We start from the raw sequence: 72,089 nt of genomic DNA on the forward strand, positions 1-72,089 counted from the left end.
AAAGAGCTTTGAAATCTGAAGTTTAATATTCAAATGATCAAAGTTGAAAAAAATGCACACACATGACCTCTATTTATAGCCTAAGTGTCACACAAAATTGGAGGAAAATTCAAATTTCACTTGAATTTGAAATTGAATTTGTGGAGCCAAACTTTGGAGCCAAAATTTCACTAATTATGATTAGTGAATTTTAGTTATAGTTGAGCCCACTAATCCAAGATCAATTCCAAGATTCTCCACTAAGTGTGCTTAGGTTTCATGAGGCATGTAAAGCATGAAGCACATGCACAAAGTGTGACTATATGATGTGGCAATGGGGTGTAGTAAGCAAATGCTTACCTCCCCCTCTAAAATTTAATTGGATTAGGCTTCTACCAATTCAATTAAATTTATTTCCCAACACACACATCAAATATTCACTTCATGGTTATGTCATATTTTTTGGCCCGCCCCGCTTAACCCGCGGACTATGCGGGTTTGGCCCACGGGGTCCGCGGGTTGCCCACAGCCCGCATTATGTTTAATTTGTGTGATCCTGACCCAATTATATCAGGTTTGATTTTCTCTTTTTCACTTTGAACTTTTTTTTTTAAAATAACAGATAAAGAAATATATTAGATAAGATAAAGATATAAAGATAAAAATAAAAGATTTAAATTAAAAGATGATAAAGATAAAAAAGGATAAGATAAGAAAAATAAAATATTAAGATAAAAAAGATAAGTGATAACCTGTTAAAAATCTTCTTTTTGGATATTTTCTCAATCTTTTTCTCTTTTAATCTATCATTTTCATATCTTAAAGTAATAAATAATAAAAATATAAATTCTTATCATTTAAGCCAAAAATAATTGTTAAATAAATATTTTTAAAGATATTTCAATATATTTTTATTATAAAAAATAGCTCATATCATATTTAGTAGTTGTAACAGGCTAAGAACATTTTTTTCTCCTCACGTGTGCTTAACAAATATCGAACTAGACTTCTTGTTGACAATATATACTAAAAATTGGTTACTAGTATTTGATATGCAGAGTAAATAATATGTAATAATTATTGTCTTTTAATCACTTAACTTGATTTTATTCTAATATTTATTATTATTTCGAGTTTTAGAAAAAGAAGATGAAGATATGGAGATGAAGAAGACTTAAGCTACATCAAATATGAAATCATTTGTTGTTGGAGATGTTTAAATTTCATATTTTAGATTTATTGCTTGGATTTTCTTTTATTAAGACATTATTTATTTTATTGATGTAATTGACTAATTATTGATATTTTATTTACATTTGTATTGAACTTAATTTGATTGTATTATATTTTTATTAAAATCAAAATTCTTTTAAAACTAGGTTCGCGGACCGGCCCGTTTGACCCGCGGGATCCGCGGGGCAGGGGCGGACCAATTTATTTGGTCCGTGTAAGAAGCGGGACGGATTGGACCGATCCGCTACCAATGCGGGCTTATGTGGGCGGGCCTTATACGGGACGGGCCGACCCGCTTACCCACCCCTATTTAACATCGGTGCTGACGTTAGGAACGATGTAGAAATATGGAGTTTCTAAGACGGTGCTAACGTCAGCACCGTCTTAGAAACTCCATATTTCTACATCGTTCCTAACGTCAGCACCGATATGGAAACAGACATATTCTACATTGTTTACCAAGGGACGACTGACTTAGAAGATGTAATTTCTTCATCGATGGCCTGGATAGCACCGATGTAAAAATGCGACCTTCAACAACATGCGCAAATTTCACAACGATGTAGATTAAACACTTTCTAAGTCATTTTGAATCTATCAACGTCTTCAATAAATACTTTTCAAAGACGATGGTGGGCTTAGGACCGATGTAGAAAACATTGTATTTCTACAACGGTGGATTTTGGAACGATGCTGAAACATAACACTAACAACGACGTCATATTCTACAACGGTTGACCACCGATGTAGAATGTCATTTTTGACCGATGTAAAAAGCGCGCTTTGCAGTAGTGGAGAGTGCGTGACATTTTAATCATGCATCATATTTAATTTAGTTAAACGAACATGAAAGAGAAAAATAACTTTTTTCAACAGATCAAACAAACCATAATTAAAGAGCTCATTGAGTCTGCTTGATCTCTTGACTCGTATTTAAAAGTTGGCTTGCATAATTATATATGAGGAAACATTGACAACAAAATATTTATGAGCCAGGATGACTTGACCTTAGCTTAGCTTAAACCTTTCTTAATCATGATCACATCAAAGGTAGTGAATGATACATTAAATATTAATAAAACAAGAGTGCTTCACCATCTTAATTTTAATAGGTATCAAAAGTTTGTATGGAAAATAAAAAACTCTACTAATGAGTTAATAAACTGAAATATCACATGACCCATCTACAATTGAAAAGGGAAAAAGAAAAATGAAACAAAACACAATTTGCACTATTAATTGCTTTTAAAATATATAATTTGACACCTGAAATTTCGTAGTGCCCCAGATAACTCAAACAAGAACATTGATAATTATCCAAATTAAAAACAAGATCAAAACCTAAAGCTTAAGTGATAAATCAATCTCATCAGAAGAATCAGGACTAGAGCGTGCTTCTTGCTTGAGATGAACACCACCCACGGTAGTCAATGGGGCTGGGTTTGATTTGGTAGCAACATTTGTAGAAGATTCTCCAAGGAATGGAATGTTGTGTCCAATAGTACCACAATCATCTTTTGTCCTCAAACTAGTGTCACTCCCTAGGATCCTAATTCCACTATTTGCATGCAAACCCTCAATCCTCAATCTATCAAGAGAAGGGTTTAGCATCTCTTGTGATCTTGACCACCCTTGACCAAACCTAAAACCTAGTGATGATGAAGGATATGAAGGCTTGTGAATCATAGACTCCATTCTAACCCCAAGTGCCCTATTATATGTTCCATAAAAGGAGTGTGCGGGGTGATAAGGGTAATAAAGAAAATGAGGGTTTCTAAAAGCACCAACATCAATCCCTTGGCGACGCTTTGCGAGAGCACGCTCTTGCTTGTGAGCATTTTGGTGCCCTCCCAAGGCTTGTGATGAAGAAAACTCTTTCTTGCAAAAATTGCAAGAAAAAGTCTTAGCCTCTGATGATTTCTCTTCATTGTTGTTCTCATCTCTTCCTTCGGTGTTTTTAACCCTAGAAGAAGGTGAACCCCCCAAGTTCATTGGATTGAAAAAATCCAATTCCACTTTCGACCCTCGAATTGATTCATCTTGGGAGAGCTTAACAAAATCCAACACCATGCGGGAATTGGAATTGGAAGCTTGATATTGTTCAGATTTGACACCCTTCTCCTTCATTTTTGCCACCTCATCATGATTATTCTCTTCTTCAGCACTTGGTTTATGAGAAATGCCTTCCGAGGTGGCAGAGATGCTAGAGGCTTCGGAGGGACAACCTTCCAAAACGTGTGATGATGCCATTGTACAAAGGAGAAATGTTTCACTATTTTGGATTTGTGTGAGAGGGATTGAATAGAGGGCACGACCATGCTTATTTATTTTAAGATTTGAATTAATGCAAATATCTTTATTGAATAAGAAACGTGATATCATGCATTTTGGAGTTATTATTTTGCACTATGCTACCAAAAGTTTGAAGAGGTATGAGCAAGCTGTCACCGATTTGTGCATGATCTTAGCATAAAAAAAGATTCCTAAAATGATTTTAACTACACGATCAGACGTGCCTAATTACTAAGTAGTTCATGTCATTCCATAACCAGCTTGAGGCTAATTACTCAAATAGCTTCTATGTGGTTCAAATTTTATGTCAAACCGAGTAGCCAAAAATTGGTAACCTCGAAATTACTTGTTGAAGTAAAATTACTTGGGCGTTTCTGTTGTGGAAAAATCAATATTTGGAAGTAATTTTGGGATATAATTTTGGCTTCATTAATGCTCTATATTTTTATTAATCTAAAATGATTATAACTACACGGTCTAATTTGTGGAGAATAATTACTCAAATAATTCAAATCTTTCCTGAGCGGGCATGTGACTAATTACTCAAATATATAATACCATCACAACTTCTATGTAGTTCAAATTTGATGTCAACGGTAACTAGGAAATTACTTGTTGAAGTAATTACTTAGGCGTTCAAGAGCTTCTGATGTGGAAAAATCAATGGAAGTAATTTTGTGATATAATTTGGGCTTCATTAATGCTCGATATTGTCCTAACAAATCCCTTGTTTTCCTATTAGGTTCAAAATTTCAAATATCTTTTCACCTGTCGTTTCTGTGAGGAAAAACTTAGTTGATTGAGTACATCTATAAGCCATATTAAACAAAATAACTTATTCTAACAACAAATTTTCTCATAAAAAGCATGCTTTCAATTTAGTTTTATTCAAGCTTGTTTTCAATTTAGTTTTATTCAAACCACAAATCTGTAACACTGTTCTAATGGCTTAGGTTTTGGAATTTTAGTGGCCCTAATTTGAAATTTTTAGTTCCGAGGACTCGCCCACATTACTTTTTTAATTTCAGTAACATTCTTGCCATACTTGAGGATGATCAATTTTCCATGAAGGACTTTAAGATACACAGAACTTCAGAATCCTAATTTGTAAATTTTAGTTCCGAGGACTCACCCACATTCCTTTTTTTAATTTCAGTAACATTTTTGCCATACTTGTGGAAGTTCATTTTCAATGAAGGACATACGATACGCAGTGGCCCTAATTTGTAAATTTTAGTTACAAGGACTCACACCCACATTCCATTTTTAATTTCAATAACACTCTTGCCATACTTGTGGAACTTCATATTTCATTAAGGACTTACGATACACAAAATTTCAGTGGCCCAAATTTGCAAAATTTAGTTCCAAGGACTCACTCACATTCCTTTTCTAAATTACAGTAACATTCTTGCCGTACTTGAGGAAGTTGATTTTTCATTAAGGACTTACGATGCACAAAAATTTTGTAACACCGAAAAAGAAATTGATACTCTAGAAGTTTGTATAATCTTGAATAATTAATGAAGTTGATCGCATTAGTGAATAATGCTACAACTTGTGGGATGTTTCTATAATATATAGTAAGGTATTAAGGAGTATAATCTTGTTATCCAGTGTCCTTAGGACATCATCAGTTAGTATTTTTAAGGTACTATAAAATGAAAAATTATTTATTGTGAAAATTATAAAAAAATATAAAAATATATTTATAAAAATAAGAGGAAAACGCAAAACAAATAATGATGATATAATTTTATGCATCTTAATTAAAAAATTATTCTTTTTAGTTTTTAATTAATGAGTATTCTTGGGACACCAATTATCATTTGCTTAAAAAATAATAAGATGATTTATGAGAAAATACTTAGGGAGCTCATGTTGGAATTTTAGGGGATCCTTATAAAATATCAATAACCACTAGGAACACATTACGTTAGATTATCAAGAAGAGTTTTAGGAATACCTGGATCCATAATGATTGATCAAACAAACGCAGTGAAATCTGAATCCATAGGTGATTTCTGATTTATGTGCTCTTTTTAGGATCTGTTACATAATGTTGTAGAGACAACGGATAACCGGCTAACAGCGTGACCATTTGATGTAGCTCCATGTGGAGCTTGTAGGCCTTGGATCTTCTACATCAATTGAGTCTTTTGCTTCTTGAAGATCAATGGTAGCGGAATGGAGAAGGAGGAAAAGTGATTGGAGACGCCACTTCAAGGAGAAGATGAGTCAAGAATAAGCTCACCACCATAGGAAGCCATGGATAAGAGCTTGAAGGTAGGAGAAGATGAATGAAGGGAGAGGGAGAGAAGGGGCACAAAATTTATGCCTAAAACGAGGTCTGAACTTCGAAGTATAATTTCTCACATGATCAAAGTTGAAAAAATGCACATATAAGGTCTCTATTTATAGCCTAAGTGTCACACAAAATTGGAGGGAAATTTGAATTTCTATTCAAATTTCACTTGAATTTGTATTTGAATTTGTGAAGCCAAAATTTCACTAATTATGATTAATGAATTTCACCTATGGTTCATCCCACTAATCCAAGATCAAGTCCAAGATTCTTCACTAAGTGTACTTAGGTGTCATGAGACATGTAAAGCATGAAGGACATGCACAAAGTGTGACTATATGATGTGGCAATGGTGTGTAGCTAGCAAATGCTCACCTCCCCCTTAGGCAGGACCAAAATTTAATTGGATTGGGCTTCTCCCAATTCAATTAAATTTCTATCCCAACACACACATCAAATAGTGCATTTAATGCATGTGAAATTACAAAACTACCCTTAATACAAAAACTAGTCTAGGTGCCATAAAATACAAAGGCTGAAAAATCCTACATTACTAGGATACCCTCCCTACACTATGGAGCCCTAAATAAAAGGCCCTAAAACAATGAAATCCTAATCTCATATGTACAAAGATAAGTGAGCTCATACTTAGCCCATGGGCCCAAAATCTACCCTAAGGCCCATGAGAACCCTAGGGCCTTCTCCTGCAACTCTGGTCCAATCTTCTTGGAGTCTTCTATCCAATACCCTTGGGGGGGTAGGATTGCATCATCCCCTCCCCCTTGAAAAGGATTTGACCTCAAATCTAGAGGTTCTTGAAACTCTGGGCTTCTTCCCTCAATACTTGTAAAAAGAATAAAAACATTTATATTAGTAGTTTTGGGTATGTTAGAGTAGGGTAAGGTCTGAAAATCCCTTTCCTAGGCATCTTCTCATAAGAGAACATGGTTCCTCACCAACTCAATGAGTGGTGCTACAAGTATAGAAAAATATAGGACAAACCTTTTGTAAAAGTTTGTTAAGTCAAGGAAGCGCCAAATTTCCCTTATACTTGGTGGAGTGGGCCACTTAGGAATGACCTTTATTCTCTTAGGGTCTGTGGGAACCCCTTGATCACTATTTAAAAAATTAAGGAAAGTAATGCAATAAAACATACCTTTTTCTGTATTTTCATGTTGATTACTTCTACCAAAAAGTACGAAAAACTAAAGGTGTCCCATATAAGCACCTAGGTTTGAATTGAAACCAAAAATAACAACTAACCTACCTAATGAGTCCCTATGTATGTGAATCATGAAGATGTTGGATGCATGGGTGATTTTACAAAAGAGGGTTGCACCACTCAACACATTCATCATACCACCTAACATGGGGATTCAGTGCCTCATAATACCTATTTTGGGCACCAACAAAGCACAAGGATTTAAGTTCTTACTAACCAAACCCCCATCCAACAACTCCTTTACTTGAGGAATAACCTCAAGCTCAAGAGGTATGACAGTGCTAACAAGTGTTCTTTTACAAAGGAGAAGATGTGGAGGTTGTTTAAGAATGAAAGTTTCTTTAATGTTTGTCTTTATTGTTGTCGCAACCTACCATACGACGGGCGTGCGGGTGAGAAATTATTTATTTATTTTTCCCTTTTTATATTTTTTTATTTTTTGGGGTCGACAAGGGGGCTGCGATGAGGGATTTAGACCTACGTAGTTCTTTAAAGTGAGAAAATTTGTGTGTTGAGTTGGTTTTATGCTTTTGAGAAATTCATTTTTATTATGAACAAGAAGGTCGTTAAGGCGTTGGACCTTGAAACGATCTCAAATGATATTTTATGGAGAGAAGTTTAGTTATGAGTTGGTTTTTATTTTGGTTTTGTTTATTAACTTTCAGTCTCTTTAAAGAAAATTTTAAGGCACTAGTGATCGATTAGGATTAAACTTTACAAATAAAAATGAGATCACCGACGATAAATAGAGAAGATGAATATGCACATAATAATAGAAAGGACCCCTAAGGGTACATAGATTACATTCAACTCTAGGAAAAAACTAACCGATTGTTGCATGAGGGACACAAAACAAGAGAACGATGTGGGGAATGATCATGGTCGTGATTTGGTAGCGCCTCAGCTTCGCTTTCCTTCCTTCTTCCTCTTCTTTCCTTCTTTTTCTTTCTTTTTCCAACTTCTGAAACCTTCAACCCCTCCCTCAGCATGGCTATTTATAGGAAAAAACCATTTTGGGGAAGGCGAAGCTCACCCAGGTAAGCTAGTTGCTTAGGCACGAAGCAATTTCATGGCCCAGGCGAGCCAGATGCTAGCCTGGGCGAGCTAGGGTCAAGAAAATCCAAAAAAGACCCTTTTGCCCCCTTCCTTGGTATCTTTTTGTTTTCTTGATCAAAACCGAGTGGTTTCTTGCTTCGCACTGTAACTGGCGCCAAATATCATAATTTGACTAGTAAGAATCAAAATATCATATCGAACGATATTCCCCGGACGAAATTAGGGTCTGACAATTGCAAAATGACTTTCCTTCTTAGCTAACCTCTTGGAGGAGACACTTACCTCCTTACACTTCTCATCAACCATTAAAGGTTGTTTTTCTTTTCTTTTTCTATTATTTTCCTCATCCCATTTGAGTTTTATTTGTACTTGATCCTTAGCTACCTATTTAGGTGTTTGAGGATGCAACACAAATTTAGTGCCAAGATGGGTGAGGCTAATCTCATTAGTTAGGCCATTGTAAATGATCTTCCTATCAAATTGCCATAGCCTTCCTAAGAGAATATGCCCTGCCTCCATGGGAACTATATCACAATTAACTTCATCCTTATATGTCCCAATGGAGAAAGGTACCTTCACTTGTTGGTTAACTATCATTTCCCCTTGCTCATTGAGCCATTGAAGTTTACAAGGTTTTGGGTGGGGAATGATAGTAAGGTTCAACTTGGAAACTAATCTTGTGCTACAACAATTGCAACAAGATCCACTATCCACAATGAGAGAACAAGTTTTATCTAAAATTTTGCATCTTGTATGAAAGATGTTCTCTCTTTGGGATTGAGATAGATCACGAGATTGACCTCCAAGGAGCCTTTTAACCATTAGGAGGTCACCTTCTTCATGGAGGTAGACTTCCTTACAAGACTCTTCACCCCTTACTTGATGAGAATCCTAAAATTACCCTAATACAGGGACCTATGACCAGGAGTAGGACCAAACATTTAGTGGATACTCTCCAACAAACGGTATCAGACATACTTAACAAGGCCCAAGTGGAGAAGGATGAAGGCCCAGAGGCAGAGGCACTACCAAGAATTTTAATTGTTGCCGAAGGCCCAAACTAATTTGAAGGCCCATGCCAAATATGTCTTTTTTATTTATTTCTATTTTTTTTCATTGTCATTTTGGCCCAAAACTAATTTGAAGGCCTATGCCATTTCTTTTCTATTTTTCGTTTTTAATTTTAAATTCAATAAAATTGGTGCCTTTCCAGCTGCACCTCAGATACACTATATGTATTGAACTCGTTTTCAATAAAGGGACTTTTGGCATTTTACGAATATTTTGTGAGAGCTACTCTTTGGGTTCCTTGTTGAACCAATCACAGACTTATCAAGGTAATCCTTATGGCATTTACCCTAACATATCTTCCCTTTCTAGAAGTGGCGTCACTCAAAGTCTGTGGCCTGTATCAAGTGATCCGCTCCTAGTAAGGATCACATCATCTAGTATCAGAGCTTCGGCTCTTGATACAGGTTCTATCCTATCCAATTCTTTTTCTTTGTAATTTGTATTAGGTTCGTGTTTTATTCTATTATTTGAGTTCTTGGTTGCATTCTTGTTTGTGTTCTTGGTTGCCTTATTTGTTGTGTTCTTGTTGCATTCTTGTTTCAATCTTGTTTCAATGTTGCTTCGTTCTATTTCAAAATTCTATTTCAATTCTGTTTCAAATTCTCTTTGGGGACAATTTGGCTTACGGGAACAATTTAGGGGTTTAGGGTTTAGTAGGCTGTTGAATTTCCTGTTTGCCTATTTGCCTATTAAACAATTGTCTATTGAATTTGGACCAGTGGAATTGGTTGATTGAAGAATGGTCTAGTATCCTAAATGAATTTTGAAAAAAAGAAAGCATTATAAAAAAAAAAGTGCAGAAAGTTTTAAAAAAATAGAGTAGGTGTTTGATCTTTGAATGCGAATTTGAGGCAGTTAAAGGAATTTTTTTGGCAAAAATCACTGACCAAATCCTCTTTGATATTTGCACAGAGATTCTCTTGTGAATTCTAAGCGTTTTGATATATAATGGGCCTCAAACGGACAACCGTAGCGAAAGTTATGACCATTTGAAAAATTACATGTCATCTTCGCTATTCTATTCTTCTTTTCTGTGATTGAGAAGTTTTTTTGTTTCTTCTACCTATTATTGAGTTTCTGCTATCTATTATCGAGTTTTTGGTATCTGTTAATGAGTTTCCATTATTGAGTATGTGATAAATAAGTTGTTTTTTTTCTGTTCTATTACCTTCTAAGTCCAATTTGATTCATCCAAGAACTTAAGAGAAAGTGAGGGGTAAAAGGCAAGAGTGACAAACATCACACAAAAGCCTATATTGAGAGCATCAAACATGAGTGAACTTCCATCAAAGAGAGAAACACGTGAGTAGAGTGTGGTGAGGTCCTGTAACCTTTGTTTAAATTAATGTAGAATTTTTTGTTCCTTAATTATGGCAGGAGTTGGTGACGGTGGTAGTGGATATCATCAACTAGACGAATCTCAGTGCTTGTTACTGGACATGATGACTACACAAATGCAATGTTTGTTGAACAGTAACAATGAAGAGCTCTATGGACGAATGGAAGGACTAGAGCACTGATTGAATCAGAATGTTGGAAGACCTTATGGTGGGAACAGAGGGGGGGAATGATGGACCGAGGAAAAACAGAATGTCGGGGCAAAACAAAATTGAGGGAGTAAAACTCAATGTACCTCATTTCAAAGGTAGGAGTGACCCAAACGCCTACCTTGACTGGGAGATGAAGATTGAGCATGTATTCTTCTGCAATGATTATATTGAAGAGCAGAAAGTGAAGTTAGCAGCAGCTGAATTCTTAGACTATGCCCTTGTTTGATGGAATAAGAATCAAAGAGAGATGCTGAGAGAGGAAGAGCGAGAGATAGATACATGGACTGAGATGAGAAGTGTTATGCGAAAGAGGTATGTTCTCACTAGCTATAGCAGAACCATGCGATAGAAACTCCAAAGGCTATCCTAGGGAAGTCTAACTGTGGAGGAGTACTACAATGAGATGGAGATGGAACTAATGAGGGCCAACATTTAAGAGGAAACTGAGGACACAATGACTCATTTTTGAGTGGCCTAAATCCTAACATTAGAGATGTTGTTGAATTATAGGAGTATGTGGAATTGGATGACTTGCTCCATAAGGCAGTCTGGGCTGAACAACAGCTGAAGAGGAAAATTGTAGTAAGAAGGAACTCATCCAACACTTTCAACCAGAATTGGATCAACAGATCCAAGAAGGAGGGAGACAGCTTGTCTGGTCCATCAACACAGTCTCCACATGGAAAGTCAGCAGTGTCTAATGCTGGAACCAAGCATAATTCTACCTCATCATCCAACACTGGTACCAGAAACATAAAATGCTTCAAATGCTTAGGCAGAAGACATATTGCTTTTGACTGTCCAACCAAGAGGACCATGATCATGAAGGCAGATGGAGAAATCACTAGTGAATCTGAAATCAGTGAAGAAGAAGAAGTGGAAGAAGAGCTTAAGGAGGAAGCTATGCAGGGTGATATGCTAATGGTGAGAAGGCTCTTGGTAAGTTAGATGCAGCCACTAGACGACACCCAAAGAGAAAATATTTTCCACACCAGATGTACAATTAATGGTAAACTTTGCTCTTTAATTGTTGATGGAGGAAGTTGTACCAATGTTGCAAGTTCCAGGTTAGTGTCCAAACTGAATTTGGATAATAAGCCCATCCTAGGCCATATAGACTTCAGTGGCTTAGTGAAGATGAAGAGGTAAAATTGACTCAGCAGGTTGAGGTGTGTCTCACCATTGGAAGATACAATGATAGGGTGTTGTGTGATGTGGTTCCAATGGAGGCGACTCATATACTGTTAGGAAGACCATGGAAGTTTGACACCAAAGCAGTGCATGATGGCTTCACCAACAAGGTTTCTTTCCAACACCATGACCAGAAAACTATTCTTAAACCTCTATCCCCTAGAGAAGTGTGTGATGACCAAATTAGAATGAGAGAAAAGAGAGAACAAGAGAAAGAAAAGAGTGAAACACCAAAGAGGAATAGGAAAAAGAAGAGTGATACATGTGAGGGAAAAAGTGATACACATGAGAGAAAGAGCAATACACATGAGAGAAAATTTAATTGTTTAGCAAAGGTGAGTGAAGTGAGGAAAGTGTTACTTGCTCGTGAGCCGCTCTAACTATTGTACTGCAAAGATAGTAGAGTTAATGCTGATAATTCTAATGAGATAACTATTTCTGCTTCTCCTAGTGTTGAACCCTAATTGCAGGAATTTAAAGATGTCTTTCCTAAGGAGATTCCTCATGGATTGCCACCTTCAAGAGGCATAGAACATCAAATTGACCTCCTTCCAGGAGCTTCATTGCCTAACAGACCAGCTTACAAAAGCAATCCCCAAGAGACTGAGGAGATTAAGAAGCAAGTGCAAGACCTCATACAGAAGGGGTGGGTGCAAGAAAGTTTGAGTCCGGATGCCATCCCAGTTATTCTAGTGTCGAAGAAAGACCAAACTTGGAGGATGTGCACAGATTGTAGAGCCATCAACAACATCATAGTAAAGTATAGACATCCCATTCCTAGGCTAGACGATATGTTGGACGAATTGCATGGAGCTTGTGTTTTCTCTAAAATTGATTTGAAAAGTGGGTACCATCAAATTAGGATTAAAGAGGGGGATTAATGGAAAACAACTTTCAAGACTAAGTATGGGCTGTATGAATGGTTGGTTATGCCCTTTAGGCTGACCAATGCCCCAAGCACTTTCATGAGATTAATGAACCATGTGTTAAGGGAATTTCTAAGAAAATTTGTTGTGGTTTATTTTGATGATATCTTGATTTACAACAAATCCCATGATGAACATCTTGTGCATCTGAGGAGAGTTTTAAAGGCCCTTAGGCGTGAGAGCTTGTATGCTAACATGGATAAATGTGTGTTCTGTATGTGATGGAAGCTTGCTTGTGAAGATTCTATGGAGGCTGGATCTTTGAGCTCCAATGAGGTCCTTCAATGGTGATTTTTCACCATGGAGATGCAGCGGAAGGCAAAGGAGAAGAGGAGAGGGGAGGCACCATCCACTAGGGAATAAGCCAAGGAAGAAGGAGCTTCACCACCAAGAATTGTCTTGGATAAGAAGCTTGAAGAGGATGCTTTAATGGAGGAAAAGAAAGAGAGAAGGGGGGAGCACGAAACTGAAGGAATAAAAGAGGGAAAGAAGTGGAACTTTGAAGTGTATCTCATAAGACTTTCATTCATCAAAGTTACAACAAGTGTTACACATGCTTCTATTTATAGACTAGGTAGCTTCCTTGAGAAGCTTTCTTAAGAAAACTTCCTTGAGAAGCTTCTTTGAGAAAACTTCCTTGAGAAGCTAGAGTTTGGCTACACACACCCATCTAAAAACTAAGCTCACCTCCTTGAGAAGCTTCCTTGAGAAGCTAGAGCTTCGCTACACACACCCATCTAAAAACTAAGCTCACCTCCTTGAGAAGCTTTCTTGAGAAGCTAGAGCTTAGCTACACACCCCTATAATAGCTAAGCTCACCCCCATGACAAAAAAAACATGAAAATACAAAAAAATCCTACTACAAAGACTACTCAAAATGCCCTGAAATACAAGGCTAAAACCCTATACTACTAGAATGGCCAAAATACAAGGCCCAAAATAAGAAAACAACCTATTCTACTATTTACAAAGAAGAGTGGACCCAACCTTGGCCCATGGGCTCAAAAATCTACCCTAAGGTTCATGAGAACCCTAAGGCCTTCTTTATCAACTCTAGCCCAATCCTCTTGGAGCCTCTTGCTCATGGCTCTGGTAACTGGTCCTTTCCTAGGGAGGATTGCATCATCCCCTCCCCCTTGATGAGGATTTGACCTCAAATTTGTTGGTTCCTCCTCCTCTATATCAGCTCCACCTGCAAAAGGAATTAAATCAGAAATATTAAAAGTGGTGCTGACTCCATACTCTCTTGGGAGGTCCAACCTATAGGCATTATTATTGATCCTCTCCAAGACCTGAAAAGGTCCATCCCCTCTTGGGCTAAGCTTGGATTTCCTTTTAGTAGGGAATCTTTCCTTCCTAAGATGGAGCCAAACCCAGTCCCCCTCATTAAGAACTAGCTCCTTTCTTCCTCTATTGCTCTTAGTTGAATACACCTTTGTTTGGTTCTCTATTTGGGTCTTAACCCTCTCATGCAACTTCTTTACAAACTCTGACCTAGATTCCCCTTCTTTATGTATAAAAGAAGTGTCAAGTGGGAGGGGAATGAGGTCTAAGGGTGTTAAGGGATTGAACCCATAGACAACCTCAAAAGGGGATTGCTTGGTGGTTCTATGAACCCCCCTATTGTAGGCAAATTCTACATGAGGAAGATACTCATCCCAAGACTTATGGTTGCCTTTTAGAAGAGCCCTTAAAAGAGTGGATAAAGACCTATTCACTACCTCTGTTTGCCCATCAGTTTGTGGATGACAAGTGGTAGAGAAAAGAAGTTTAGTTCCTAGCTTAGCCCATAATGTTTTCCAAAAGTGGCTAAGGAACTTAGCATCTCTATCTGACACAATGGTCCTAGGCAAACCATGGAGTCTCACAACTTCCCTAAAAAAGAGTTTTGAGATATGGGAAGCATCATCCACCTTGTGGCATGGTATAAAGTGTGCCATCTTGCTAAACCTATCCACCACTACAAAGATAGAGTCTACACCTCTTTGGGTTCTAGGGAGCCCAAGGACAAAGTCCATACTAATGTCTACCCAAGGTGCAGATGGAATGGGTAAGGGTGTGTATAGCCCATGAGGCATCACCCTAGACTTGGCTTGTAAACAAGCCACACACCTAGTGCAATGCTTATGGACATCTTTCTTCATATGGGGCCAATAGAACTTTTCTTTGAGTAAGACAAGGGTCTTGTCTATCCCAAAGTGGCCCATGAGCCCACCCTCATGGCTCTCCTTCACAAGTAATTTCCTAATGGTTCCTTGGGGTATGCAAAGCTTTCCCTCTTTGAACAAATACCCCTCAGCCAAATAGTATCCATCTTGGGCCTTTTTCCCACAACTCTTGTAAATGGGAGAGAAATGTTCATCTAAAGCATACAAATTCCTAATGTTATCAAATCCTAAAATTTGAGCTCCTAGTGAGCAAAACAATGTATGTCTCCTAGAGAGGGCATCAGCTACCACATTTGTTTTTCCCTTTTTGTATTTGATAACATATGGAAATTGCTCTAGGTACTCTACCCATTTTGCATGCCTTTTGTTTAACTTGCTTTGCCCTCTAATGAACTTAAGTGATTGATGATCACTATGAATGACAAATTCCTTGGAAACAAGGTAATGTTCCCAAGTTCGGAGTGCTCTTATTAAGGCATAAAGCTCTTTATCATAGGTGGGGTAGTTAAGGGTCGCACCATGAAGTTTTTCACTAAAATAAGCAATAGGGTGCCCACCTTGCAACAAAACAGCTCCAACTCCCACTCCAGAGGCATCACATTCTAGCTCAAAAGTTTTAGAAAAGTCAGGAAGAGCTAGAACAGGTGCCTTAGTAAGCTTTTCTTTGAGCAAAGCAAAGGCTTGCTCTTGCTTTTCACCCCAGGTAAATGCCACATTCTTCTTCACTAGCTCATTGAGAGGTGATGCAATTGTAGAGAAATTAGGAACGAACCTTCTATAGAAGCTTGCCAACCCATGGAAGCTCCTAATATCTCCCACACTTTTTGGGGTGAGCCATTCTTGGATGGCCTTGATTTTCTCAGGGTCCACTTGGACCCCATTTCTACCAACTACAAACCCTAAGAAAACTATATTATCTACACAAAAAGTACACTTCTCTATATTTGCATAGAGGGTGTTTTTCCTAAGGACTGAAAGAACTTGCCTGAGATGTCCTAAGTGATCATCTAGGCTCCTACTGTACACTAAAATATCATCAAAATAAACAACTACAAATCTACCTATGAAATCCCTTAAGACATGATGCATAAGCCTCATAAAGGTGCTTGGTGCATTAGTGAGCCCAAAAGGCATCACTAGCCATTCATACAAACCAAACTTGGTCTTGAAAGCGGTTTTCCACTCATCACCCTTTTTCATCCTGATTTGGTGATACCCACTTTTAAGATCAATTTTTGAAAAGATACTGGCACCATGCAACTCATCAAGCAAATCATCAAGTCTAGGAATGGGGTGCCTATACTTTACAGTGATGTTGTTGATGGCCCTGCAATCTGTACACATTCTCCACGTACCATCCTTTTTGGGCACCAACAACACTGGCACAGCACATGGGCTTAGGCTCTCTTGGACCCAGCCCTTCTTCAACAATTCTTTTACCTGAGACTCTATCTCCTTAGTCTCCTGAGGATTAGTCCTATAGGCTGGCCTATTAGGAAGGCTTGCTCCTGGGACTAAATCTATTTGGTGTTCTATTCCCCTTAAAGGAGGTAGCCCAGGGGGTATCTCTTTGGGAAATATATCACCAAATTCATGTAAGAGTTCTTGGACCTTTGGGGGTAAGGTCTCAAATGTAGGAATTGTGGCAGTGCTAAGGGATGTTTCCCTTGATAGGAAAAGGTAGAAAGATTGTTTAAGAAGGAGTGCTCTTTTAATATCACCTTTTGTTGCAAAATGATTTTCCTTCTTAACAATCTTCTTGGAGGAATCCTTTTCCTCTTTTTCCTTCCCCTTGGCCTTTGAAGACAAGGCCTTACTATCCTTCTTTTTATTTTGTTTTTCTAGTTTTTCTTCCTCATCCCTCTTATCTTTCATAGTTAGTTGATCTCTGGCCACCTGTGAAGGTGTTTGAGGATGCAACACAAATTTAGTGCCAAGATGGGTGAGGGTAATCTCATTAGTTAGGCCATTGTAAATGATCTTCCTATCAAATTGCCATGGCCTTCCTAAAAGAATATGTCCTGCCTCCATGGGAACTATATCATAATTAACTTCATCCTTATATGTCCCAATGGAGAAAGGTACCTTCACTTGTTGGTTAACTATCATTTCCCCTTGCTCATTGAGCCATTGAAGTTTATAAGGTTTTGGGTGGGGAATGATAGTGAGGTTCAACTTGGAAACTAATCTTGTGCTACAACAATTGCAACAAGATCCACTATCCACAATGAGAGAACAAGTTTTATCTAAAATTTTGCATCTTGTATGAAATATGTTCTCTCTTTGGGATTGAGATAGATCACAAGATTGACCTCCAAGGAGCCTTCTAACCATTAAGAGGTCACCTTCTTCATGGGGGTAGACTTCCTCACTAGACTCTTCACCCCTTACTTCATCTTCACTTCCACTAGAGGAAGGGCAAGAAGTAGTTTCCTCTTGACTACTATAAATGTCTTGACCCCTCATAATCATGGTTTTCTTGGTGGGGCATTGAGAGGCAATGTGACCTCTCCCAAGACATTTGAAGCATTTAATGTTGCTAGTCCTTTCTGGGAACTAGTCTTAGGGGTGTATTTCTCTATGGTCTTACCCTTTTCTTCCTTGGGTTTTGAAGGTGTAGCCCCCAAAACTCCTTGGGCTTGGTCCTTCCTTGGATAAGAGTGAAAGCCATAAGATTTTGAAGAAGGCTTTCTTTTTAGTAGTTGTTCCACTCTTATACAAAGTTGGACTAGTTCATCTAGATCCCTATATGGAAGGAGTTCAACCTTGTCCCTTACTTCCATATTAAGCCCACTAAGGAACCTCGCTATGCTTGTCCTTTCCTCCTCCCTAAGTCCAGCTCTTAAAAAGAGTAGTTCCATTTGTTGTCTGTATTCTTCAATACTCATACTCCCTTGTTTAAGCCTTTGGAGCTTGTCCATAAGCTCCCTTTCATAGTAGGGAGGAATGTGCCTCTTCCTAAGGGCACTCTTAAGATCATTCCAATACTCTACTGGAGGATCCCCATGAATCCTTCGTTCCCTAACAAGGGAAGTCCACCAATAGAGGGCATACCCTTGAAAGCTAAGGGTAGCCAATGGAACTTTTCTCTCTTCGCTAATATGATGGCAAGCAAAGAGTTGTTTAACCTTCATTTCCCAATCTAAGTAGGCCTCAACATTATATTTTCCATGGAAATATGGAAGACTAATGTTAACCTCTTGAGGCCTTCTATCCCTTTCCCTTCTTTGGGAGTGATGTTTAGTATGTGAACTATGGCGCCCTCTATAATAGTCGCTAAGTTCTTCACTTAAACTCTTGCAAGAGTCATGACTACTATAGGAGGCATGTTTTTCTCTTTTCATTTCTTTTATTATTTTTCTTCTTTCTTCCTCTCTTATTTTCTCTCTTTCATCTTGACTTGTTTCTTCCACTCTTTTTTTTCCTTTTTCTTTTCTCTCTTGTTTTTCTTTCCATAACTTGAGAGAACTCAATTCATCTAAGATTCTAGATAGAGGGTCCTTATGACTAGTACCCTCATCATTAACACTAGTTGAATGATGACTCATGTTGGTTTCTAAGTTGTGGTTCTTTCTTGTTGGAGGTTTGAAAACAAAAGGTAAAAGAAACTATGGTTGAAACTAGCCAAAATAAACACTAAAAGAGGTGTGAAAGATAAGGTAAAAAAAAACTAATTGGTAAAATGCAAGCTATCTAGGCGATTTGACAATGGAAGGTAAAAGAAATAAGCTATGAAAGTAAGCAAGAAATGTAAACTAGATGAATCCTAAGAGTGTTTGGATGACCACATTCAAGGTTCCCAACAAAGCACTCACTATCCTAAGCAAAAATTGCCTAAAATTATTACACACAAATGGAAGTTTGGTAACCTATTGGAGGCTCCCAACACACTTCCAATGAAAGGCCTTTTTGTTACAAAAACTTGAAAGCAATGAAGGTAAGTAAATTGCAAATTACAAAATTACAAAACGATCCTCAATTTTGGTGGTTGTTCTCTCTTTGGTGATTCACTCAATTTGGAGTGCTTCTTAGTCCAATAGCTCTTAAGGTGGTTGGCCCCTTGCTTCTGGACTCAAATTCTTCAAGGGATGGCACCAATCCTCCTTCCAATTCCCTATATGGCAACCCACAAACAAGGAAACAAAGAGACAAGCAATAACCAAAGACCAAAAAAAAAAATGAAATGAAAGTTAAACCAATGGAGTTTTAACAAGACAATTTTTCAAGGATTATTCAACAATTAAAGCAATGAAAAGGACATAGAAGCAAGCTAGGACTCAAAGAGAAACTTAGAATGGCTCTAGAGTAGAGTAAAAAAAACTGAAAAAAAAAGACTCAACAAAACTCTAGCTTTGGTACTTGTCTTCACACTAATTTTGAATTGAAATTTACAATTATAGAATAAATTTTGAGCCAAAACAACAAGCACCCTTCCCTTTCACCTTTTTTTTCTGGATACTGATTTTCCTGCCAACTTGTGCAATTTTTCGTATTTTTTCCTTTTATCCAAATCACTTGTTTCTTTTTTTATAACTTTTTTCCAGATGTCTAGAAAATTCAGTAAAAATTTCAGCTCAAAATTCAAAGTAACCAATTCTCAGTAATTTTTACAAGTTTGTATGCCCAAGCTGCCAGCACCAGCGATTTGTTTCTTTAAGCATGGTATATTGATTGCCTTGGGCTTACTTTCAACCTTCCTATGTATGTTGAACTCACTAGGATTGTTTACCACAGTTTTCGGAGTTCAATATTCACTTAGGATCAACATTTCAGCCAGCAATTCAATCACCAAAACTCAAATTCACAATAGACACAATCATAAAGAAACCTAAAAGTTCAAGAAAAGGTTCACAATCCAAGACTCTCTAAGAATTTTGCATGAACATGTTAAGGACTAATTAACATGAAAGATTTGACTCAAATCAAATAATAGGCTAAAAGAATTTCATACACTCATGAACAAATGAGTTAGACAAAGAAACAAGAAAATAAAATTCAGCACAACATAAGAAATCTTATGTGACAAGTTTCATGACTAGACATGACTTCTATGACAAAACTACAATAGGTGAACAAGTCACTCTAGATTTTTGAGGTTTTCTTCTACTTTAATATTTTTGTAAGAATTTTATGGTTTAGGTTTCAGCCACAAAAAATAACAAGACAAAACTCAAAGGAACCTAAACTCAACACAATTCATGGTTCAAGAACAAGAACAAGAAATTTGAACCATAGAAAATCAAATCTAACTTCTATAGCAAGTTTAATCGGTGGAAACTCTAAAGAATCATGTTAATAACATTTAGAACAAGACATGTGAGGAGATACATGGAGAAAAATGAAGAAACAACAATGGAAGAGAAGGTAAAGAAAAAAAATTAATGGAGGTTTAAGGTGCACCTACTTGAAGCTCTTGTGCTCTGATTACCACTTGATGGAAGCTTGCTTGTGAAGATTCTATGGAGGCTGGATCTTTGAGCTCCAATGAGGTCCTTCAATGGTGATTTTTCACCATGGAGATGCAGCGGAAGGCAAAGGAGAAGAGGAGAGGGGAGGCACCATCCACTAGGGAATAAGCCAAGGAAGAAGGAGCTTCACCACCAAGAATTGTCTTGGATAAGAAGCTTGAAGAGGATGCTTTAATGGAGGAAAAGAAAGAGAGAAGGGGGGAGCACGAAATTGAAGGAATAAAAGAGGGAAAGAAGTGGAACTTTGAAGTGTATCTCATAAGACTTTCATTCATCAAAGTTACAACAAGTGTTACACATGCTTCTATTTATAGACTAGGTAGCTTCCTTGAGAAGCTTTCTTAAGAAAACTTCCTTGAGAAGTTTCTTTGAGAAGCTAGAGTTTAGCTACACACACCCATCTAAAAACTAAGCTCACCTCCTTGAGAAGCTTCCTTGAGAAGCTAGAGCTTAGCTACACACACCCATCTAAAAACTAAGCTCACCTCCTTGAGAAGCTTTCTTGAGAAGCTAGAGCTTAGCTACACACCCCTATAATAGCTAAGCTCACCCCCATGACAAAAAAAACATGAAAATACAAAAAAAATCCTACTACAAAGACTACTCAAAATGCCCTGAAATACAAGGCTAAAACCCTATACTACTAGAATGGCCAAAATACAAGGCCCAAAATAAGAAAACAACCTATTCTACTATTTACAAAGAAGAGTGGACCCAACCTTGGCCCATGGGCTCAAAAATCTACCCTAAGGTTCATGAGAACCCTAAGGCCTTCTTTATCAACTCTAGCCCAATCCTCTTGGAGCCTCTTGCTCATGGCTCTGGTAACTGGTCCTTTCCTAGGTAGGATTGCATCAGTATGGATCATGTAGTTTTCCTTGGTTATTTTGTTAGTTCACATGGAGTACATGTTGATCAAGAATAGGTGAAAGCCATTCAAGAATGGCCAACCCCCAAAATTGTTGGTGAGGTAAAAAGCTTTCATGGTTTGGCAAGTTTCTACAGGAGATTTGTTAGGGATTTTACTAATGTGGCAGCACCTCTTACTGAGATTTCCATGAAAAATGTAGGATATAAATGGGGGGAAAAACAAGAACATGCATTCACTGCACTTAAAGAAAAATTGATGCATGCACCAATTCTTGCATTAATTAATTTTGACAAATCCTTTGAAATTGAGTGTGATGTGTTTGGGGTTGGGATAGGGGCTGTTTTAATGCAAGAGGGACATCCCATTGCCTACTTTAGTGAAAAACTGAATGGGGCTATCCTTAATTATTCCACATATGACAAGGACTTGTATGCGTTAGTAAGGGTATTACAAAATTGGCAATATTACCTTCTACCCAAATAATTTGTCATACATAGTGACCATGAATCCTTGAAGCATCTTAAGGGTCAAGGCAAACTAAGCAAGAGACATTCCAGGTGGGTGGAGTTTCTTGAACAATTCCAATATGTAATCAAGTAAAGAAAGGTAAGTCCAATGTAGTTGTTGATGCACTTTCAAGAAGGTATGCCTTATTCTCTACTCTTGAAACTAAATTCATTGGGTTTGAGCACATTAAGAAATTGTATGACCATGATCCAGAGTTTGCTTCTAAATATTCTGCATGTGTGCATACTGCTCAAAATGGGTTCTTTCGGCATAATGACTATTTGTTCAAAGAAAAATGATTATGTGTGCCTAAAGGATCCATGAGAAGATTGCTTGTGAAAGAAGCCCATGCGGGGGGATTAATGGGGCACTTTAGGGTTCAAAAGACTTTAGACATGTTACAGGAGCATTTCTATTGGCCTCATATGAAACATGATGTGCATAAGTTTTGTGAATAGTGCATTGTTTGTAAGCACTCAAAGTCTAGGGTCATGCCTCATGGTCTTTATTCTCCTTTGCCTGTTCCAGAATATCCTTGGACTGATTTATCTATGGATTTTTTTTAGGTTTTCCTCGAACAAGGAATAGTATGGACTCTATATTTGTTGTGGTTGACAGGTTCTAAAAAATGGCACATTTCATACCATGTAAGAAAAATGATGATGCGTGACATGTTGCTGATTTATTTTTCAAGGAAGTGGTGTGTCACCACGGACTACCAAGAAGCATCGTTTTAGACCAAGATTCCAAGTTCCTTGGTCACTTTTGGAGAACATTGTGGGGTAAAGTTCTAGAAGCAAGCTTCATGATGATGAATCAAGTTGATTCAAGTAGTTTTGATGATGACAAAGATGATGACAAAAATCCCAAAGAATGATTTCAAGATTAAGTCAACAAGTTCAAGATCAAGATTAATTTCAAGTTTCATGAGAAGAAATCAAGAAGATTCAAGAATCAAGAGAAGTTTGATTTCAAGATTTAAGAGAAGATGAATTCAAGATTCAAGAGAAGAAATCAAGAAGACTTCACAAGGGAAGTATTGAAAAGATTTTTCAAAAAACAAACATAACACAGTTTTGTTTTTCAAAAGAATTTTTCTCAAAATTTTCTAAGTTACCAGAGTTTTTACTCTCTGGTAATCGATTACCTGTTTCCTGTAATCAATTACCAGTGGAAAAGTTTGATTTCAAAAGCTTTTAACTGAATTTGCAATGTTCCAATTGTTTTTTAAATGGTGTAATCGATTACAATATATTGGTAATCGATTACTAGTGTATCTGAACGTTGAAATTCAAATTCAATTGTGAAGAGTCACATCTTTTCATAAAATGCTTTGTGTAATCGATTACATGGTTTTGGTAATCGATTACCAGTGACAAGTTTTGAATAAAAACCAAGAGATGTAACTCTTCCAATGGTTTTCTCAAGATTTTCTCAAGGTTATAACTCTTCCAATGGTTTTCTTAACCAGACATGAAGAGTCTATAAAAGCAAGACCTTGACTTGCATTTTATGTACTTGATATAACTCTTTACACAACTTTTTGAACATCTTCTTCTTCTTCTTTTGCCAAAAGCTTTCTAAGTTTTCTGGTTTCCAAACCTTGTTCTTTCACAGAAAACAAAAGTGTGTTATTCATCTTTTTCATTCTCTTCTCCCTTTGCCAAAAAGAATTCGACAAGGACTAACCACCTGAATTCTTTTTGTGTCTCTCTTCTCCCTTTTCCATAAGAACAAAGAACTAACCGCCTGAATTCTTTTGTGTCTCCCTTCTCTATTTTCAAAGAATTCAAAATGACACAGTCTGAGAAATCTTTTGATTCTTCCCTTTCCCTTAAACAAAAGATTTCAAAGGACTAACCGCCTGAGATATCTTTTGTTTCCCCTTCACAAAGTTTCAAAGGGCTAACCGCCTGAGAAATTTGTCTTAACACATTGGAGGGTACATCCTTTGTGGTACAAGTATAGGGTACATCTACTTGGGTTGTTGTAACTGAGAACAAGAGAGGGTACATCTCTTGTGGATCAGTTCAAGTGGAGGGTACATCCACTTGGTTGTTCAAAGAGAACAAGGGAGGGTACATCCCTTGTGGATCTTTGCTTGTAAAGGTTTTTACAAGGTTGAAAAGAAATCTCAAGGACTGCAGGTTGCTTGGGGACTGGATGTAGGCACGGGTTGTTGTCGAACCAGTATAAAATTCTTGTGTTTGTCTTCTTCTTCCCTACACTCTTTAATTTCCGTTGTGCACTTTAATTATCACTTTTACTTTTGGTCAAGTTTCTATTTTTGTTCTTTACTTTCTTAACATTATAGTAAAAGCCTAATTGAATCTAGTAACATTAAGAAGGATAGATTTTTAATTATTAAAGGTTTATTAATAATTAATTCACCCCCCTCTTCTTAATTATTTCGAGTCCACTTGATCCAACAAGTGGTATCAGAGCAGGTATCTTGTAGAAAGTTTAACCACTTCAAGATTCATGGCCTCTTCAAATTCTTTGTTTCCTGAAGGAAATTTCATCCATAGGCCCCCTATCTTCAATGGTGAAGGTTACCAGTATTGGAAAACCCGTATGCAGATTTTCATTGAAGCCATAGATTTAAACATTTGGGAAGCAATAGAAATAGGACCTTACATACCCACCATAGTAGATGTAAGTACTAGCACCACAACACAAAAACCTAGAGATAAGTGGACTGAAGAAGATAGAAGAAGAATCCAGTATATCTTAAAGCCAGAAACATTATTACTTCAGCCCTAGGAATAGATAAGTATTTTAGAGTGTCAAATTGCACAAATGCCAAGGAGATGTGGGATACTCTCCAACTTACACATGAATACACTACTGATGTGAAAAGATCTAGAGTCAATACCATTACACATGAATATGAATTGTTTAGGATGAACCCTAATGAAAGCATCCAAAGTATGCTAAAAAGATTCACACACATAGTCAACCATCTTGCCTCTTTAGGAAAAATCTTCCCTAATGAAGATCTAATTAATAAAGTTTTAAGATGCTTAAGTAGGGAATGGCAGCCCAAGGTAACTGCTATTTCTGAAAGTAAAGATCTTTCCTCTATGTCTCTTGCTACTTTGTTTAGAAAATTACAGGAACATGAAATGGAACTTCAACGACTTAATCAAAATGAAGAAACCGACAAAAAGAAAAGAAGTATAGCACTTAAAGCCTCTTCATCAATGCAAGAAGAAAATGAAGAAGAAAAATCAGAAGACTTCTCACTCTTTGTGAAGAAGTTTAAAAAATTTGTCAAGAAGAGAAGAATCGAGAGGCGTCAAAACTTCAACAATGGAAGAAGATCTCAAGAAGACTCTCAAATTCTTAGATGCTACAAATGCAACCAAATTGGTCACATCAAATCAGATTGTCCCTCAAATGAGGAATGGCCTGAGAAGAGTGATAAAAAAAGGTATGAAGAAAGAAGGACCAAAAAGGCCTACATTGCATAGGATGATAATGACTCATCCGATGGTTCAGAGAAGGAGATCAACCTTCTAACCAAGGACTATGAGAGTGATGAGAAAATCTCTCAAGAAGATTAAGCAAAAAGTAAAAGTATGACTTCCATCTTTGATACTTTAATCATGAAAAAGGTAACATCAAAACCATTCTCTTTTAAAATTTTATTTTGGTTGAAATTTTCCTTTCAATTAATTTGATTATGATGACTAACAAAATTTTATTTGTTTGTCTTGATTGATTGAAATTGTGAGTATGTGTTTATATGTTTTGATTGAGTTAATTTTCTTTCTCAAAGCATGAAGTAACTTTTTAAATGTTTGATGATGTCTATGATCTTTATTCTTCAATATTAGTGTTTGATTATTTTAATATAATTTAATATATGCAATGACTATTTTTTTAAATGATTATGCATGATTTTGAATGTAATATGTGAATTACTTGCTTAAGGTTCTTTCATAAAGTGTTTTCAAAAATTTAATGTTATATAAAAAGTATTTTGATTTTCATTCAAATCCATTTCCCCTTAAGAGTTATTCAGCCTTTTGTTTTTGGCTGAAATGCTCTCTGGTAATCGATTACTACAATAGTGTAATTGATTACAGGCAGTTAAGAAGGGTGTAATCGATTACCAAATGCTATAATCGATTACAACGTGTCCCTGCTCCTATATATTCAGATTTCAAAATTTGAAAACTGCAACTCCTCATTTTCTCGCGAACCCTCGTTCCCAATTCTTCTTTCTGCCTTATCTCACTTATTTCTTGTCCAAATCACTCCCCACAAAGCCCAAACTTCATCTTTTTTCATTCTCTTTCACTTCAACCAATTGAAATTTCAAATAACTCCCTCAAATGGCTGAACCATCAAAGAAGCGCAAGGGTTCTTCGAGTCGAAGCCAACGACATTCTAAGGCTCAAGAAACGGAGATTCCCTCCTCCATTTCCTCTTCCTCATTGTTCTCATCAGAAGAACAACGGATATGGTACACAAATCTTGTCTCTTCTTGTTCCATTATAGATCCTAAGTTCATAGACATGGACTTCTTCTCCAATGAGAATTTTGAATGCATTCAAGCATTTCAAAATTCAAATCTCATTCCTTTCATGTCTTTGAAATTTCCTGTTTACTCTGAATTAGTTAAAGCTTTCTACTCTAACCTCGAAATTCAAGAAAGCACTTTGATTTCTAAGGTTTATGGGATAAAAATGGTCATTGACCAATCCCTATTCTATGACTTGACCCAATTATCTAGTGAGGGTGTACCATTTGAAGGTGGACTAAATGATGATTGGAAATTTGATTTCTCTGTACATGATGCCCGCCGGTTGGTTTGCACCAACCAAGCGGATATGACCGAAAGGCTGCTTGCCGGTTCATTGGCTTTTGAAAGCCGCATCCTTCATTATCTCATTGTGCGTATTTTGCTTCCAAGATCTTCAAACCTTGCATAGGTTTCTGAAGAAGATCTTATTGTTATGTGGGCTTTTCATACTGGCCGACAAATTGATTGGGCACACTTAGTCCGATATCGCATGCATAAGGCATTGCGATTAAATGCTCCATTGCCATATCCACACCTAGTCACTCTTTTCCTTCAACACTTTAACATCCCTCTTGATTCTGAACCTAATGTTCCAATCAAGAGATCCTTTTTGATTGGTGCTACTGTGATTGCATCTTTTGGTTACCGCAAAGAGCATGATGACTCTTGGGTAAAGAAGGGTGCTCAACCCATTGATGATGAAGGAAACTTACTAGTTGGAGAGGATTCCTCTCTCCTTCAGAAAATTTTGGACAGGTTTGATGGTCTTCAAACCTATGTTGGTGAAAGGTTTGATGCTTTGGAATTACAAGTGGACATGCGATTCGATGAGATGGACTCAAGGATCACCAAGGTTGAAGGAGATGTCACTTACATCCGCACATGCTTTGATCTACCACCACCACCACCACCACCACCATCGTCTTAGACTTTATAAATCTTTAGTATTATTAGTACTTTGATTTCCAGCCGTGTATTTGGCTATATTATTATGACATTTGAACATTTAGTATTCTTTTAATATTTGCTTAAGTATGACTGAACATTTAAGAATTATGTTATATGACTATGTGGTTTATATTTTAATTTGGTTTATTCATGTCTTGCTTCATGATTAGTTTAGAATCTTTTATGATTGATTTACAATGGATGCTATGTGGATGATTTTTTTAAAATCATGTATGTCTTACGCACTTTGGCTTTTTGTTGATGCCAAAGGGGGAGAGAAAACAAGGATTAAATCAAGAACTCATATAATTAAATAACTTAATTTCAAGTGAAGCTTAAACTCAAAAACAAAGGGGGAGAATATGGAGAATTAAGTGAGTGATCGACTAGGAAAAAGAATGTGTATGTGTTTCATGATTTCAGGTTTGTCATCATCAAAAAAGGGGAGATTGTAGAAGCAAGCTTCATGATGATGAATCAAGTTGATTCAAGTAGTTTTGATGATGACAAAGATGATGACAAAAAGCCCAAAGAATGATTTCAAGATTAGGTCAACAAGTTCAAGATCAAGATTAATTTCAAGTTTCATGAGAAGAAATCAAGAAGATTCAAGAATCAAGAGAAGTTTGATTTCAAGATTTAAGAGAAGATGAATTCAAGATTCAAGAGAAGAAATCAAGAAGACTTCACAAGGGAAGTATTGAAAAGATTTTTCAAAAAACAAACATAGCACAATTTTGTTTTTCAAAAGAATTTTTCTCAAAATTTTCTAAGTTACCAGAGTTTGTACTCTCACGTAATCGATTACCAGTGACAAAGTTTGATTTCAAAAGCTTTTAACTGAATTTGCAACGTTCCAATTGTTTTTTAAATGGTGTAATCGATTACAATATATTGGTAATCGATTAATAGTGTATCTGAACGTTGAAAAATTGTGAAGAGTCACATCTTTTCATAAAATGCTTTGTGTAATCGATTACATGGTTTTGGTAATCGATTACCAGTGACAAGTTTTGAATAAAAACCAAGAGATGTAACTCTTCCAATGGTTTTCTCAAGATTTTCTCAAGGTTATAACTCTTCCAATGGTTTTCTTGACCAGACATGAAGAGTCTATAAAAGCAAGAACTTGGCTTGCATTTTGTGTACTTGATATAAATTTTTACACAACGTTTTGAACATCTTCTTAAACTTCTTCTTCTTCTTTTGCCAAAAGCTTTCTAAGTTTTCTGGTTTCCAAACCTTGTTCTTTCACAGAAAACAAAACTGTGTTATTCATCTTTTCCATTCTCTTCTCCCTTTGCCAGAAAGAATTCGACAAGGACGAACCGCCTGAATTCTTTTTGTGTCTCTCTTCTCCCTTTTCCAAAGGAACAAAGGACTAACCGCCTGAATTCTCTTGTGTCTCCCTTCTCCCTTTTCAAAGAATTCAAAACGACACAGTCTGAGAATTCTTTTGATTCTTCCCTTTCCCTTAAACAAAAGATTTCAAAGGACTAACCGCCTGAGAACTTTGTCTTAACACATTGGAGGGTACATCCTTTGTGGTACAAGTAGAGGGTACATCTACTTGGGTTGTTGTAACTGAGAACAAGAGAGGGTACATCTTTTGTGGATCAGTTCAAGTGGAGGGTACATCCACTTGGTTTTTCAAAGAGAACAAGGGAGGGTACATCCCTTGTGGATCTTTGTTTGTAAAGGTTTTTACAAGGTTGAAAAGAAATCTCAAGGACCGCAAGTTGCTTGGGGACTGGATGTAGGCACAGGTTGTTGCCGAAGCAGTATAAAATTCTTGTGTTTGTCTTCTTCTTCCCTACACTCTTTAATTTCCGCTGTGCACTTTAATTATCGCTTTTACTTTTGGTTAAGTTTCTATTTCTGTTCTTTACTTTCTTAACATTATAGTAAAATCCTAATTGAATCTAGTTACATTAAGAAGGATAGATTTTTAATTAGTAAAGGTTCATTAATAATTAATTCAATCCCCCCTTCTAAATTATTCCGAGGCCACTTGATCCAACAAAGGTTGGAACAAAGCTTCTATTTTCCAGCACATGCCATCCTCAAACCGATGGCCAAACTAAGGTAGTAAACAGAACTTTGTCTTCTCTTCTTAGAGTTGTGATTTAAAAGAATATAAAAAGTTGGGAAGAATGTCTGCCTCATGCTGAATTTGCATATAATTGGGTTGTACATAGCACTACATAACACTTTCCATTCGAAGTAGTGTATGGTTTTAATCCCTTGACACCTCTTGATTTGTTACTATTGCCTAACATTTCTGTATAAGGATGCCTAGGCTGAAGTTGAGTATATGAAAATATTACATGGGCAAGTGAAGGCGCAAATTGCAAAGAAGAATGAAAGCTATGCCAAGCAAGCCAACAAGAACAAGAAGGACGTGGTACTTGAACCAGGTGATTGGGTTTGGGTAAACATGAGGAAGGAGAGGTTCCCTAAACAAAGGAAGTCCAAACCTCAACCTAGAGGAGATGGACCTTTCCAAGTACTAGAGAGGATCAATGACAATGCTTACAAGATCGATATTCCAGGTGAGTATGGAGTAAGTTTTTCATTTAATGTTGCTGACTTGACTCCATTTGTTGTAGGGGATGATTCTGAAGATTTGAGGGCAAATGCTTTCCAAGAATGAGGGAATGATGAAAATCCTAAAACTGTCCAAATATAGGGACCTATGACCAAGAGTAGGACCAAACAATCAGTGGATACTCTCCAACAAATGGTATCAGGCATACTTAACAAGGCCCAAGTGGAGAAGGATGAAGACCCAGAGGCATAGACACTACCAAGAATTTTAATTGTTGCTGAAGGCCCAGACTAATTTGAAGGCCCATGCCAAATATGTCTTTTTTATTTATTTCTATTTTTTGTTGTCATTTTGGCCCAAACTAATTTGAAGGCCCATGCCATTTCTTTTCTATTTTTCGTTTTTTAATTTTAAATTCAATAAAATTTGTGCCTTTGCAGTTGTACCTCAGATACATTATATGTATTAAACTCGTTTTCAATAAAGGGACTTTTAACATTTTGCGAATATTTTGTGAGAGCTTCTCTCTGGGTTCCTTGTTGAATCAATCTCAGACTTATCAAGGTAATTCTTGTGGCATCTACCCTGACTTATCTTCCCTCTCTAGAAGTGGCATCATCCAAAGCCTGTGACCTGTATCAAGCAATCCGCTCCTATTAAGGATCACATCATTACTTCATCTTCACTTCCACTAGTGGAAGGGGAAGAAGTAGTCTCCTCTTGACTACTATAAATGTCTTGACCCCTCATAATCATGGTTTTCTTTGTAGGGCATTAAGAGGGAATGTGACCTTTCCCAGGACATTTGAAGCATTTAATATTGCTAGTCTTTGCTTGGAAACTAGTCTTAGGGGTGGATTTCTCTATGGTCTTACTTCCTGGGTTTTGAAGGTGCAGCCCCCAAAATTCATTGGGCTTGGTCTTTCCTTGGATAAAAGTGAAAGCCATAAGATTTTGTGGAAGGCTTTCTTTTAAGTTGTTGCTCCACTCTTAGACAAAGTTGGACTAGCTCATCTAGGTCCCTATATGGAAGGAGTTCAACATTGTCCCTCACTTTCATATTAAGCCCACTAAGGAACCTAGATATGCTTGTTCTTTCCTCCTCCCTTAGTCCAGCTATTAAATAGAGTAGTTCTATTTGTTGTCTATATTCTTCAACACTCATACTCCCTTGTCTAAGCCTTTGGAGCTTGTCCATAAGCTCCCTTTTATAGTAAGAGGGAATGTGCCTCTTCTTAAGGGCACTCTTAAGATCATTCCAATACTCTACTGGAGGATCCCCATGAATCCTTCATTCCCTAACAAGGGAAGTTCACCTATAGAAGGCATAACCTTGAAATCTAAGGGTAGCCAATGGAACTTTTCTCTCTTCGCTAATATGATGGCAAGCAAAGAGTTGTTCAACCTTCATTTCCCAATCTAAGTATGTCTCAACATTATCTTTTCCATGGAAATATGGGAGGCTAATGTTAACCTCTTGAGGCCTTCTATCCTTTTCTCTTATTTGGGAATGATGTTTAGTATGTGACCTATGGCACCCTCTATAATAGTCACTAAGTTCTTCACTTAAACTCTTACAAGAGTCATGACTACAATACGAGGCATGTTTTTCTCTTTTCATTTCTTTCATTATTTTTCTTCTTTCTTCCTCTCTCATTTTCTCTCTTTCATCTTGACTTATTTCTTCCACTCTTTTTTTTATTTTTTCTTTTCTCTCTTGTTTTTCTTTCCTCAATTTAAGGGATCACAACTCATCTAATATCTTATACAAGGGTTCCTTAAAAGTAAAACCTTCACCATTAACACTAGATGAAGAATGAAGACTCATGTTGGTTCCTAAGTTGTGGTTCTTTCTTATTGGGGGTTTGAAAACAAAAGGTAAAAGAAACTATGGTTGAAACTAGCAAAATAAAAACTAAAATAGGTGTGAAAGATAAGGTAAAAACTAATTGGTAAAAAGCAAGCTATCTGGGCGGTTTGACAATGGAAGGTAAAGGAAATTTAAAGCAAGCTAGACGATTTCCTATCTGAAGGCTTGGATGACCTTTTGGAGGTCCCAACTAGCTCTTCACTTAGTCTACACGGTTTACACTAAGCTATTACACACAAATAGAGGTTTGGGTGGTCTCTTGGAGACTCCCAATACACCCCTAGAGAATGTCCAAATACAAGGAATTGCAATAGAAAAAAAAATCAGCACTCAATAGTTCTATTACAACAAATTTAACAAAGCAATTCAGGTCTTCAAATTTTTCTTCAATGCTTGTTTTTTTTCTCAAGTGTTTCACTCAAAATTTGGTGAGGCTTTGGTTGCTTCAAATCCAATGGTGCTCATAGGATGGTTAACCTCCAAGACTAAAAAATATTCCTTCAAGCAACACACCAATTTCCTCTTCCAATCCTTATTGTAGGCAACATTTAAACAAAAAAAAAAAGACAAGCAAGAAACCAAAAGATGAAATGAAAGCTAAACCAAAAGGAAATTTAAAGTGACATTAATTCAATGTGATTCAAGAAAAAACAAAGCAAAAGGACAGCACCACAAGCCAAGGTGGAACACAAACGAAGTCCTAGAATGACACTAGATTAGATTGACAAATTAAAAACAAGACTGAAAGCAAAATTCTAGTTATGTCAATTTAGAAACACATCTAAAATATTAAAAAAACTCCAAGGAGTCAAATAGGCTTGTAATACAACTCAAAATAATGAACAATTTTCAAGCTAATCAAGTATACACATTTTTCGTTGTGATTCTGGACGTGTATTTTGATGTTAATCTTTATCACCTTTTCTTGCTAATTTCTTTTTCTTTTTTGTTCATTCTTTTTCCATTGTTTTCTCCCAGATGTCAATTTTATCCAGTTAAAATTTCATCTAAAAAATCAAAGTATTCAAGCCATGGTGGAGTTAAGAATACAGTGTGCCAAAACTGACACCAACCAGAATTTCAACCTAGAAATGTGAAGAGTAGTGTTTATGTTGCTTAAAGCTTGGATAGTTACAATTTGTATTTGCTTATGCCTAATTGTCATGAATAACACAATTCAAGAGAGCTTAAGACTTATTTTGATTCAAAAATCCAGCCACAACTCAGCACCACAACTTAATTTCTTCATAGGCATCATATAGGAAACTTAGAAAACAAAAAAAAGTTCAACAAGACTACTTCTAGGAATTGATTTAGAACATGCTATGAACTAAATAACATGCATGAATTAGACTCAAAATTCAAATGATAGGTGAAGAATTTGAAGAATACATGAACAAATGTATCTAGAATTCAATCAACAAAATCAAAATTGAACACAAACTTAGAACATAATGTGACAATTATTATGACTAAACATGACTCCAAGACAACATGAATGAAGTTATTTACACTTAGATTTTTGTGTTTTCTTTTCTAATCAATATTTTGCAATAAAATTGAGATCTAAAGGTTCAGAACAAGATTATGAATGAAAAATGATAGAATCTAGAATCAACACAAAAACATGATTCATGAGTAGATTAATAAAATTTGAACCATAGAAATGCAAGAACAAGTGTAGATCTAAAATTTAATCGGCTTATTTTTTTGAATCTACTCTAACCAGCACCAAACCACAAGACAATGGAAGAGATACATGCAGAAGAAGATGAAGAACAATGAATTAAAGTGAATTGACCAAACAAAAAGATAGAGGAAGTAAAAGGACATCACCAAGATGAAGATGCTCTGATACCACATGATGTAGCTCCATGTGGAGCTTGTAGGCCTCAGATCTTCTTTATCAATAGAGCTCTTTGCTTCTTGAAGATCAACATCAGCGGAATGGAGAAGAAGGAAAAGTGATTGGAGATTCCACTTCTAGGAGAAAATGAGTCAAGAACAAGCTCACCACCATAGGAAGCCATGGATAAGAGCTTAAAGGTAGGAGAAGATGAGTGAAGGGAGAGGGAGAGAAGGGGCACAAAATTTATGCCTCAAATGAGGTCTGAACTTTGAAGTGTAATTTCTTAAATGATCAAAGTTGAAAAAATGCACACTCAAGGCCTCTATTTATAGTCTAAGTGTTACACAAAATTGGAGGGAAATTTGAATTTCTATTCAAATTTCACTTGAATTTAAATTTGAATTTGTGGAGCCAAATTTGGAGTCAAAATTTCACTAATTAATTAGTGAATTTCAGCTATGGTTCAGCCCACTAATCCAAGATCAAGTCCAAGATTCTCCACTAAGTGTGCTTCGGTGTCACGAGGCATGTAAAACATGAAAGACATACACAAAGTGTGACTATATGATGTGACAATGGGGTATAGCAAGCAAATGCTCACCTCCCCCTTAGGCTGGACCAAAATTTAATTGGATTGGGCTTCTCCCAATTCAATTAAATTTCTCTCCCAACACACACATCAAATAATGCACTTAACGCATGTGAAATTACAAAACTACCCCTAATACAAAAACTAGTCTAGGTGCCCTAAAATACAAGGGCTAAAAAATCGTACAATACTTGGGTACCCTCCCTACACTATGGAGCCCTAAATACAAGGCCCTAAAATAATGAAATCCTAATCTAATATGTACAAAGATAAGTGGGCTCATATTTAGCCCATGGGCCCAAAATCTACCCTAAGGCTCATGAGAACCCTAGGGCCTTCTCCTACATCTCTGGTCCAATCTTCTTGGAGTCTTCTATTCAATACCCTTGGGGGGTAGGATTGCATCACCAGTGGATTCACGGTTCTTCCTCAACTGCAACCTCTTTATTCATTAATAGGACTTTTGTAACTCTTCAGATGGGGAGAAGAGAAACTATATGTGACGGCTCAGTGACCATAGTCTTCTTATAGTGTGTTAACCTAATAGGGTTCCCATTATCCCCTACTGGGCCAAAACTAACATATGCTCATTTAAGTCCATAACATCTGATTTAGTTGTCTAACGGGCTCACTTAATTTTATCACATAAAATAAAATCCACTAATGATAAATAACTAATATAATTGTCTTACAATATTAGCCCACATTAATTATTAGAATAGAAAATTCCAACAATCTGCCACTTAAGTTTTATAGCTCAATTTGAATTGCCCAAAGCATGCAGGAAGTGAGATCAAAACTAAATGCACGAGCAGGTCTTCACCAAGCTTTAGCTTTAGTGCTTTCAGGTTTGATGCCAAGTTAGACATTTTCATTATGTACTCCTTTATATAATTTCCCTTCCCTTTTTTTAACCAAAAAAAAAAATAAATAAACAAAAATTGCATGTGCAAAAACTTCCTTATATATATTATGAACAGTAGCCATGAAGAGAAGTTGTTCACAAAACCAAATAATGATGCCAAAAAACAAAATACACTCGGATTTAAATCAAATATCCAATATTACCTAATAGGGTTCCCATTATCCCCTACTGGGCCAACATTGACATCTACTCATTTAAGTTTATATCATCTGATTTAGTTGTCTAAGAGGCTCACTTAATTTGATCACATAAAATAAAACCCACTAATGATAAATAACTAATATAATTATCTTATAATATTAGCCCACATTAATAATTAGTGGAATAGAAAATTCCAATAGCTCACCCAACAAGTTATGAATTTCATTTATTACTAGATTTTATACACTTTATGTGGTCAATGAATTTTTGGCGATAAAAATTTGAGAGTGAATAGTGCCAAAGGTACAAAAAAATAAATATTATTTTATGATAATATTTGAAATGTCTATTATAACAGAAAGAGAAACTTGCTTCTTTTCCGAAACCTTTTGGAACCACCGTTGCAAGAAAGAGAAATAAGGTAAGGTTACAAATGTTTTTTCATGTATATATATATAAATATATATATATATATATATATATATATAGAGAGAGAGAGAGAGAGAGAGAGAGAGAAGGATCCACTTACCCTAAGTTAGACTTACAGCTTATTCTCACTATTTATTTTTTTGAAATCTAATGATTAGTAACTCTTTTAAAGTTACTCTATGACTTTGGCTTCCAAGGCATTTTTTGGAAGGTTACCTCTAGTAAGGTAATGATGTAAGCTCCATTGGAGCTTGTAGGCCTAGGATCTTCTTCATCAATGGATTCCTTTTATTCTTGGAAGATGAATGGCAGTGGAATGGAGAAAGGAAGAGAGAGAGGAGACACCACTTCAAGGAAAAGATGAGTCTAGAAGAAGCTCACCACCATAGGAGGCCATGGATAAGGGCTTGGAGGAAGAAGGAGATGAATGAGGGGAGAGGGAGAGAAGAGCACGAAATTTTGTGCTCTAAAGGAGCTTTGAAATCTGAAGTTTAATATTCAAATTATCAAAGTTGAAAAAAATGCACACACATGACCTCTATTTATAGCCTAAGAGTCACACAAAATTGGAGGGCAATTTGAATTTCAATTCAAATTTCACTTGAATTTGAAATTGAAGTTGTGGAGCCAAACTTTGGAGCCAAAATTTCACTAATTATGATTAGTGAATTTTAGTTATGGTTCAGCCCACTAATCCAAGATCAATTCCAAGATTCTCCACTAAGTATGCTTAGGTGTCATGAGGCATGTAAAGCATGAAGGACATGCACAAAGTGTGACTATATGATGTGACAATGGGGTGTAGTAAGCAAATGCTCACCTCCCCCTCTAAAATTTAATTGGATTGGGCTTCTACCAATTCAATTAAATTTATTTCCAACCACACACATCAAATATTCACTTAGTGCATGTGAAATTACAAAACTACCCCTAATACAAAAACTAGTCTTGGTGCCCAAAAATACAAGGGATGAAAAATCCTATATTTCTAGGGTACCCTACCTACAATATGGAGCCCTAAATACAAGGACCAAATATAATGACATCCTAGTCTAATATGTACAAAGATAAGTGGGCTCATACTTAGCCCATGGGCCCGAAATCTACCCTAAGGCTCATGAGAACCCTAGGACCTTCTCTTACATCTTTGGCCCAATCTTCATGGAGTCTTCTATCCAATGCCCTTGGAGGGTAGGATTGCATCATTCCCTCCCCCTTGAAAAGGATTTGACCTCAAATCCCGAGGTTCGTGAAACTCATTAATTCTTTCCTTAACACTTGTAAAAAGAATAATAACATATGTATTAGTGATGTTGGGTATGTTAGAGTACGGTAAGGACTGAAAACCCCTTTCCTGGCCATCTTCCCATAAGAGAATATAGTTCCTCACCAACTCAATGAGTGGTGCTACAAGTATAGAAAAATATGGGAAAAACCTTTTGTAAAAGTTTGTTAAGATATTGAAGCCCCAAATTTCCCTTATACTTGGTGGAGTAGGCCACTCAGGAATGACCTTTATTCTCTTAGGGTCCATGGGAAGCCCTTGATCACTATTTAAAAAGTTAGGGAAAGTAATGGAATAAAACATACATTTTTTTGTGTTTTCATATTGACTATTCCTACCAAAAAGTATGACAAACCTAAGGTGTCCCATATGAGTACCTAAGTTTGTATTGAAACTAAAAATAAGAACAAACCTACCTAATGGGTCCCTATGTACACACACCATGAAGATGTTGGGTGCACGAGTGATTTTACAAAAGAGGGTTGCACCATTCAAAACATTCATCGTACCACCTATTTTATGGACTTGGTTCCTAATAATACCTATTTTGGGCACCAAAAAAGCACAAGGATTCAAGCTCTTGCAAACCAAACCCTCATCCAACAACTTCTTTACTTGAGGAATAAACTCAAGCCCAAGAGGTGTGGCAATGCTAGCAAGTGTCTTTTTACAAAAGAGAAAATGTGGAGGTTGTCTAAGAGGGAAAGTTTCTTTAATGTTTGTCTTTATTGTAAAATAAGTTTCCTTCTGAGCTAAACTCTTGGAGGAGACACTTACCGCCTTAGACTTCTCTTTAACCACTAATGGTTGTCCTTCTTCTTGGGGGTAGATTTCGTCACTAGATTTTTCCCCTTTTGCTTCTTCACTTTCACTAGAGGAAGGTGAAGTAGTAGCCTCATCTTGGCTACTAAAAATGTCTTGGCCCCTTATAATCATGGTTTTTGTGGTGGGGCATTGAGAAGTAATGTGTCCTATTCCAAGACTTTTAAAGCACTTTATAGAGCTAGTTTTCTCTTGCATACTAGCCTTAGGGGCTTGCTTTTCTATTGTCTTCCCCTTATCATCTTTGGGCTTAAAAGGTGTCACCCCTAAGATGCTTTGACCTTGGTCTTTCTTTGGGCAAGAGTGAGAGCCATAAGATTTTGAAGTAGACTTCTTTTTAAGTTGTTGCTTTACCCTTATTTCCCAATCGAAGTTAGCCTCTACATTGTCCTTCCCATGGAAGTATGGGAGGTTAATGTTAGCCTCTTGAGGCTTTCTTTCCTTTTCTCTTCTATGGGAGTGAGATCTAAGATGTGACCTATGCCTTTCTTCATAATAGTCATGAAGTTCTTCACTTAGGCTCTTGCAAGTGTTATGACTACTATAGGAGGCATGTTTTTCTCTTTTCATTTCTTTCATTATTTTTCTTCTTTCTTCCTCTCTTATTTTCTTTCTTTCATCTTGACTTATTTCTTCCACTCTTTTTTTTTCCTTTTTCTTTTCTCTCTTGTTTTTCTTTCCACAACTTAAGGGATCTCAACTCATCTAATATCTTATACAAGGGGTCCTTAGGAGTAGAACCCTCACCATTAACACTAGATGAAGAATGAAGACTCATGTTGGTTCCTTAGTTATGGTTCTTTCTTGTTGGGGGTTTGAAAACAAAAGGTAAAAGAAACTATGGTTGAAACTAGCCAAAAATAAACACTAAAAGAGGTGTGATAGATAAGGTAAAAATTAATCGGTAAAAGGCTATCTATCTAGGCGGTTTGACAATGGAGGGTAAAGGAAATAAGCTATGAAAGTAAGCAAGAAATTAAAGTGCAAGAAATGCAAACTAGGCGGATCCTAAGAGTGTTTGGATGACCTCATTTAAGGTTCCCAACAAAGCACTCACTATCCTAAGGGAAAATTGCCTAAAATTATTACACACAAATGGAAGTAGGGTGACCTAGCGAAGGCTCCCAACTTACTTCCAATGAAAGGCCTTTTTGTTACAAAATTTGAAAGCAAAGCAAATTGCCAATTACAAAATTACAAAGAAAAAAAGTCCTCAATTGTGGTGGCTATTATCTCTTTAGTGTTTCACTCAATTTGGAGTGCTTCTTATTCCAATAGCTCTTAAGGTGGTTGGCCCCTTGCTTCTTGACTTAAATTCTTCAAGATATGGCACCCATCATCCTTCCCAATTCCCTATATGGCAACTCACAAGCAAAGAAACAAAGAGACAAGCAATAACCAAAGAAAAAAATGAAATGAAAGCTAAACCAAGTAGAAACGGATTTTAGCGACCACCCATGCTGAATTATTTGAGATTTTTTGTTTTAGTAGATAGAGTTGTTATTTTTGGCTGAATTTTTTTGTGGAAACTTCTTTTAATCTATATTTTGTGGGAAAAATAGCTAGAGCCTTTAGTTTTGTCAGATTTGAAAGTTCCAAAAAAGTAGCAAATTTTGTGTTTGTCGAAACTTCAAACGACCATAACTTTTGCTCCGGTTATCAGAATCGCAATTATTATATATGTATTTGGGGTAGAAAAAAATTTCCTAAGCCGTGGCATCCTGCAGTAGGCCGGCTGAGGTCTCCATCGTCCAAAAATAGTGATTCTGTCAAAAGTTTTTTATTTTTCAAGTTTTATTCACTTATTTTTCTTAACCTACCATTTTTAGCTTCCATAGTTAGACTTTGAATTTTTTCCTGAAATTTTTTGTGCTATCTTCTCATCATTTTATAAGGTTGATCACAAAATTTCAAGTCATTTGGATATCATTTGAGGGTAGCTGTAGTTCAAACCTGCACCTTTATTTACATGACAAAGCAACTAGTTGTGCATGCTGAATGTAGTGTATGACTAGAGGAAATCCATCTGACTTACAACCCTTTGATCCTGAGATAGATAGGACATTTCATAGATTAGTTAGGCATCATTTTATACCTTTTGATCATTATGAGCATTCCATTACTGGTGAATCTGTGCATTCTGTTATTGGTGATTTTGAACATCCTGATTTTGAGCATTATAATTTTGAGCATTCTGATTCTGAGCATTCTGATTTTGAACATTCTGAGAACATGGCACAACCTCCACCCCGTGAGAGGACTCTAAGGGAAATGGCTGCACTTGATTTCACCTACGAAAGCTTGTGCATCCAATACCCTAATGAGGATGTCCCATATGTTCTTAAAACTGGAGTAATCCATTTGCTTCCAAAGTTTCATGGCCTTGCAGGTGAAGACCCGCACAAACATTTGAAGGAATTTCATATTGTCTGCTCCACCAAGAGGATCACATATTTCTGAAGGCTTTTCCTCATTCATTAGAGGGAGTGGCAAAGGACTGGCTGTATTACCTTGCTCCAAGGTCCATCACGAGCTGGGATGACCTGAAGAGAGTATTCTTAGAAAAAATTTTCCCTGCTTCCAGGACCACAGCCATCAGGAAGGATATCTCAGGTATTAGACAACTCAGTGGAGAGAGCCTGTATGAATACTGGGAGAGATTTAAAAAACTATGTGCCAGTTGCCCTCACCATCAGATTTCAGAGCAGCTGCTTCTCCAATATTTTTATGAAGGACTCAGTAATATGGAGAGAAGTATGATAGATGCTGCCAGTGGTGGAGCCCTTGGAGACATGACTCCTGCTGAAGCCAGAAATTTAATTGAGAAGATGGCTTCCAACTCCCAGCAGTTTAGTGCCAGAAATGATACGATAGTCATTAGAGGAGTGCATGAGGTAGCTACAAACTCAACTGCATCATCTGAAACTAAGATGCTTGAAGGCAAATTGGATGCATTGGTTAACTTGGTAACCCAGCTGGCCTTGAACCAAAAATCTGTACCTGTTGCAAAGGTCTGTGGTTTGTGCTCCTCTGCTGACCACCATATAGACCTTTGCCCTTCCATGCAGCAACCTGGAGCAATTGAGCAGCCTGAAGCTTATGCTGCGAATATTTACAATAGACCTCCTCAACCTCAGCAGCAAAATCAACCACAGCAGAACAATTATGACCTCTCCAGTAACAGATACAACCCTGGATGGAGGAATCACCCTAATCTCAGATGGTCTAGCCCTCAGCAACAACAACAACAACATGCTCCTTCCTTCCAAAATGCTGCTGGCCCAAGCAGACCATACATTCCTCCACCAATCCAACAACAGCAACAGCCCTAGAAACAGCCAATAGTTGAGACCCCTCCACAACCTTCCCTCAAAGAACTTGTGAGGCAAATGACTATGCAGAACATGCAGTTTCAACAAGAGACCAGAGCCTCCATTCAAAGCTTAACCAATCAGATGGGACAATTGGCTACACAATTGAATCAACAACAGTCCCAAAATTCTGACAAGCTGCCTTCTCAAGCTGTCCAAAATCCTAAAAATGTCAGTGACATTTCATTGAGGTCGGGAAAGCAGTGTCAAGGACCTCAACCCGTAGCACCTTCCTCATCTGCAAATGAACCTGCCCAACTTCACTCTAACCCAGAAAAAGGTAATGACAAAAATTTACCTAACAATTTATGTGCAGGTGAATCTTCCACTGGTAATTCTGATTTGCAGAAGCAGCACATCCTTCCTCTTCCATTCCCTCCAAGAGCAGTTTCCAACAAAAAAATGGAAGAGGCAGAGAAAGAGATCTTGGAAACATTCAGAAAAGTAGAGGTAAACATACCTCTGCTGGATGCAATAAAGCAAATTCCAAGATATGCCAAATTCTTAAAGGAGCTGTGAACTAATAAGAGGAAGCTTAAAGGAAGTGAACGAATTAGCATGGGCAGAAATGTCTCCGCATTGATTGGTAAATCTGTTCCTCAAATTCCTGAAAAATGCAAAGATCCAGGTACATTTAGCATACCTTGTATTATAGGGAATAGTAAGTTTGACAATGCCATGCTAGATTTAGGAGCTTCTGTTAGTGTTATGCCTCTGTCTATTTTTCATTCTTTATCTCTAGGTCCCTTGCAGTCAACTGATGTGGTAATTCATTTAGCTAATAGAAGTGTTGCCTATCCTGTTGGTTTCATAGAAGATGTCTTAGTTAGAGTTGGTGAACTGATTTTCCCTGTTGATTTTTATATTTTGAATATGGAGGATGGATTTTCTCAAGGATCAGTTCCCATCATTCTAGGCAGACCCTTTATGAAAACTGCTAGAACTAAGATAGATGTTTATGCAGGCACACTATCCATGGAGTTTGGTGATATAACTGTTCATTTTAATATTTTGGATGCTATGAAATACCCATCTGAAGATCTTTCTATATTTCGTGCTGAAATTATTGACCATGTTGTTGATGAATACATGACTGATCTTTACTCTAATCTGCATGCCTCTCACTCTTCATGCATTGAGTCTGAAATTGTACTTGATCATATGTCTGAATTTGATGCTGAGAGTGATATTGATTGCATGTCTGGTGGTGGTGTTTTACCTCTCGAGATTGATTTTATAGAGTCAGATAGGACTAACCATGTTTCAGGAAGTACACATACCTCTGACTTTCTTTATGAGGTAAAGGCTGAGAAACCAACTCCTTCTACCACTATCCAGCCGACCACACCAGAATTGAAGCCTCTGCCATCAAATTTAAAATACGCTTACTTGGATGATAGCAAGAGTTTTCTAGTGATTATATCTGCCTCCCTTGCTGATGAGCAAGAGGAGAAGTTGTTGTCTGTTCTCAAGAACCATAAGAAGGCTATAGGCTGGACCCTGGCGGACATTCCTGGTATTAGCCCATCCACATGTATGCATCGAATAAATTTAGAGGATGGAGCTAAACCAGTAAGACAACCACAGAGAAGACTCAACCCGGTGATTCTTGATGTAGTGAAGAAGGAGATAACCAAGCTTTTGCAAGCTGGAATCATTTATCCTATCTCCGACAGCCAATGGGTGAGTCCTGTCCAGGTAGTCCCGAAGAAGATCGGCCTCACAGTGATCAAAAATGAGAAGGAGGAGCTGATTCCTACTCGGGTGCAGAACAGTTGAAGAGTCTGCATTGACTATAGGAGGCTGAACCAAGTTACCAAAAAGGACCATTTTCCCCTGCCATTCATTGACCAGATGCTTGAGCGCCTGGCAGGTAAATCTCACTACTGTTTCCTTGATGGTTTTTCTGGTTATATGCAAATTACTATTGCTCCTGAGGATCAGGAAAAGACCACATTCACCTGCCCCTTCGGCACTTTTGCCTATAGGAGGATGCCTTTCGGCCTGTGCAATGCCCCTGGTACCTTCCAGCGGTGCATGATTAGTATTTTCAGTGACTTCTTAGAAAATTGCATAGAGGTGTTCATGGATGATTTCACTGTGTATGGATCCTCTTTTGATGGTTGTCTGGATAGTTTGGAAAAAGTTTTGAATAGATGCATTGAAACTAACCTTGTTCTAAATTTTGAAAAATGTCATTTTATGGTTGAGCAAGGTATAGTTTTAGGCCACATTATTTCCAATAAGGGTATTGAAGTAGATCCTGCAAAAATTTCTGTTATTTCACAATTGCCTTACCCCTCTTGTGTGCGAGAGGTGCGATCTTTTCTTGGTCATGCAGGATTCTACAGGCGCTTTATAAGGGATTTTAGCAAAGTAGCCCTTCCACTGTCCAACTTGTTGCAAAAGGAGGTGGAGTTTAACTTTAATGACAGATGCAAAGAGGCTTTTGATTGCCTCAAAAGAGCGCTGACTACCACCCCCATCATCCAGGCACCCGATTGGACAGCCCCTTTTGAGCTTATGTGTGATGCATCAAATTATGCATTGGGGGCTGTCCTTGCTCAGAAAATTGATAAATTGCCCAGGGTGATATATTATGCTTCTAGGACTTTAGATGCTGCCCAAGCGAATTGTACTACTACTGAGAAAGAGCTTCTAGCCATAGTTTTTGCTCTTGAAAAATTTCGATCTTATTTGCTTGGTACCCGCATTATTGTTTATACTGACCATGCAGCTCTAAAGTACTTGTTGAAGAAGGCTGATTCTAAGCCTAGGTTGATCCGATGGATGCTCTGGCTCCAAGAGTTTGACTTGGAGATCTGTGATAGGAGCGGAGTATAAAATCTAGTTGCTGATCATTTGAGTCGGATCGAACGTGTATCAAATGCGGATTCACCCATTCGGGATGATTTCCCGGATGATCATTTGTATATACTGTATAGTATTTCTGACTCTCTTTCTACTCCCTGGTTTGCTAACATTGTCAATTATTTAGTTGCCTCTGTTTTTCCTCCCTTAGCATCTAAGGCCCTAGAAGATAAAATTAAAAGTGATGCTAAGCATTTTATTTGGGATGACCCCTACTTGTGGAAATTGTGCAGTGATCAGGTAATTAGACGATGCATTCCAGATCATGAGACTGACTTAGTCCTACAGTTCTGTCATTCTTCCGCACCGGGAGGTCATCTGGGTGTTCAAAGGATAGCTCGCAAAGTGCTTGATTGTGGTTTTTATTGGCCCACCATCTTTAAAGATGCGTGGAAGATCTGCAGCACTTGTGAGCAGTGTCAGAGAGCAAGAAATACACTTACATGGCGACAACAAATGCCTCAGCAACCTATGCTATTCTGTGAGGTGTTTGATGTCTGGGGTATAGATTTCATAGGCCCTTTTCCTGTCTCTTTTGGTTATGTTTACATTCTCCTTGCAGTTGACTATGTTTCAAAATGGGTGGAAGCCAAGCCCACTAGAACTAATGATGCTAAAGTTGTTGCAGACTTTGTCAGGTCTAATCTGTTTTGCAGGTTTGGAGTACCTAAAGCAATTGTTAGTGATCAAGGAACCCATTTTTGCAACAGAACAATGCATGCCCTACTTAAAAAGTACGGGGTGGTACACAGGGTATCCACACCATACCACCCCCAGACCAATGGACAGGCGGAAATTTCTAACCGAGAAATCAAGAGAATTTTAGAGAAGATTGTGCAGCCAAGCAGGAAAGATTGGAGTACCAGGCTTGATGATGCTCTCTGGGCACATCGGACTGCCTACAAAGCACCCATAGGAATGTCTCCTTATCGGGTTGTCTTTGGAAAGGCATGTCATCTTCCAGTGGAAATTGAGCACAAAGCATACTGGGCAGTGAAGACTTGCAACTTCTCTATGGATCAAGCTGGTGAGGAAAGAAAGTTGCAATTGAGTGAGTTAGATGAAATCCGCCTAGAAGCCTACGAGAATGCCAAGTTCTACAAAGAAAAGACCAAGAAGTTCCATGATAGCATGATAGTTAAGAAGGACTTCATGGTTGGGCAAAAAGTGCTATTGTATAATTCTAGGCTTAGACTCATGAGTGGTAAGTTGAGGTCTAAGTGGATTGGTCCTTTTGTTGTTACTAATGTTTTTCCTTATGGTACAGTTGAGATCAAAAGCGACTCCACAAACAAGAGCTTCAAGGTCAACGGACATCGACTTAAGCCATTCCTCACGAACCCTTCTTTAGTGGACGTAGTGGTGGAAGAGACTTCCTTACTCCACCCTACTCTTCCTCCACCATGACTTAGGGAGTTCTTCTTTTCCTATCTCCTTCTTTGCTTTTATTACACTTGTCCAATTCTATTTGATGGTTTAATTGTTTTAATCTTTTAATTGTGCTACATTGAGGACAATGTGTTGTTTAAGTATGGGGGGGGGGGAAGTGTTCTTTGGTTTTGCTAGTTTTGTTGGTTTTGTTAATATTTTAGTTGTGTTAATTTGTTAATGTTGTTAGTTTCGTCGGATTTTTAGTTTAATATTTTGGGTCAATTTTGTGTGCATGTACGACTTTGCATGTTTTTCTTTGAATTATAGGATATGTTCAAGAAATGGGTAATTGTTTTGAAAATAAAAGTTCTTGACATTTTGTGACTTGAAATCCTTGATTCTCCTCTACATGCCATGATAGTTTTGAAAGCTCAATTTGAAAGTGATGAGTTTACCTTTGTGAGAATTTGAGCCATCCATCATCATAATCATTTGGTGTGTTTTGCCCCATTGATTGCTTGCACAATAGCCTTGGCTTGATTCTTGTTGATGCTTGCTAATTCACATGCATATTTGGAAATGATTGAGGCAATTTTGTTCTTATAAGCTTCTAGCCAAATGGACTTACCTTGAATTAATTCCTTTGATAGCCCTTTTGAGCCTTGTTTCCCTTTCCTTGTTTTGAAGCTCACTACAAGCCTTAAATGAAAAACCATGATATCACCATATCCTTAAGGAATTTTGGAGTTTTGGAATTGTTTTGGGACTGAGTGTGGGGGGGTTTTGTTTCATTGGATAACTTGTTTTGTTGGCTATGCTTCATGATGTATTTTGGGCCATACTTGATGTACATTGCATATTGGTTAAATGTTGGACATGCTGAATATGATGCTGTTTCTCAAAGGCTACAGAGTAAAAAAAAAAATTATTAAAAAAAAAATCGAAAAAGAAAAAGAAAAGCAGTAAAGTTGTGTGAATAAGATAATAAATGACAAAAGAATGATGAGACTCTTGGTTCTACTCTTGGTTCTGCTCCCCGGCAACGGCGCCAAATTTGATCGAGGCCGTACCCGAATCAAATAAACATGAAAATGCAGTAACTAGGAAGTGATCCTAGGTCATTTCCCAGCGAGCAATGACAAACCAAATGTTCATAATATACTTGTGCAGTAACAGTAACGATTGGGGAGGGGTTGTTTGTTTTGTGATTAAAGAGCAGAACAAGTAAACTGGAATATGAAACTACTAATATTAAAAATGGGTTGTTTCCTCTGATTCAGAAGCCATTCTCTTATCCTGGGTTATGGAGAATTCATCCCTAACAGTCAACCACTTAATCCAACCTTATTTCAATTTACTAAGCGAAAATCAACTTAGGGTTGTCAATACGTGATTAGGCACCACATACACCAGTTAGCCCTTCGTCCATTAAGCATGAACGCCAGTTAGGCTCAGAGGCAATTAATCGAACACGAAGCGTGCACTGATTAATGTTCACGAATTTGGGATAACTGGTGAAGGGAAAACTGCCAGGAAACCACATTACAAACGAAACCTCAAAGAGAGTTGGGCTTCGTCCTCAAAAGGAAACAACACCAGAAAAACTAGCCTTCCATAGATTCAAACAGAAAACGCAAATGAAACATGAAGCAGAAACGCAAATGAACAGAAACGTAAATGAACAGAAATGTAAAATGAAACAGAAACGTAAATGAAAGTAGAAGAAGAAGCAAGAACGAAATTGTAATTAGAAGCAGAAAACGGAAAATTGCATTACGAACAAAAACAGTAGCCTTAGAATAGAAAAAAAAAAAGAAACCTAAAACAAAAGCTCTGAATAATAAAATAGCATAACAGAATAGCCTTGCACGAATCCCAAGGCTGCTATTTAAAAAGAGTCACTCAAAGTCACTGGGCCCTATTACAATACTCTGGCCCAAAACGAAATAAACACTGAACAACATAAAATAAAATTGTGAAATTTCCTAATTAGAAATTAACTAAGGTAAGCGCTGCTTTATTTGCCCTCTTCAAGTCCATAACCAAAATCCGGATTAAGCCCAATGTTTCATTAATTCCTGAAATTATATTAAAAACATCAAATTAGCTAAATGAGCCCAAATAATAAAACTGCCTGATTAATTGACAATTAAGACCAATCAGTAATTAAAATGGTGCAAAAAGGGTTTAGAAAATAGAAGAAAATGATGGCACATCAGGGATGTTGTAGTAAATGGTCCTTACATTCCTAAAGTTGTTGTTGTTGATGGAAAAGAGGTAGAAAAAGACTTTAATTCTTGGACATGAGAAGAAAATAGGCATGTTCAATATAATGATAGAGCTAAAAATATTCTTGCCACCACTTTAACACTTCATAAGTTTTATCCTGGCTCTCAATGTGCAAAAGCCAAAGAAATTAGGGAAATCTTAGAAGTCACTCATGAAGGTACTATGGAGTCAAAAGGGCAAGTAATAACACTCTCATTCAAAAATACAAAATGTTTAGAATGTTGCTGGAAAAAAAATGTTTTCGATGTGCAAAAGCATTTTACACATGTGGTGAATCATTTGTTGGCTCTTGGAAAAAAAAACATTTGAAAGAGAGGAGCTGAATGTAAAAGTTCTAAAAAGTCTCAATAGAACTTGGCAATCCAAAATTACAACGATATTGGAATCTAAAGATTTAAGTACAATGAAGGTAGCTACACTTTTGCTAAGATAAGAGAGTTTGAGTTAGAGCTTGGAAGACTCAAGGATGAAGAAGAAGGGATTAACCTTAAAGACGAGCACTAAGACAAGCACTTCACATTATGAAGCTAGTGATGAAGACCCTTCAAAAAATTCAGATAATGAAAATCTAAATTTTCTTGTCAAGAAGTTCTCCAAGTTCACGAAGAAGAAAGGAAAGAACAAAGGGAACTTCAAAAGAAGTGCACAAAGAAAAGTGACTCCACTCCCATAATTTACACATGGTCACATAAAAGAGGATTGTCCAACCTACCACAAGAAACAACAATGAGGTGATAAGAAGCAAAAGAATTCATTTAAGAAGAGAATAGCATAAAAAGCATGGGATGATGATGATGCTAGTTCTTCAAGTGACTCAAGTGAGGAAGAAGTAAACTCGTGTCTCATGGCCGACATTGATTAGGATGAGACCAAAAGTAATGTAAGTGACTTTTCTTCCAAATCTAACATAAACTGTGACAATCTACTTGATGCATTCAAAGAGTAACATCAAGAAGCACAAAGAATCACCTTTGTGAACAAGAATTTAAAAGGTCAAGTTAGATGGCATAATGAGGGCTCCATTTGTAAATGTAAATCTAGCAATATTGCTTCTAGCTCAAATTGTGAAAAATGCAAGCATCTTCAATGAAAAATTGATTATCTTGCAAAGACACTTGCAAAGCTCACAAGTGGAAGAACAAACTTAGATGTCATATTGAGTTCTCAAAAGTGTGTCATGAGTAGGGTTGGACTTAGGTATGGTTTAGGGAGAAAACAAAAGACTTATAAGAGTTTCTTTAACTTATCTACACCTTCCACCTCATCTTTCATTTCGTGTCACTATTGCATGTATAAAGGTCATATCTCTTCATCATGTTTCATTAAAAGATATGGTGTTCCAAGCATAAAGCATTAGTGGATTCCCAAAGGAAACAAAAAAGAATACTAACCCAAAAGGACCCAGCATTAATTGGGTACCTCAATCTTCTCCCTGAAATTGTTTTATAGGGATGCCTTAAAGTCAAACACTCAATGAATGTGGTATTTGGATAGCTGATGTTGAAGGCATATGACCAAAGACAAATCCAATTTGTCTCTCTAACAAAAAAAACAAGAAGGATTTGTTACCTATGGTAACAACAACAAAAGGAATATTCTAGGTTATGGTAATGAAAGTTTAAAAGTTCTAGCAACCTTGAGGAGACTAGACCATTGATGTTGGAGAAGCAAATTGTTGATACAAGTCAACAATCTACAAAGGAGCTGCCCAAAGAATGGAGAACCTTTAGGTACTTTATCACTTGACAACATAATAGGTGATATAAATAAAAGGAAAGCACTTTATGGACTTCAGCAAGCCCTAGATCTTGGTATGATAGATTGAGTAATTCCTTACTTGAACATAAATTTGAAAGAGGTAAGGTTGACACTACCTTGTTCATTAAGAAAACTAAAAAGAACATCTTACTAGTTCAAATTTATGTTGATGGTATTATTTTTGGAGCCACAAATGATGCCTTGTGCAAAGAGTTTGCTAAGACAATGAAGGGAGAGTTTGAAATGTCCAGGATGGGAGAGTTATCCTACTCCTTAGGACTCCAAATAAAGCAGTTAGAAAGTGATATCTTCATCAACCAATCTAAGTATTGTATTGACTTGCTTAAGAAGTTTGGTATAGAGAAGTCCAAAAAGTCATCAACACCTATGGCTACCATGTTGTACCTTGACCACATTCCTTTGAGATGTGACAACACAAGTGCAATAAACTTGACCAAAAATCTAGTCATGCATTCTAGAACTAAGCATATATAAATAAGATATTGTTTCATTAGAGATCTTGTGCTTAAAGGAGATTGTCCTATAGAGTTTGTAGATACAACCAACCAACTAGCTGACATCTTTACAAAACCTTTGCCTAGGGATAGATTCTACACCATTGGAAATGAACTAGGCATTCTACATGAAGAATATCTAGTATAACATGCATATGCATTCATGTGTATGTTTTTTAATCTTATGTCTTGTTTCTTTTCTTCTTGTATAATGTTTATGTATGTCTAGCCTAGTTTGTGTTTGTTGGTGTATGACTTGTATGTCTTGAGTGTAAATAATATTATTTTTGTGTCATAAGTGCTTTCTATTCGCACTTAGTTAATTTTATCAACAAATAATCGACTATTTCTTGTTGTGCTTGAAGTTGAAAAACTTCAAAAGCACAAAATGGTCGACTATTTCAAGTGAATAATCGACTATCTTGCATATAGAAAATTTCTAGCTTCAAAGATAGTTGACTATTTCAAGTGACTAATCAACCAAATGGTTTTGGGAACATATGTTGTCTTAGATACAATTGATTATTTCCCCAAAACAATCAACTATTTATACTAGACAACTTTCTGTGTGGTTTTTCTACACAAAATAGTCAATTAGGCTCTCGTTTTAGTCGATTATTTTGTCCGTTTTGTGTTCTGAAAATTGTGTCTTTTTGTTTTGCGTGCAAAACTTAACCCCCTAATCACACCCCTTTCCCATGACCATAAACACTCATAACCTCTCAGAAGCACTCAAAACCCCTATAAAAACTCTATCCACTCATTCCCAACCTTCACACTTCAATATCTATCTTTCTCTCAAATATCTTATCTCTAAAACCCTCTTCCTCACCAAACTCAATCCTTCTCATCATGTCTTCATCCAACCCTAACAAGAGGTCAAAGAGATCTACTGTTAAGGCATCAAAGAAGAAAGAGAAGAAGCTCAGCCTTGTTGCTAATGTTGAAGGGTAGCTGTCAGATGAAAAGGACAATGTTGATTATTGGATGATAGACGATAGAGATAGGGTGGACAACAGTGATCGTCTGGTCTAGTTCTCTTGTCTTCTGAATAGTTCATCCAATCACGAAGAAGGAGCATCTAGTTGGTAGTTCATAAACATAGGTTGTATTGTAACAGTAATTGCTTTCTGTTGTAACCATTTTTTGTTAGATAGTTAGTTGTTGTCTCCTTTATAAGTAGCTATATTTTCTGGATTTAGAGAGCTTAAGAGTGCTTTGAACCCTTTAATTGTAAATTTTTTTATTCACAATAAACTTAACAATTTTGCACAATATCTCTCCTCTCCTTCTATCATTTGTGCATCCCTATATGAATAGAATTTCTTGAATCTTCCCAAAAAATTGGTATTTAGAGCTTTCGTTCAAGTTCAATTCTACATCTGCTTATGGTAGATCAAGTCATCAGTGATCAACCATGTTGTTTGTTATTTGTTTGTGTTGTGTCTTCAAAATTCTATCAAGAAAATGGTCAACACAATCAAGATTAAGAAATTCACAGGGAAGAATAGCTTCAATCTTTGGCTTATCAAGATGCGAGCCTTGTCAAAAGAATAGGGCAGTTAGGCTCCTCTCCCCAGTCAATCATCAAAGATTTATAAGTCAGTACTTTAGTTACAAGAGGAAAAGGTGCATTCTTTAATTCTCTTATCTCTGTCTACTGAGGTTCTTTATGAAGTTTCTGAAGAACTTACTATTGTCAGGCTTTGGATCAAATTGGAGAAACTCTTCATAACAGAAACAATCTGTAACAAGTTGCTTCTTAAATGATGTATGTTTGGCCTTCAAATGAGGGAAGGTATGCCACTAAAGGAACATCTTGATGAACTAAACTTTGTTTTGATGGTGCTACGCGACATTGATGTAAAGATGGAAAATGAAGATCTAGCAACGATTCTTCTAGTCTCTCTTTCCCCCTTCTATGAGAATTTTGTAATTTCTCTTAGTGTAGGCAACAACTCCATTACAATTGAAGAATTAAAATCCAGTCTCTATTCTAGAGAGCTTCGACTAATGGTGTTTGGAATGTTGATGAAGTCTTTGCATTTAGATTATCGGTGACTAATTATGCTAAAGGGAAGAAGAAGAAGAAGAAAGGCAAAGGTGGTAAGAAATGCAAAGTCGATCCTAAGGACATATGCAACTACTACAAAGAATCGAGCCATTGAAAGCAAGGATGTCCAAAGAAAGAAAAGAAAGGTTTTTTATTTTTCCTATTTAGAATGACTTCTCATCGGAAAATGATTTGGTTCTGGATGTTGGTAAACAACTACATCAACATTCTAAACAACAGGTGCTGGAATCAAGTTGTTCTTATCATATGTTTCTATATAGACATTGGTTTGTGACATATGAGAAGAAGTCTGGTGGTAACGTCCTCATAGGTAGCAATGCTTCTTATAAGTATGTCAATATGGGTTTTGTACAAATCAGAATGTTTGATGGTATTGTTAGAATCTTGACTAAAGTTCTTCATGTTCTAGAGCTTAAGAAAAATCTTGTATCTATGGGTGCCATGGATTCAAAATATTTTTCTTGTTGGGTTGAAGGTGGAGTTATGAAAATCAAAAGGAAAAGGGAAGTTTGTGGTAATTCAAGGAACCAAGCAAGGAAATTTGTGCATCCTTCAAGGGTCCACTATGAAAGGCTTTGTCTTTGCTATTTCACAATTTAGAAGTCATGAGTCCAATGGCTCATTTGATAATTCTTTGTGGCATCTGTGTTTGGGCCAATGAGTGAAAAAATCTGTATATTCTAAGCAAGAGCGAGGCTTACTTGGAAATCACAAGGTGTGTGCACAATATCTATGGGTAACAACATCGAACAAAGTTTCTAAAGATTGTGCGCACAATAAAGGCCATGTGGGACTACATCCATTTTAACTATTGTGGGGCTTTGAGAGTTCCATCACTAGGAAGGGCAAGGTATTTCCTTTTCATCATCGATGATTACTCCAGGGTGACATAGGTACTCCTAATGAAGTAGAAATCTGAAGCTTTCAAGTTTTTCAAGCATTGGATGATTCTTATGAAGAACTAGATGGAAAATTGTCTTAGGACTAACAATGGCTTAACATTCTATTCTACTGAATTCAATGAATTTTGTAGAGATGAAGACATAGCAAGATAGCTTATTGTATGCTATACTCCATAGTAAAACAGAGTAGCTGAAATAATGGACAAGATTGAATAAGAGTTTCTAGGCTAAGGTAGTCAACACGCCATGTTATCTTGTGAACTCACCATCCACTGCCATATACTTCAAGACCCTTATTGAGGTATGGTCTAACAAACCAGTTGAATACTTAATGTTGAAGGTGTTTGGATGTTCGATATACTATTACATAAGTGAGGGTAAGTTGAAGCCCAAAGCCAAAAAGGAATTCATTATGGGCTATGGAGATGGAGTCAAAGGATTTCGAGTTTGGTCTCCATCTAAAAGAAAGGTCATTCTAAGTAGAGATGTCGTCTTTGATGAAATCATTATACTACATTCTAAATCCAATGAAGATTTGTGCTAGGTTAAGGATGTCACAAAGCAGACGGAGTTTGAGAGCTCCACAATTAGAAACATTATTGATCAAAAGCAGCTTAAAGCACCTAATGAAACTGATTAGGATCTTCAAATACAACTTCAACATCAGAATTCAACACCAGTTGAGGGGACTGAATGAATGAGTCAAAAGCATCCGCAACAGCTCAAAACCACAACACACAAAAAGTCACAAAGGAAAATCAAAGTTTCTAAAAGATATGGCTTTGATATAGTGTCTTATGCACTACGGGTAATAGAAGAAATCAATTCATTCGAACAAGTCACTTATTAGGAAGCAATTTCTGGTTCTGAAGTTGAGGAGTGGATGATGGCTATGAATGAAGTGATGGAATCCCTTCAAAAGAACCATACTTTGGAATTAGTTGAGCTACCTAAAGGCAGACGAGTAGTGGGGTGCAAGTGGATCTTCAAGAAGAAATCTAGATCATCCATTGAAGAATTCATTCATTATTAAGAACGTCTAGTAGCTAAGGGCTATAATTAGAAGGAAGGAGTAGAGTACAATGAGATATTCTCTCCAATAGTTCGTAACACCTCCATATATGTTTTGCTAGCCCTAGTGGCAACTCTAGCATGGAGTTAGAGCAACTCGATGTCAAAACTATCTTTCTCCATGGAAGATTGGAGGAAGACATTCTGATGCAATAATCTGAAGGTTTTGAGGTATAAGTAAAGGAGAATTTTGTCTGTAGAATGAAAAGGTCTCTTTATGGGTTAAAGCAATCACCAAGATAGTGGTATAAGAGATTCATTGAGTTCATTGTCTCTCATAGGTACATCAAAGGTCTCTATGACTCATGTGTTTATCATAGTAGCATGGAGGGTTCCCACATCTATCTACTATTCTATGTGGACGACATGTATATAGCATCTCAAAATTTGTTGGCAATTCAGAAGCTAAAATCACTACTCAGTAGTGAATTTAAGGTAAAGGACACAGGAGCTACTAAAAAATGTAGAAGAATCTTTTTATGTGTCAGAAGGAATACATTTAGGAAGTGTTGAATCATTTTGGGATTCATCCGCAAAAGTAGTATGTACTCCTTTAAAAGTGTCCATTCATCTATTTGAACTCAATACTACTCAGTCAGAATCAAAGAAGGAATACATGTCTCATGTTCCTTATGCAAGTGTTATGAGTAGGTATACGACTAATCCTAGGAAGGAATATTGGCAAGTTGTGAAACATATATTTAGATACCTTAACTTTGTGTTTGGATCAATACTTTAAATAGGGTAATTCATTTTAAATGGGACATTGAATATTTGACATTTTAAATTTAGTGTTTGGATAATAATTTAAAGGGAAATTGAATATCTGTCATTTTAACAAGGAATTTTAATCAACAAAAAAGGAATAATTTGAAATTCTCTTAAAAACTAAAGAATTTCAATTCCTCTACACACTCACTCCTGTCTTTCTCTCTCTCGTTCTTTCCTTTGTACAAACACTATTCACTCCTCTTGAGCCACACTTCTCAACCCACACGTTCTCGCTCCCTTGCAATTTTGAGACCCTTGCTCTCTCATGGTGGTTCATACAAGGTTGGTTTCATTTTTCACAAAACTCTCACAAGGGGTCTTTTTAACAAAGGTTTCATTTTTTATTTCATTAGTTTGTGATTTGTTTTTTATTTAGTTGTTTGATTTCATATTTTGTTTTTTACTTGATTGGGTTTCATTGATTTCTTGCTCATTGTGCTTTGTTGTTGTTGGATTTTTCACTGCTTAAAGACCTAGAAGGTAAAAGCTTGATTTAATTTGTGCTTTTGTTCCTATCCTGCTTTGAATGGTTTCCTTACCTTTTACATTTTAGATATGTGCTTCATTTATCTATAGGTTATAGTTCTGTTAAAAAAGCATTGTATTGAAAGTTTGTGTCAAGTATGCTTATGCTTACCTTGTCAAGTGTGATGGTGTAGCACAGTAATCACAACACAGGGCTCCTTAAAATCATCCTACAATTAATACTACAAAATACATGTTTAAGTGCTTCACAGAAACCAAAATAGGTAATACAATCTTCGTATCAACCTTTAGAAAGGAAAATGCATCACTCTCACTCAATGAAGGTCTCCATAGTGGATACAACAAATGGAGAAATTTATTGTCAATGACTATTTTGTTCCACACAAAAAAAAATATGTATGGAGAAAGATAACTACAAAATCTGAATCCTTGTCTAAAATATTTTGGCTTCAATCTTAGAACATTTCTGGTTTGCTTGTTGATTTTATTTTCAGGCTTTCAGCTTGGTGAAATTGTGCCTATTCTCTCAATGGGTTTAGATTCTATGTGCCAGGTTTTTGTTATTTAGGCTCACCTTGTTGCCAACCATTTCCCTAGTTTACTTTGTGGAACTTTGATTTTACTAGCTCAACAAAATAATTATACAGTTAAGTATATATTACGAAATGATCAATGATCATTTGCTTACCTGAAGTGTCAACTTAAAAATTTTGTCACGGTTTTTATTTTCCACATCATTGAGCTTCAATTTGACATCCTTATAGTTCACTAAAACTGATGCGTACTCCTACAACAGAATCTTTTCTCTGTCATCTAATCCATTTATAAACATCTTCCTCCAGTTAGGTTGATCATCCTCACTAATGTCCAGATCATGTGATTCAGTGTCAAGATTGCTCACTATATAAGATAAATCATCTTTATCCTGTTGTACCAGCTTCTAAATCCTTATTCATAAAATTCCTATCATTCAAATTGGACTTGTTAGTATCGACATTTTCACCATCGTCTTATTTTATTGTCTTGACATCTGTGTTATCAACAAACAAGTTATCATCATGCTCTTTAGATTTCCCCCTGATTTATCATCAGAAGTAGTTCTCTTCTTTTTGTAAAGTACCAAGTTCTCCTCCTCCTCATCTGGCTTCATGTTATTCAATTTTCCAAAAAAGTGCTCAAGGTTACAGCTAGCTTCAGTAAAGTGTGTTTGGAGGGTGTCGTCTTGAGTTCTAACACTTTGGTTGAACATTTTAACTCTCTGCAACTCTTCCTCCAATTCCATTAGCTTCTTGTTGGTAACTTCTGAGCCTTCTATGAGCATTTCCCTGTCTTCTTCCAACTTCTTTAAATTTGTTTGAAGTCCATCTATTTCTGATTTTAGTCTCTTTACCATTCTATTCCGAGATGAAACCGCACTTTCCAAGGTACAAACCTTATTTACAAGCTCATGAATGCACTCAACCATTTCATTCACAGTGAGGGAATTACTTGAATATTCCTCCAAATTTTGTTTGATCTTCTCTCTCAACATCCCCATGTTATGCTCCTCTTGCTCCACCTCTTCATCTATACATTTTTTTATTTGTTCCTACATTCGCAGACTTGTCCACATCATCTTGCTTTTGTTGATTTATATATTTAGAAATGAATTGGTCTCTAAGGGTCTCAAACTTCTCGTGAGCTTTCTTAACCCTTTGATACTCCTCTTTAGCATCATTAGATGATTGTGTCTGTATCTCTTTCAACTTGTCCAGGGTCTGTTGGCATGATTTTAGAGTTGGGGCCGCCATCAAAGCACTAGCATCATTGTCTTCATATTGTGGCCGCCAACACCAAACTCATCTTGCAAGCTGCAAACTCTTTTTCTATGATACTTTGATCTGGTCTTCAATTTCCCAATACTTTTCATAGGAGTGTTCATACAAACTCCTCTCAAACTCTTTCTTGGTTTGGAGTGACAATATTTCCTTCTGAAGCTTGTCAATATCAACCAAGGCTTCAACCTTGGTCAGAATTGAGCTTGAAATTGTTGGAACATAATTTGTTGAGCTATAAATCCTCTTAAGTGGACCCTTTCTAGAGAGCAACATGGATAGACATCTAAAGTCCATCTTTGGGGTCTTAGGAACTCTAGGAATGGATGGTTTATTATGTGGTTGATTGTTGGAGTCTGCAACACCCCATTTTTCGTAAAATAAATTAAAAAGGATTTTATTTAAAAATAAATAGAGTTTTAGAAAAATAATGAAGTTTTTATAATTAAATAAATAAGGAGAAATAATTTTATTAATTAAAATAATAGTTTTAAGGTAAATAAAACAAATATATGTGCAAAAAAATGATTTATTTATTCATTTGATAGGAAGTAAAATAGAGTTTTTTTTATAAAATGATAGAATAAAGAAAAATAGCTAGAGTAAATAGTAGGCCCTAAGTACCCTAGTTATAAATAGAGACATTTTGGGTCAGTTTTCACATTAACAATACGTCTTTACGCTTCCTCTTTGTTAGTCGTCTTATACAACTAACTTTTGTATAGAAAACTTTTTCTAAAACTTGTATAGTTCCCCAATTTATAGTTATTTTATAGGTATTTGTATATAAATCTTGTTTTGTTTGAGTAGCTGCCTTTAGAGTACCTCCCATGTGATTTAATGATAAAATTTTGCATAATTTCAGGTCAAAATCTTGAAGTGCTTAGAAGAGCAATCGCGCTAAGCGCACCCTGTGGGCTCAACGCGCATCCACCGCTAAGCGCGGCTTCAACGTGCTTAGCGTGACAAGGGAATTTGGAAGAGCACAAGAATCTAGGCCGCGCACTAAGCGCGAGATCAGCTCACTAAGCGAGATGTTTGTCTCTAGCCAGGCTCAGCACACGATTGCCGCCAAGCCCAAATCCACTTACTCACGCTAAGCGCAAGGGTGGCGCTAAGCGCGACGTCGCAATTTCAGAGCCTATTTAAGCCTGAATTGTCAAAGTTAGGGTAGACAACAAAATTTCCAGAGTACAGTACTTGGCTTAGACTTCAAGAAAGACTCTGGAGGCAGCAAAAAGGAGCAGTTGTGCAGAGAATCCAAGGTTTCTACATTTTTGGAGAGATTAGTGAGTGTTAGCGTGATTGTGAGGTGCCAAGAAGAAGAGGAGGGATCCCTCTTCTTGTGTAAGCAACAATTATTATGTACTCTCTATCTCATTTGTGTTGGGGTTTCTGTGTATGGTTGGCTAAACACCCTAGTTGGGGATTTCTAAGGAACAGTTGATGTAATTATCTTTAATATCTAATTAATTGTGTTTTGTGTGTTCAATGCTTCTTTCAATGCTTAATTATTGCATGCTCTTGGTCTGATCAACCATTTGTGTGCATCGTTAGGTGACTTTAGCATTGGGAAATGTATTGTTGCCTTAGAACTTGATAGAAGCAAGACTAAATAACTACATTACTAGGGATGGATTGTGGGGTTTTGATTTTCTGAATATGCTGTGATGATAATGTTGTTTAAGTTAAGCCTAGTCTTACAAGAGGGATTTGCGGATGAAGCTTAGGTTAAATTAGTCTAAACTTATGAGGGATCGAGGTTGATCACTTTAGGCTATAGCATTGAACACAAGAACATGATTAATTAGAGAAATATCCTTATATGCATCAACTTGTTTGTTAGAAAGACCCAACACTTTTTTCCTATTGTTGTCAACTTTTACTTACTTGCATTTACTATTTTTACCATAGAATTAGTATATTTCTGTTTTTAACCATCAATTATCAATGTTTGTTCCAGCAATGCCTTACTTTTGTATAAAACTTTGTCTAATAAGCAAGTTCCCTGAGTTCGATACTCGGATCAAGTGGTTGAGAAATTTCTGAAGAAGTATTTCCCGAAGTCTAAGACTGCAAAAGGAAAAGCAGCCATCTCTTCTTTTCACCAATTTCCAGATGAATCCCTAAGTGAGGCCTTAGAAAGATTCTGTGGTCTATTGAGAAAAACACCCATTCACAGATTCTCATAACTGATTCGGCTCAACATTTTTATTGATGGGTTAAGGCCACAGTCCAAGCAACTATTAGACACTTCTACTGGGGGAAAAATAAAGTTGAAGACCCTCGAATAAGCCATGGATCTTATTGAAAATATGGCTGCAAGTGACATTGCTATTCTCAGAGATAGAGCCCACGTACCAACAAAGAAAAGTCTTCTGGAATTTACATCGCGAGATGCATTGTTGGCATATAACAAGTTGTTGTTCAAGCAACTGGAAGCATTGACCAAAACACTAAGTAAGTTGCCAACTCAAATACATTCTATGCAATCTTTACCATCTACTGTTTTGCAGGTTGCAGGGTGTGCCATCTGTGGTGGAGCACACAATTATGGCTGTTGTATCCCCAATGAAGAACCAACTCATGAAGTCAATTATATGGGGAACCAGCCAAGGCAAAATTTCAATGTAGGTGGATATTCCGTGTTTCAGCATGGCCAACCATATAATTCATAGCAAGGACAATGGAGGAATCACCCTGGAAACCAGTTCAACAAAGACCAGGGTGGTCCATCTAACTGGCCACAACAACAAGGGCCTAGTCTCTATGATCAAACAACGAAGTAGGAAGAAACTCTGACTCAATTTATGCAGGTATGTATGTCAAACCATAAGAGCACAGAGTCAGCCATTAAGAATCTGGAAGTCCAAGTGGGACAGCTGGCAAAAAGGTTGGTGGATAGGCCGTCAAGCATCTTTAGAGCTAACACTGAGAAGAATCCGAAGGAAGAATGTAAAGCTATAATGACAAGGAGCAGAATGGCAATTCTGGTTGATGAAGGTAGAGCTAAAGAGAAGGTGGAGGGATATAAACAACAGTCGACAGCTGAGCTGGCACTGGAACTAGTTTTTGATTTTGTTGAACTTGAGGAAGTTTTGGAAGATGAAGATGACCAATAGGAGAGAGAGACACCAATAAAAGAGAGTGAAATAGGAATAAAGATGAAGGAAGAACAAAAAGAAAAAGTAGAAAAAGAAAAAAATCAGAAAAATGAAAAAGAAAAAGAGAAGGTTGATGAGGAGAAAAAGAAGAGCAAGAGTGAGGTTTCAAGAGAGAAAAAGAGAGAGATTACTTCAGCTGAAGGTAAGGAAGTACCATATCCATTGGTACCTTCCAAGAAGGATAAAGAGCGACACTTAGCCAGATTTCTTGACATCTTCAAGAAGCTAGAGATCACTTTGCCTTTTGGATAAGCTCTCCAACAGATGCCACTCCATGCCAAATTCTTAAAAGACATGCTGACAAAGAAGAACTGGTATATCCATAGTGACACAATAGTTGTGGAAGGAAATTGTAGTGCTGTCATTCAACGCATCCTTCCCCCGAAGCACAAAGATCCTGGAAGTGTCACTATACCATGTTCTATTGGCGAGGTTGTTGTGAGTAAAGCTCTCATAGACTTGGGAACTAGTATCAATTTAATGCCTCTCTCCATGTGCCGGCGACATGGAGAGATAGAGATAATACCCACACACATGACCTTACAGTTGGCTGATTGCTCTATCACAAGACCTTATGGAGTGATCGAAGACGTTTTGGTTAGGGTCAAACATTTGATCTTTCCAGCAGATTTTGTAGTGATAGACATTGAAGAAGATGTTGACATTCCCCTAATTCTTGGAAGACCTTTTATTTCCACCACAAGCTGTGTGGTAGACATGGGGAAGAGGAAACTACAAATGGCCATAGAAGACCAGCAAATAAGTTTCGATATGTATCATGAAGAGAAAGCTTTTCCTGACCAAAATGTTTGTTTGAAGGTGAATGTGATGGAGGAAAAGAGACTAGAGAAGAAGGTTCTGGAAGTTGGAACCTTGTTGGACCCAGGATAACAGGAAGATGCATCATGCTAATGACGTTAAAAGAGCGCTTACTGGGAGGCAACCCAGCTTTTCTTTCCTTTTTCTCTTTTTCATTTTGTATCTCTTGCATGTAGTTAGGATAGTTGCTTCTGATGGTGATTAATTTTTCAGTTGTCCATCCGCTAAGCGCAACCCTTGAGCTAAGCGCCATGTCTTCACGCGCTAAGCCTAAGCTTGCTCGCGCTAAGCGCTTATACCCCTGGCTAGTTGGTTGAATAGTTCAGCTAAGCGCACATCCTTGCGCTAAGCCCAACATGTTCACTAAAAGTGAACTTTGAGCAATGGGCTTAGCGGAGATGATGCGCTAAGCGCCACTCCTTCTCTGGAAAAATTTATTGTAGCAGCGCTAAGCATGCTGTCTTGAGCTAAGCCTCATATCCATTCTGGAATTGAACTTTCACGAGTTGGGCTTAGCAACAGGATGCGCTAAGCATCAATCCCTGACTATTTTTTGAAATGCTTGGAAGTGCGCTTAGCGCGCTTGTTGCGCTAAGCCTGAACTACTCTCTGTAAGTTGAAGCTTGATTGCGCGCTAAGCCTTTCATCTCAGGCTAAACGCATATTACAAAAAAAATTTGTGTTGCAGAAAGCGTTATGCGCAGCCTACGGCGCTAAGCCCCAGATCTTCTCTGGAATTTGAAACTTCAAGTTGGGCTTAGAGCGAGGTTAGGCTAAGCGCATGGGTTTTAAACTCAAACGGCATGTTGGCACACTAAGCGCAACTATGCGCTAAGTGCGCCAAATGAAAATGCTAAAATAAAATAGAACTACCATAGGCATTTACCTTTACACTTCAAACCTTTTACTCCCTTGTGCTTTTATTCATTTTGTTGCCTCTGCTTCAAGTTATTCATGCTTCCTTGCTTCTTCTTACATTCCAACATAATCCAAGTAAGTAGTGCTTCATTTTCATTTTCATTTTCATGTTTTGAACCTTAGGATAGATGATTTCTTGCTTTGTTAGCTTGCATTGATGTTTAGGTTAGGGTTCTAGCTTTAAAATTTTCCATTTTAAGGATTTAGGTTAGGTTTTAGAGCCCTTTAGGGGCAATGCCTGAAAAAGGGGTGAGGACCCCTATGTTTCTGCTGGAAATCGCAATGAATGCACTAAGTGTTTGGCTTCCGACAAGTGCACCGGATCGCACAAGTAGTATAAAACGGTAAGAATCGGGTATCGAACACTCGGGGAACTTGTGTTATTTGGTAGGCTATTTCAGCAAATAGGTGTCTGGTGTGCAAAGGTAAGTGTGAATATGAACAGGTGTATAAACTATCTGTGCAAAAAGAAAGAAAAACACGCGAGAGAAATGATGTGTAAAAACAAGTAGAGAACACGTTGGCCTTCCTAATAGGTGCCTGATGCTAAAAAGATATTCTCTATCTAACAATGTTCATGTGCTCTTATGGTGTCTCCAGACATACTAAACCCGGATTCCTCATGATAGTTTAGCCAAATCCTGATCAAGCATCGTCCGCAGATTCCTCTTGTAAGACTAAACTCAACCAGGACCGCATTAAGACACATATACACAACTAAATTATCACACCCCGATTCCTCGTGATAGTACGACAACTTAGCCCTGTACTATCAAGGACTTTAAAGTCAGCCCAGTTTCCACTGTTGAATGACCCTAACAAAGCATGCATCTACGTGATCAAGGTAAAGGCATACTAGAGTGAGAAGCAGATAGCACAAAGAACACACAAAACATCATCAAATAGATAAAAATATATTTACATCAGGTACCTATAGGGAAGATCCAACAGAGGATTTAGCTTTCCATAATCAGGAAGCCTTCTTTACAACAAAGAGAATAACAAGATGAAAGATTGCAAAAATAAAAGTGGTGACGATGTCTCCTTCACCTCAAGGATCTCACAATCACTCACAAACTCATCTCAAGCTTTCAAACCGGCTCCTGCTTTAAGCTCTGGTCTCTGCAGATCTTCACACAACAAAATCTCTCAAAACTCTCTAGAACTTGGACCTTCTCTCTCTAGAAACCCTAGACAAGCAAAGCTTTGAATCTCAGTCCAAACTCTCTTCTAAATTCTTATTTCAGGCTTAAATAGGTGGCTTTGTTCGTGCTCGTGCGCTTAGCACACTTATGGACCACTTAGCGCACATTAGTGAATTTTGGCTTAGCGCGTGCCTTTCTTGCTTAGTGGATGAATTGAAGTGGTGCGCTTAGCAAACCTGTACAGCTCATCTTCTTCTAGAGTCTTCCTCGCGCTTAGCCCATGAGTGTTGCGCTTAGCGGATGCTCGCTAAGCCAGCAGATTGGCTTAGCGAGAAGGTGAAAAACAAAACTTTTCAAAGCTTGCCTAATTAACCTGAAATTGATAGAAAATGATTATTAAACACACAAAATGAAAGTACTAAGTATTTATTACCTATACTTAACTGAAAATACTTATAACACTACAAAATAACCATAAATTGGAAGAGTTTGATACAATTTACACAAGTTTTATACATATAAGTTAGTCGTATTCACCGACTAACAACTCCCCCAAATTTACGGTTTTGCTTTTCCTCAAGCAAAAAGAGAACAACTCACTTGTCCTCAAGTGACAATGACATGCAGTGACTATGTACAAAGGTGCATGCTACAAAAGTTACTGATTGCATGATAAGAGAATGGGGTAAAATGCCCTCATCACTTGTCTTTCAAAAGGTATGCAGTTATCGAAAGAGAAGAATAAAATGTAACCTGAACAATTAGATGGAGCTAATCATAAGACAGATATCAAGGAAAGTAGCTTAAACCACAGTCTCACGGCTACTATTTCACTTAAGCACAAGTGTTTAAGCTATTCATTAATAACAACTAGCAAGAGGTCCAATCTTTGAATTTCATCTCATGCCATAAAGTCAGAAATGTATAAATAGAATCAGAAGAACTTTCTCAGGCTTGTAGTGAGGCTTGGCTACAAAAATTCATTGGTCTTTCTAGGATTCAAAGGTTTAGATTCTAAGAGAGCACAAATCCTAGACTTATCCCAATGGTCTTTTTAATACAATTAGCTTGCTCACTAGCTTTTCACTTTTATTTGGTTTTGACCTTGTTACATCAGCACACTTTTCTTCTTTATTCTTCTCTCTCTCTCTCTTTTTTTACAGACAACTTGTGTGTTGTGTGTGCTGATGCTTTATCTCTTTCTTTGCATCCCAATTAGTTCCACTCCCCCAAATTTGGGTTAAATTTGCCTTGAACTCTATGCTCTCCTAGAATCTAAACAAGGTATCTGGAGAGAATCATTTAGGTTCAGGGTTCAATTTATCGACAAACTCATTCAGCGCACAAAGGGTGCAAATGATAGAGTTATAATTCAAGGTAAGCGTTTTGGTCAAAAGGCTTGTGTCGCAACCTACCTGTCATACCCTAATTTCGTCCGGGGACCTTTGCTTGATGACATGCGACTTTTCTTTGGTCCTTGCAAGGTGCTTGGCACCCATCATTAGGCAATTTATGAAATTCCAGGACATGCCGGAAAACCAAAAAATATTGATGCACAATCCGTAAGTTTCCGTGACACACCGGAAATCAAATGGAAGTATCGTTGCTTAATTAAGTGAGGTTCCGTAACATTCCGTAAGTCAAAAAGGGGATGATTATGTAATCCGCAAGGTTCCGTAACATTACGGAAAGAAAACAAGTATCGTTACGAAATTCGTAAGTTTCCGTAACTTTACGAAAAAAGAATCGCCAAAAAAAAAGCCGAGGGGGTGTACTTAGTAAAAATGGAGGTGCAAATAGCACCCAGGCCCACTTGGGCCCTCCAGAATATTCCTCCAGAAGGCTGTTGCTTCTGGAGGAAGTAACCTGGCTCGCCTGGGCGAGCTGAGCTCGCCTGGGCGAGCTGGGCGGCAAGCACCTCCCCTATTTTGCTATAAATAGGGGAGGAAGTGAAGAAGAAAAGGGTTCAGCCCCTTAGGCACTTCTTTCTCTTTCGAATTTGCTTGGAAAAATTGTTTCCGTGAAGAAAATCTAAGCCGAGGCGCTTCCGAAACGTTTCCATAACGTTTCCGTAAAGAATTTCGCAAAGGTTTCAACCGTTCTTCGACGTTCTTCATTCGTTCTTCATCGTTCTTCGATCTTCAACGGGTAAGTACCTCGAACCAAGCTTTTCGATTCATTCTATGTACCCATGGTGGTCCACATTGTGTTTCGTGTATTTTTATTCTCATTTCATTTACTTTTTATACCCCCTGTTGACGTGCTTAAGCCATTTTACTTAAGTCATTTCTCGCTTAACTTAAAAATAAAATAAATTTCCACTGAACGTTTGAATTGTATTATCCGTTAACTTCGGTTAAAATGAATTCCGACCGTTCGGTCGTGCCGTAACCACGTTGGAAATCAAAAAGATGTAAAATAATAATATAATAATAAAAAATGTTTCTTAGTAAAATAAAGCGGAAAATCAATCGGACGTTTTCTCTTTGGGATTTCTCATTCTTAAATTGAATTGACTAATAACTAAGGTGAAACTAAGGCTAAAATCAACTCGCCTGGTCAAGCTCGTCCACAAAAATAGGTTTTTGAAGTTTGTCATTTCAATTTCTTACTAAGTAAAATGGGTCATTTTTAAGGTCCAACGCCATAAAATGATCACCTCTTAAGTAAAAAGAGAATCACTTGTTCCGAAAGAACTACGTAGGTCTGAGTTCCTCATCGCAATTGAGGATACGTAGGAGCAAAAGCCCCGCTTTTGTCGACCACCCCAAGAGATCGTTAATGCTCCAATGCCTTAACGTTTCTCTCCTTTCAAAAACAAGAGATCGTTAATGGTCCAACGCCTTAACGTTTCTCTCCTTTCAAAATCAAAAGACCGTTTAATGGTCCAACACCTTAAATGACCTTTTGTTCAATAAAAACATATTTTGCAAAAAAAGACAAAAACAACTTAACCAAACACTTTGTTCCGAAAGAACTACGTAGGTCTGATTTCCTCATCACAATTGAGGAATACGTAGGAGCAAAGGGAAACACCTTTGTCGACCACAAAAAGAGAAAAATATAAAAAGGGTATAAAGGATATAAGGACATAAAAGGGAACATAAAAAATCAAAGTCATGTTTGCACATTCGATTAAAGGCTGTCGTCCCTTGGGACAGACGTGTGGGGTGCTAATACCTTCCCCGTGCGTAAATACAACTCCCGAACCTTTCACTTAAAGTTCATAGATCGCGTCTTTTCCGGTTTTTTCCGACGTTTTCCTCAAATAAACGTTGGTGGCGACTCCGCGCGTATTCCTTTCGTGGAACACGCATCCCGCGAGTCACGCGTCGCCCTCCCGCCGAAGGGTAGGTTGCGACACTACCCTTCGGCGGGAGGGCGACGCGTGACTCGCGGGATGCGTGTTCCACGAAAGGAATACGCGCGGAGTCGCCACCAACGTTTATTTGAGGAAATCGTCGGAAAAACCGGAAATGACGCGATCTACGAACTTTTAAGTGAAAGGTTCGGGAGTTGTATTTACGCACGGGGAAGGTATTAGCACCCCACACGTCCGTCCCAAGGGACGGCAGCCTTTAATCGAATGTGCAAACATGACTTTGATTTTTATGTTCCCTTTTATGTCCTTATATCCTTTATACCCTTTTTATATTTTTTCTTTTTTTGTGGTCAACAAGGGTGTTTCCCTTTGCTCCTACGTATTCCTCAATTTGCGATGAGGAAATCAGGCCTACGTAGTTCTTTCTTATCAAGTGATTCTTTTTTACTTAAAAGGTGATCATTTTAAGGCGTTGGACCTTGAAAATGATCCATTTTACTTAGTGAGAAATTGAAATGACAAACTTCAAAAACCTATTTTTGTGGACGAGCTTGACTAGGCGAGTTGATTTTAGCCTTAGTTTCACCTTAGTTATTAGTCAATTCAATTAAGAATGAGAAATCCCAAAGAGAAAATGTCCGATTGATTTTCCGCTTTATTTTACTAAAAGATGTTTTTTTTTATTATTATATTATTATTTATCTCTTTTTTTTTATTATTTCCAACGTGGTTACGGCACGACCGAACGGTTGGAATTCATTTTAACCGAAGTTAACGGATAATACAATTCAAACGATCGGTGGAAATTTATTTTATTTTTAGGTTAAGCGAGAAATGACTTAAATGAAATGACTTAAGCACGTCAAAAGGGGGTATAAAAAGTAAATGGAATGAGAATAAAAATACACGAAACACAATGTGGACCACAACGGGTACATAGAATGAATCGAAAAGCTTGGTTCGAGGTACTTACCCGTTGAAGATCGAAGAACGGTGAAGAACGAATGAAGAACGTCGAAGAACGGTTGAAACCTTTGCGAAATTCTTCACGGAAAACGTTACGGAAACGTTTCGGAAGTGCCTCGGCTTAGATTTTCTTCACGGAAACAATTTTTCCAAGCAATTTCGAAAGAGAGAGAAGTGCCTAAGGGGCCGCTCAGCTCGCCCAGGCGAGCCAGGTTGCTTCCTCCAGAAGCAACAGCCTTCTGGAGGAATATTCTGGAGGGCCCAAGTGGGCCTGGGTGCTAGTTGCACCCCCATTTTTACTAAGTACACCCCCCTCTGCTTTTTTTGGTGATTCTTTTTTCGTAAAGTTACGGAAACTTACGAATTTCGTAACGATACTTGTTTTCTTTCCATAATGTTACGGAACCTTGCGGATTACATAATCATCCCCTTTTTGACTTACGGAATGTTACGGAACCTCACTTAATTAAGCAACGATGCTTCCATTTGATTTCCGGTGTGTCACGGAAACTTACGGATTGTGCATCAATATTTTTTGGTTTTCCGGCATGTCCTGGAATTTCACAAATTGCCTAATGATGGGTGCCAAGAACCTTGCAAGGACCAAAGAAAAGTCGCATGTCATCAAGCAAAGGTCCCCGGACGAAATTAGGGTATGACAGCTTGTGTATGTACAATCATGGCCTTCATCATGTTCTCGTTTATACATTTCATTCTAAAATTCAGAGATTGATGCAAAGATTATTACTCAAAGCTAGTCGTTCACTCACAGAGTAAGGTCACACTCTCACTGGTTTTGGTTCAAGCTTTTCTTTCACAATCAATCTGTCTACTGACTAACAATTCTAAATGCAAGTTCACATTCTTGTTCTTTCTTTGTCTAACATCCATACTTGCTCAAACTCATGAAAAGAAACATAAACTCCATCAAAATCATGCACTCAATTCAAAATAAAAGCATACAACCATTTTTCACAAAAAGATAAAGGTGTTTCACTTCCATGTCATCAAAAACCAAGTTAAACTATTCAAAAATGCTTTAGGATGAGCAAACCGACTATTCATAAATAAAACTAGCAAAAGGGAATTATTGTACTAAAATCATGACCATAATAATAATAATCTAAAAGGAAACAATAAAAGAACACAAAAGCATCAGGAATATCAACATTCTTGTCAGTATGAGCCATAGCTTCCTCAACAGTCCATCCAGTCAGAAAAGTCAGAACCATCGTCTATGTTGCAAGATGGTGAATCAGGAGGAGCAGCAGCTTCATCAGTTGAGTCATCGAATGTTGCAAGATCATGAATCAGGAGGAGTAGCAACTTCATCAGCTAAGTCATCGGGGATGATTATCAGAGGTGGTGCCGGAGGAGACAATGTCTCAAGTTCTGGAGAAGTAGGTGGATCTACTACATGAGGTTGTGGTTCAGCTGATGTCGGCTCAGTCCTAGTTGGTACAGGTCCGGGAGGAACAACCTTATGGGCTCTTTCCAGAGGGAGCTGAGCTTTAGGCCATGCCACTTTTTCCAGAAACTGCTCCATAGATATGATTGGCCTGTTGTGAGCCAACTCCTACTGGTTGTATACGATCATCAACTGTCCCCTGAATAAGCTTTGCAACATAGGAATTAAAGAATGTGCTTGTTGGGCATCTGGTTCCATGGCTGCTGTTGAAGGAAATGGGTTGGATGATGAAGGGATGTCCTCAGTTCTCGTTCTCTTTCTTGATGCCATCTGCAAGAAAAGAATGTAGACAATTACAAGAGTTAAGTTGAAAGCAACATAAAGGCCGCTTAGCGAGATCGAATTTGCTTAGCGGACCTTCACAAAACAACACATACCGCTTAGCGAAACATAGTTCGCTTAGCGGATCTCAAAAGAGAAAGATATAACTGCTTAGCGACCTATATAGCCCGCTAAGCCTAAAACCAGCCGCACAGATATGCGCTTAGCTCTGGTACGCACGACTTAGCGCTAGGCATTCAACTCAAAATTTTCTAAGTTATTTTGGCTTAGTGATTCAGCCTCGCTTAGCCACAAGGATTTCAACAGGAGGATAAGTGTTCATCCTCACAAGATGAACTCGCTTAGCGTGGTAGGTGCGCTTAGCGAGTTCATCTGGAAACACATATCTTCAATGAATATTGATGAACACGCTTAGCGCAGCACGCTAGCTTAGCGAATTCATCGTGTTTCCAGAAAAAACACAGAAAACGCAGTTTGTTTTCTTCCAAAATTGGAGCCTCTATCAAGGAGATTACACATGCAGAATCCCCAACACAATTTACACTAGACAACCTATACAAAAATCTAAACTCTAACTACTTTTAAACATACTGCAATCCTACAATTCTTAAAGCTATATTTAAAGGTTGTCTATCCTAAGGTTGAGCAAAATAGCAGAGTAAAGGATCGTACGGAGCTTACTTGTATCGTTGAAGCTAGAAACAATCCAGCAAACACAAATGCATATGCAAAATTTGGAGATTTTTGGATGAGAGAGGAAGAAGGAGAAGATAGTATTTTTGTAGAATCCCACAACTGTCCTCTTCCTTGGGCATTTGTCAAGGTACTGATGTTACACTTAACCAAGCTATTTTCGACGTTCTCGCTTAGCGAAATGCCTTGCTAAGCGAGCGAGACGTTTGGTTTTCCAAGACCCGTCGCTTAGCAAACACCGCGCTTAGCCAAACTTCACATTCAAAATATTATTATACATTTTTTTTTACAGAGGCTTGACTTAGCGTGAGGATCACACCGCTTAGCGAGGTTTGCAGATCCGAAAAGCTGCAACTCTCACTAAGCCTGGCTCTGGCTGGCTTGGCTAAAATGATGCATCTTAAGTACAGAGGAGCATGCGCTTAGCTGATAAGGACTCTCTTAGCGCTCACATTGCCGCAAAGAATCTCTCTTAGCTACCATGACTGGCGCTTAACTTCATGGACCTCAAATCTGGCCGTATGGAATTGCACTTGGTGACACTGAGTCACGCTTAGCCAAGGATAAGGTGTCGCTTAGTAATCAGGTTGTAGCTTAGTTGAATTCAGATCGAATTGAAGTTGGCTTAGCTCATCCTTGGCCAGCTTAGCGGACCAAATCAGCCACAGATGCAAGGGTTGGGCGCTAAGCGCTTGAGACTCACAGCTTAGTTCATGACCAAAGATGCACTTAACACGAGGCTTGCGCTTAGCGAAAGGACTACTTTTTTCAGAAAAAATGTTTTCTAAGTTATTTTTTAGTCCTTTTTCCAAGAAATTGAAACCCTTATTGATGCAATCCTCCCTAGGAAGGGACCAGTCACTAGAACCATGTGCAAGAGGCTCCAAGAAGATTAGGCCAGAGCTGCTGAAGAAGGCCCTAGGGTTCTCATGAACCTCAGGGTAGATTTTTTAGCCCATGGGCCAAGGTTGGGTCCAATTATCTTTGTACATATTAGACTAGGATGTCATTATATTTGGTCCTTGTATTTAGGGCTTCATATTGTAGGTAGGGTACCCTAGAAATATAGGATTTTTTCAGCCCTTGTATTTTAGGGCACCTAGACTAGTTTTTGTATTAGGGGTAGTTTTGTAATTTCACATGCACTAAGTGGATATTTGATGTGTGTGGTTGGAAATAAATTTAATTGAATTGGTAGAAGCCCAATCCAATTAAATTTTAGAGGGGGAGGTGAGCTTTGCTTACTACACCCCATTGCCACATCATATAGTCATACATTGTGCATGTCCTTCATGCTTTTCATGCCTCATGACACCTAAGCACACTTAGTGGAGAATCTTGGAATTGATCTTGGATTAGTGGGCTGAACCATAACTAAAATTCACTAATCATAATTAGTGAAATTTTGGCTCCAAAGTTTGGCTCCACAAATTCAATTTCAAATTCAAGTGAAATTTGAATTTCCCTCCAATTTTGTGTGACACTTAGGCTATAAATAGAGGTCATGTGTGTGCATTTTTTGAGACTTTGATCATTTGAATATTAACTTCAGATTTCAGAGCTCTTTTAGAGCACAAAATTTCGTGCTCTTCTCTCCCTCTCCCTTCATTCATCTCCTTCTTCCTCCAAGCTCTTATCCATGGCCTCTTATGGTGGTGAGCTTCTTCTAGACTCATCTTCTCCTTGAAGTGGCGTCTCCTCTCTCTCTTCCTTCTCCATTCCGCTGCCATTCATCTTCCAAGAAGCAAAGGAATCCATTGATGAAGAAGATCCTAGGCCTACAAGCTCCAATGGAGCTTACATCACTTATGTTAAACATTCAAAGATAGGCTGATATACTCATATGTACAGATTATATAGCAAGTTCCAAATGATCTAATGCATGAAAACAAAAATTACAGAAATTAAAATTGGGTTGCCTCCCAGGAAGTGCTTCTTTAGCGTCATTAGCTTGATGCTTTTATCTCACTGGGTGATGAAATGAACAGTGCCCTGTGTCCTTGTAAATTCTTCACCATGATATAATTTTAACCTCAGGCCATTTACAACCCATGTTCTATCCGGATTCTAAGATTTTGGGTCATATAGCTCTATTGCACCATAAGATCAAACTTTCTTAATAATAAAAGGTCCTGACCATTTGGATTTCAGCTTACTAGGAAATAATTTCAATCTTGAATTAAAAAGTAGCACCTTTTGTCCTAGTTTGAATTCTCTCTTTAACAATTTCTTATCATGATACA

At 37.4% G+C, this 72,089-nt stretch overlaps 1 protein-coding gene, 1 non-coding gene and 1 pseudogene across 2 annotated transcripts; all 3 read right to left on the bottom strand.

The window, feature by feature from the left end:
• Positions 1–2,553: 2,553 nt before the first annotated feature.
• Positions 2,554–3,462, bottom strand: LOC114410613 (zinc finger protein 1-like). Its single transcript, XM_028374572.1, has one exon. It carries the CDS (start codon positions 3,460–3,462, stop codon positions 2,554–2,556), a length of 909 nt encoding a protein of 302 aa, XP_028230373.1.
• Positions 3,463–40,367: 36,905 nt separating this feature from the next.
• LOC114411021 lies at positions 40,368–40,474 on the bottom strand. Its single transcript, XR_003666408.1, has one exon. It is a non-coding gene; the product is annotated as a small nucleolar RNA R71 (small nucleolar RNA).
• Positions 40,475–51,479: 11,005 nt separating this feature from the next.
• On the bottom strand, positions 51,480–57,901 carry LOC114410615 (annotated as a pseudogene).
• Positions 57,902–72,089: the final 14,188 nt, after the last annotated feature.

The sequence above is a fragment of the Glycine soja genome, chromosome 4, assembly GCF_004193775.1.
Source record: "Glycine soja cultivar W05 chromosome 4, ASM419377v2, whole genome shotgun sequence".
Taxonomy (NCBI): domain Eukaryota; kingdom Viridiplantae; phylum Streptophyta; class Magnoliopsida; order Fabales; family Fabaceae; genus Glycine; species Glycine soja.

Bases quoted from the DNA above. Each gene is read 5' to 3' on its own strand.
- LOC114410613 (XM_028374572.1), bottom strand. From the start codon at position 3,462: ATGGCATCATCACACGTTTTGGAAGGTTGTCCCTCCGAAGCCTCTAGC.